General features: G+C 37.2%; 3 protein-coding genes and 4 pseudogenes across 5 annotated transcripts in view; all 7 read left to right on the plus strand.

Moving 5' to 3' along the window:
* The first annotated feature begins 14,366 nt into the window (after window positions 1-14,366).
* LOC121780668 (zinc transporter 4, chloroplastic-like) lies at window positions 14,367-16,700 on the plus strand. 2 transcript variants are annotated; one of them, XM_042178285.1, is made up of 4 exons: window positions 14,367-14,395; window positions 14,498-14,555; window positions 15,364-16,067; window positions 16,175-16,700. In XM_042178285.1, the coding sequence occupies exons 1-4, from the start codon at window positions 14,381-14,383 to the stop codon at window positions 16,628-16,630; spliced, it is 1,233 nt and encodes a 410-aa protein (XP_042034219.1). In that variant the 5' UTR covers window positions 14,367-14,380; the 3' UTR covers window positions 16,631-16,700. The 2 variants fall into 2 exon arrangements, with proteins under 2 accessions (XP_042034219.1, XP_042034220.1); XM_042178286.1 differs by lacking the exon at window positions 14,367-14,395 and having other exon boundaries at window positions 15,311-16,067.
* A 6,761-nt stretch (window positions 16,701-23,461) lies between these two features.
* On the plus strand, window positions 23,462-29,096 carry LOC121782842 (annotated as a pseudogene).
* A 3,260-nt stretch (window positions 29,097-32,356) lies between these two features.
* On the plus strand, window positions 32,357-35,450 carry LOC121781622 (K(+) efflux antiporter 6-like). Its single transcript, XM_042179346.1, has 7 exons — window positions 32,357-32,745; window positions 33,210-33,253; window positions 34,677-34,735; window positions 34,826-34,904; window positions 35,101-35,162; window positions 35,247-35,289; window positions 35,400-35,450. The coding sequence occupies exons 1-7, from the start codon at window positions 32,523-32,525 to the stop codon at window positions 35,448-35,450; spliced, it is 561 nt and encodes a 186-aa protein (XP_042035280.1). The 5' UTR covers window positions 32,357-32,522.
* Window positions 35,451-37,066: 1,616 nt separating this feature from the next.
* On the plus strand, window positions 37,067-38,764 carry LOC121781135 (annotated as a pseudogene).
* Window positions 38,765-43,973: 5,209 nt separating this feature from the next.
* Window positions 43,974-47,814, plus strand: LOC121782965 (annotated as a pseudogene).
* Window positions 47,815-65,648: 17,834 nt separating this feature from the next.
* On the plus strand, window positions 65,649-68,700 carry LOC121780582 (annotated as a pseudogene).
* A 451-nt stretch (window positions 68,701-69,151) lies between these two features.
* LOC121781148 (probable magnesium transporter NIPA9) overlaps window positions 69,152-72,089 on the plus strand; it is a 3,112-nt gene continuing 174 nt past the window's right edge. The window contains exons 1-9 of one of the 2 annotated variants that reach the window (XM_042178847.1): window positions 69,152-69,722; window positions 70,375-70,473; window positions 70,563-70,692; window positions 70,770-70,858; window positions 71,163-71,219; window positions 71,311-71,369; window positions 71,466-71,586; window positions 71,706-71,854; window positions 71,943-72,089. The exon at window positions 71,943-72,089 is cut by the window's right edge and continues 174 nt beyond it. In XM_042178847.1, coding sequence (XP_042034781.1) covers window positions 69,612-69,722; window positions 70,375-70,473; window positions 70,563-70,692; window positions 70,770-70,858; window positions 71,163-71,219; window positions 71,311-71,369; window positions 71,466-71,586; window positions 71,706-71,854; window positions 71,943-72,089 — 962 coding nt within the window. In that variant the 5' untranslated portion in view covers window positions 69,152-69,611. Of the gene's footprint in view, window positions 69,723-69,749; window positions 70,185-70,374; window positions 70,474-70,562; window positions 70,693-70,769; window positions 70,859-71,162; window positions 71,220-71,310; window positions 71,370-71,465; window positions 71,587-71,705; window positions 71,855-71,942 lie in introns of those variants that run through there. The other variant, XM_042178848.1, reaches the window with a different exon arrangement.

The raw sequence follows: 72,089 nt of genomic DNA on the forward strand, positions 1-72,089 counted from the left end.
TAGATAAATCCTAAATTAATTTGGATAGTCATTATCCAAATAAATCGTATCAAATCCGAAATTCCTATTTTGGATAAGATAAGGAATTAATTATTTAATTAAATCTCCCTAGATTTATTAAATAATTTCAATAATTATCCAGTGAGAATAATTATCATATTATTAAATGGATTTATCTGTTTATTTGGTGATTATCTGTTTTAAGTGGATTGTCTGCCTCATCTACTTATGCGATAGTTATGCAAAAACCATGTTTAAAATGACTAAGCGATAATTACAACTGTGTGTTGTATATGGTCTCCATAAATTGGTCTATATATGAAGCAGTTTCTAATATTATCGCGATCCACCTTAGTGGGAGCAATAATCCTACGAAATAGCAAGTTCATAAGATTAGACTTCTTAATGGTAAATTGTTTAAACTGGAAGCATGTTTCTAATATTATCGCGACCCACCCTAGTGGGAGCCATAATCCTACGAAATTGCAAGTTCATGTGTTTAAACATATTTGTAAGATAGCTATGAAATTTTGTTAGTGGCGTACGACCTTCCCTAGAAGGAGTATCAAAACAGAAATGAAATTCCTAGATGCTAATATTTATGGTTAAATCTTAGGCAATATTTGGCGGCCATGCCACCTTAGTGGTCTCTGGACTATCCGTCGGTATTGTGACCAGGAAATTGTTGGAATCCGAATTTGTATGACCTCCCTAGAGGCGTACTTATTTTGGTTTTCACGGTTGCGAGATACATAAATTATTTTGTGGTTGTTTGCGATTATGTATTAAGCATAGTGTGTGATAAATAGTTTTATTTCTTCTCAGCCAAATTCTTAATAATGTCTGCGAACCTTAAAGAAATCAAACTCGAAGGCCAAAATTATGTAGACTGGAAATATTAAATGGATAAGATTCTCATTGCTGAAAACTTAAAGTTTGTACTCACTAATTCATGTCCTCCATTTCTTAACAAAATTCTACAAAGAAAGTTGAGAATGCATTTTATGCATGTACTCGATAAGTTCTTTGAGGAAGAAGGTCAAACTACTTTCTTATAAGTAGTGAGACAAGTCTTGGTTTATACCGATGATAAAGGAATATCCAATGAGGACGTTGTCCAGATACTATTGGAACATCCAAAAGAGAGAAAGTTTTGATGAATCTTCTGATTCAGTTACTCAAATAGTTTCTACACTCAGTTCATCGCCAAATGTAATAGGAAGTGATTATATGAAGGTTGTTACTGAAAAGTTGGAAACCTTTGGCATTATATTCACTTTATTACTATTGGAGGAAGATAACATGATACTTGACGAATTCATTAAGGTTGTATCTTTCCTATGTCTTAGTTCAATCGAACAGAAGACTAGCAATGGAAAGAGGGAATAGCTGAATTGTCATCAGTGCCTGCTGAAAGCAAGAAATGCAAGAAAAATTTGGTGAAAAGGCAAAGAGAAGATGCATTGTAAGTCGGATTGACCTCTTATATAGAAGGACAATGGCTTAGATAACAATGCAACTTCTAAAGGAGAAATCTACATCCAGTTGGGCAGTTGTTGCACTGGGAGCTATTTATTTATGCTCACTTTATTGTTTTGTTTTGATGTTAGAGATTTTGTTTTATTGGTACAGTGCTGTTTAGAATGAATTTATATTCAGTTTCTAAACTCATTTATGATTTTACGATGTTCAATTTCATTTTATAATGCTTGCATTATTGAGATATGTGGATCGAATATCTATCATAGTATCATAGAAAAACAAATTATACATCATAGTATCTAAACAATATAATTGCAAAAAGATTGAGTTTAACACGACAGTTCAACTTCTTAAACAATGAATGATAAAGTATTTACGGCACTTAAACATAAGGCCAAGAAAATACTTAGTAATTGTTCAAACTAATTTTGTCTAACTCAAGTGACTATCAAGATTTTAACAACTTGTTTGTTAAATAGCTTAAAGGTCAAGTAAGTCTGGTTGATGCACTATAAGTTAGAATCCTTTGGTGGTTCAAGTGATTCGGAATACTTATAGAGATGCAACATAGAAAGACTAGTAAGTCTCAATAGTTTACACCATAGGAGACGAGCCAATGAGTTAAGATCAGTAGTGGGAGTTAAATCCTAGTTGACTACTCCAAGCATTCTTCTAAAGAATGGGATAGTCATATAAGAAGATATCGAAGTCTCTCGAAGATAAGTTCGATAAGTGAACAGTTTTACTCAATAACACCTTATCATTGATGGGATATACGTTGGAAACAACGAGTTATACCTTAAAGAAACTATCATAACATCAGTACCTTCTACAACACACGAGTTGTGGACTAGATGCAAGTTTAGTCTAGCACATCTCAAGGCGTGGAGTTATTCCAACACATGTTTTGGAAAAGGTATCCAAGTAATTGGAGTTGTGTACTGAGGTATGTTTTAAGGTTGTCCCAAATGATAGAAAAGGTACATGTTCTATAATCTTCACGGCAAGATATGTGTTTGTTTACACGAATACTAGATTCTTTGATGAAGATTATGAGGAGAACTACAAGCCTAACAAACATGATGATTCTCAAGATAATGAGAATATCTATTTTCCATCTCAACCAAGAAGTCATATCATTAGAAACTTATGCACTAAGAAAATCAACGTTTGTACCTAAGGTTGTAAGAGTCGTGTCGTAGTGGGAGCGTTCTTTGCGAACATAATAAGTTCATGGGTCTAAAAGAGTCTTAAGACTCAGTCTTAGATCAACTTGAACATAATCCCTGTAAATACAAGGACGCAATGACTTATTCAGATAATCATTCTTGATAAGATGATAGATTCTGAATAACAATCTTAAATAGACAAGAATGTTTGCAAGACTTGCGATACTACCCATAGACTATTTCAGTCAGTGGGAGCTAGTGGACCTGCAAGTGTAAGAATGGATCTCAGAAGGCTAGAAAAATGGCAAAGGGTTATACCCAGAGAGAATTATATTCTCGCCTGCCATTTTTGCCTAAGTCGATCTGTATATTGTCTATTGTAGCCTACATAAATTAGGATGTATGTACTATGATTGTCAAGACAGTTTTCTTTAAGTAGAAGTCTTGAGGAGATCATCTGCATGAAACATCTTAATGGTTATGTAATACAGGGCAAGAAAGTTGAAAGTGCACTATATTTGGTATTTTTGGTACTCTACGATGATGACATCTATAAAAGTTGATAAACAACTAAGAGGGTTATCTAGCGTAGGAAACTGGTCGTCTACCCAGTTTAAGGATGATGGATTTAAGATAATCTAGTTACATTCTAAGCATCTATGTCATTAGATTTCTAGAAAAAGAATGTTATGTTTCTTAAAGAATCCTACATCTACACAATACTTAGACACTTTAGCACTGAAAATTCCAAGAAAATGTTTTACTTTTTCTAGATGAAATTATTTTGTCTCTAGTCAAATATTTTTCGACATTGAATGAGATCAAGAAGAATAAGACAAGTTCCATAATTGGAAGTCTCATATATGCTATGAAGTGTATTAAGTTAGATATTAGCTTTGCCGTTGGCATAGAAGCATGATATCATTTTAACCATGGCCAATGACATTGGATTGGGTAAAGAATATACTATAGTACTTGAAGAAGACTAAACGGTATGCTCTAGTTTACCAGGCATCCATGTTATGTCCTTTAGGTTACATCGACTCGATTTTATAATTGATTGATGATCGAGTTATCCTTTGACTATGTGTTAACGTTAGGAGTTGAAAACTGAGTCATGAAGGAGTGTGATTACATCACAGACTCTATCATGAAAATTACAAGTGTGGTTTCATCAGAAACTACTAAGGTAGTTGTTAATCTCAGTAACTTCCTAATAGCTTTGACCGTGATTCTGAGTATGTGTATGAGTATTATATTTTGTTATAATTGCTCTAGTCATATGTCTAACTCGAGGGAAACACGATCTGATAAAGCTAAGCAATCACATAGAGATGAAGTATGAAATTAATTAAGGATTAAGTGCGCAGCAAGACGTTATGGTTTCCAAGATATCTCAGAGAACAACCTGGTAGAACTTTTCACAAAATGCCTATATGGCAACATGTTTTACACATAAGGTGAAAAGTACGGTAGTTCGATGTATCATGGCCCGAGACCTGCTTAGAGTATAAGTGGGAGAGTTTTGGCAGTGGGTATACTCGAAAGCATGATTTTGAGTATAAGTGGGAGATTGATAGGATTGGTATACTGAAAAGCATATTTCGAGCATGTTGCACGGATAGAATTGCTTGTATACAATAAACTCTACAATCCACTTTTAACCCAAGGCGAGAAGAATTAATTTTATCGCATTGGTGTTTGCTTATGCATTTATAAGATGTTTCTCAAACATTTAAATGTATAAGAAGCAAATAAGTCTAATTCTTCTGCATAGTAGACTGGTCGTGAACGACGTTAACAGAAGGTGACGCAGTCGGTCCTTTGTAGAAGAAAAATATAATTTCACAACCCAGATAGGCTTTGGCTACCTATCGTGAAAGGTTGCAGTGCCAGTCCGCATGTTTCCTTACCTTAGGAAATAAACGACACTGGTGTGGTATAGCACTGAATGATCTAACAGTTGAGATAAGTCTTTCTTGCTATTTACTGAAAGACGAGGTCTCGGTGATTGTTATTTCTTAATCATTGTTGACATAACATTGAGCATACGATATTGATTATGCACTACTTTGATTTATCAAATGGTGCGGATTTTTTCGCAATCCAAGAATCCTGGTATCTTGGGTAGTGGTGATCAATGTCTAGAGGTGCTGGTATTGTTATTGCAATGAATCGTGTGCTGGGTGAGTCCAGTTTGATAATATCCTCTAGAGGTGTTCGAAAAAGGTTTTATTATTCAGAAACCCGACCGGTTGGAATTTATTCCAGAATAATAAATAAAGATTTTGAACTAGACAACTCTTGGAAAAAGATAGTAATTAATTAAAGTCAAATAGCAGACTTAAATTAATTAATAGATATTTATATCTTAAACATGGGAAATAATAAATTAAAGATGTAAAGCCCGGATTACTCGTAATTTGGGATTGGACGGGCAGTCAATATTATTATACTATAGTGGATGATAATAATATTCTATTGGACTTGTATTAAATTGTGGCTCAATTTAATTAGTAAAAGTCCAACAGGTTTGGCCCAAGTCCAACCTCCATGGATCCCTAATCTGGCCCATCATAACTCTATATAAAAGGAGATTATAAAGGAGATTCAATGAGAATTAAGAGTTAATTTTCGTGCTCCCCTCTGGGAGTGGACGAAAAAATCGGTTTTTGACAAAACTGATATTTTTTCTCCTTTCAAATCAAGTCCTTTTCGATTCTGACAAGCTTTGCCCACCCAAAGGTCATTATCTGAGTTCGGGATACAGATTAGAAGATTCGTGATTGAGTACAAAGATCATCACGTGGAGAAGGCGCAAGCAATCGTTGATTCTTTGGAGAATCAGATCGGTAATCCTAAACCGTAGAATATCATGAATTAGGATTTTAATTCCTTAAGCATGATTTTTGTGCGTTCTTGTATGCAATTCAATATTTAACATGTGTATCAATTAATCCCATAATCGGTCAAATAGATCCATATGTATGATTTATTTGTGAATGCATGACTTCCGCTGTGCAAGGGGCACCAAACCCCAGCACAGAAGCCATAGCCACATCCGTTTACCTCCTAAATCGCCTTCCCACTAAAACACTAAACTGAAAAACACCTATAGATCACCTTTCCACCTTAACCAAAATTCCCTCAGCCTTATCCCTACCACCTAAAACCTTTGGATGCTCCGTTTATGTACATGTTCCCAAGCATGAAAGGAATAAGTTCTCCCCGTGTGCAATTAAGTGCGTCTTTATGGGATATGAGATTAACCAGAAGGGCTATAGATGTTACGACCCCAAGACCAAACGGGTAATAACCACCATGAACTGCAACTTCCTTGAAACCGAATTCTTCTACCACCTTGGGACTCAGGGAGAGTGTGAGACAGGGGGAGACCCAAGAAGATGACTCCCTTCGGTGGTATATGCCAAGTAACTTTGATTCGGATCCAACAGAGCAAGCTGGCACTGTTCATGAGCCGATCCTGTCTGCAGAAACGATCCCGACAACTCTTCCGCCGCGTTCTTCTGATCCAATTGAAACGGAATCCGAGGTAATATCTAGTCTGAATCATGATATTTCACATATTGTTCCTGACACACCTAGTACAGAAGAAGAAGTGGGAGAAGATACTACAATTGACCAAGATACAGGGCAGTACGTACTTCCTCCAAGGAGTACGAGAGGGATTCCACCCAAGAGATACTCCCCTGAACGAATAGGGAGGAGAAGCAGATACTCGGTGGCTAACTTTACAGAAGCCAACATATCTAAAATCGCAAAAGCATTTCATACAGCGCTCTATGAAGATGAGATTCCTAGAACCTTTGAAGAAGCATTCAGAGTCAAACACTGGAGGGAGGCAATGCACGTCGAGATGAAAGCACTGAAACGAAACGGTACTTGGGAGGTCAGTCCATTGCCTGATGGGAAACATACAATTGGCTGTAGATGGGTTTTCATGATTAAGCGGAGACCAGATGGAAGCATTGAGCGATACAAAGCTCGATTAGTCGCAAAGGGGTATACTCAGACTAAAGAAGTAGATTACTCAGAGACCTTCTCCCCGGTCGCAAAAATGAACACTATAAGAGTGTTACTATCCATTGCAGCAAACAAGGACTGGCCACTTCATCAGTATGACGTCACCAATGCATTCCTTCATGGAGAATTGAAGGATCCTATCTACATGGAGGCCCCACTGGGCTTCACAGAAGAATTTGGACAAGGCAAGGTATGCAAGTTAAAGAAAACCCTATATGGGTTGAAGCAGTCCCCGAGAGCCTGGTTCGGGAGATTCACAGAAGTTATGAAACGATGCGGCTATCAGTAGAGTAACTCCGACCACACACTGTTCATCAAGCGGAAATGAGAGAAGATCACCTGCCTGATAATTTATGTGGACGATATGATCATTACATGGGATGATGCAGAAGAACTGAAGGATCTCAAGGGGCATTTGGCTACAGAATTTGAGATGAAGAATCTAGAAGACCTCAAGTATTTCCTTGGGATCGAAGCGCTCAAGTATGGGAAAGGAATCTTCATCAGTCAACGGAAATACGTTCTCGACCTTTTGACCGAAATGGGAATGCTAGAGTGTAAACCAGCAGACACTCCAATAGTGCAGAACCATGGCCTTCAAATAATCAAAGGAGCAGCGTCAACCAATCGAGGCAGATACCAAAGGCTGGTAGGGAAGCTCATCTATCTATCCCACACTCGGCCAGATATTGCATATGCAGTCGGAGTGCTTAGTCAGTTTATGCATAACCCACATGAGGAGCATTGGGAGGCAACACTTAGAATTGTGCGCTACCTGAAGGGAACAATCGGACATGGAGTACTATTTCGAAAAAACGGACATCTAGATATTCACGGTTACACTGATGCAGACTGGGCAGGGAACCCTGTTGATAGGCGATCGACAGGAGGGTACTTCACATTTGTGGGCGGCAATTTGGTCACTTGGATGAGCAAAAAACAGAAGGTAGTGGCCTTGTCAAGCGCAGAAGCTGAATTTAGAGGCATCAAGAGTGGACTCACTGAAATCCTGTGGCTCAGAAGAGTAATGAAAGAGCTAAACCTCAACTCAAAAAAGACCTGCAAACTACTCTGTGACAACAAGGCAGCAATTAGCATTTCTGAAAACCCAGTGCAACATGATAGAACGAAGCATGTCGAGATTGATCGACATTTCATAAAGGAGAACCTTGAAGAGAAGATTGTAGAAATTTCATAAGTGAAGTCCGAAGATCAACTAGCAGACATCTTGACCAAAGCCGTATCTACAAAGAACTTTCACGAAATTTTGGGCAAGTTAAGTTTTGGAGATCCTGTCACTTAACTTGAGGGGGAGTGTTGGAGATTAGAGAATATCTGGCAAGAATGAAGAAGATTACATTAAATCAGGAGAAGATTAGACGAGATATTTAGACGATAAATTAGGGAGATTTGATTGAGGAAATCTTACCATGTATAATACTCACTAGGTCTATATATGATGTATCACTTCATTGTCAATAATATAACACACAATTATACAATTCTACGATTCTTCAAAATAATAGTACTACTCCGTGAACATAGGAGATTAATGGAACAGTTATCTAAGTACGTAGTAGTAACACTTAATTATAATTGTCGAACCCATATAAAACTATCATGATAATTATTTTGATCTGATTAAAACTAAAGCAAGAAGAGATTTAATTTAAATACTGTGCGTCTTAGCTCGGCAAGAATCACAAATCACACAACTGAACTTGATCTTAACCAAACGATAAAGAACAAGTTTGTAAATGAACAATCGACACAACAAGTTACGTGGTTCGGTTCAATCGAACCTACGTCCACGGGAGAAACTGAGATCTTGATATTGTTGAACGCAATAGGAAGAGTTTACAATGATCACTCACACGGTAGTAATCATACAAAGAAAATCTAGCTAAGAAACATGGGGCAATGCAGAAACACAACAGCAATTCAGCTCTCTCTTTCTTGGCTCTCTTGATTCTCTCTTCTCAGTTTCTTGGAGATGTTTACTCTCACTCATGAACCTCTCTTACTTCTTCGGGAATGGCAGCTCAGCTGTGTTTATATACCGAGCTTTGGCAGCTCCAACAAAACTCAACCAAAAAACCGCTCCCTGAAGCCTTCATTCTTCCAACCGTTTTAACTGCCATATTCAATTTGAAATCTCTTAATTTGTCATGCAAGTTCACAACTCATTAACAAATCTCCATCTTGAACGCAGCATGATCAATTCAGATCCCAGCCTCTCCATCTCTCCCTTCATTACCTTTGCATTACATTCACCAGATCCAAGCAATGAACATACTTGGAAACTGGCAACACCTTTGTTAACATATCCGCTGGATTATCTTCTGTACCAATCTTCTGTATCTTGACCTTCCCTTTTCCAACCTCATCTCTTATAAAATGAAGTCTGACGTCTATGTGTTTACTCATCTCGTGGAATACTTGATGCTTGGTTAAGCTAATAGCACTGCTGCTGTCACAGTGAACAACAACAGCCTCCTGCTTAATTCCAAAATCGGATAGGACTCCCTTTATCCAGAAACTCTCCTTCACGGCCTCTGCTAGTGCAATATACTCAGCCTCAGTCGTTGATAATGCCACTACTGACTGCAGACCAGATTTCCATGAAATAGCTGAGCCATACAGTGTAAACACATACCCTGTCTGAGACTTCCTATTGTCCATATTCGTAGCAAAATCTGAGTCACAATATCCCATTACTACATCCTTGCTTCTGTCATATCCAGCTTTGTATAAGATGCCCCAGCTTTCTGACCCCTTCAAATATCTCATGATCCACTTTAAAGCCTGCCAATGAACTCTTCCCGGATCTGCCATATATCTGCTAACTGTGCTAATTGCATGTGCAATATCCGGCCGAGTGCACACCATAGTGTACATCACACTTCCCACAATGTTAGCATATGGGATATCCTTCATCAACCTTCTGTCTTCCTCAGTCTTGGGACTCTGTTCAGCTGTGAGTTTGAAGTGTTGTCCCATTGGAGTAGTGACTGACTTAGAGTCTTTCATTTGAAATTTCTCAAGTATCTTCTTGATATACTCCTGCTGTGTCAGCCACAAGGTTCCTCTCTTTCTATCTCTTACAATGTCCATGCCTAAGATTCTTCTTGCACTGCCCAGGTCTTTCATTTCAAACCTTGAACTCAAGTCCCTCTTTATCTGATCAACTTCTGCAGCATCTGGACTAGCAATGAGCATATCATCTACATACAACAATAGATGAGCCACAGCTTTCCCATTTCTTCTTTTTACATACACACAGCTGTCAAACTTTGAACTCTCAAAACCTATCTTCATCATGTGTTCATTAAACTGAAGATTCCATTGTCTGCTGCTTTGCTTAAGTCCATACAAGCTTCTTTTCAAGAGACAGACTTTATCTTCATCTCCCTCTTTAATAAAACCCTCGGGCTGCTCCATATAAATGCTTTCTTCCAGCTCTCCATTGAGAAAAACTGTTTTCACGTCCATTTGTTGAAGCTCCCAGTTGTTCTGTGCCACCACTGCCATCAAAATTCTTATCGAACTGTGCTTCACAACCGGAGAGAACACCTCATTATAGTCTATTCCCTCCTTTTGAGTGTAGCCTTTAGCAACTAATCTTGCTTTAAATCTGATTCTATTGTTTTCAGAGGCTTCAATCTTCTTCTTAAAGATCCACTTACATCCCACCAATTTCTGCAATTTAGATCTTGTCACCAGCACCCAAGTCTTGTTTTTGATCAATGACTCTATCTCCTCTTGCATAGCTCTGACCCATCTTTCTTTCTCTTTGGATTTCATAGCTTCTCTGTAAGTGGCAGGTTCTGAACTATCAAGATTTTCTGCAATGCATAATGCATAGTACACCATACTAGCATTGCTGTATCTAGCAGGTGGAGTGATTTGCCTCCTGACTCTATCTCTTGCCAACTGATAATTTTTCAGATCATTCTGCTCAGTCTCATCATCTGCTGTAACATCATCTTCCACCTCTATGGCTTCTTGGCTTGAACTCCCAGCTCCATTCTCATTATCTGAACCACAGCCTTCATTTTCTGAACCATCCAGCAGCTCCATCTTCACTGATGTATTGGACTTTTCTCTCTGCCCAACAGCTATCTCTTCAAGGCATGGCATCTCATGTTCTCTAAAAGTGATGTCCCTGCTGATAATTACCTTCTGATTTCCAGGCTCAAAAGACCAAAGTCTATAACCTTTGACACCTTTCTGGTACCCCAGCATGACACATTTGAGAGCCCTTGATTCAAGCTTTCCTCTTCTGATGTGTGAGTAAGCTCTGCAGCCGAATGGTCTCAGTTTAGTGTAGTCTCCATAAGATCCATACCAACGAAAGTCAGGAGTATCCATCCCTATAGCTGATGAAGGACATTTATTCAAAAGGACAGCAGCTGTAGCAGCTGCTTCCCCCCAGAACTTCATCTTCATACCAGAACTTGATAGCATACACCTTACTCTCTCCAATATGGTTCTATTGACTCTCTCAGCTACTCCATTCTGTTGGGGGTTATTTGGCACGGTTCTATGCCTTTTATTCCCTTAAGCTTACAGTAACCATCAAACTCATGTGATAGAAATTCTAAGCCATTGTCTGTTCTTAGACATTTCAGAGGCCTATTCTTCTCAACTTCAACTTCTTGACACCATTCTTTAAACTTGTTAAAAGCATCTGATTTTTCCTTCATAATGTAGATCCATAGTTTTCTAGAGTAATCATCAATTAAAGTCAGAAAATACCTGCCCCCTCCTATGGTTGGTGTTTGAGAAGGCCCCCAAATGTCACTGTGAGCATAGTCCAGTGGCATTTCTGAAGTGTGCTTTCCTGTATCATACGGCTTCTTCTTGCTCTTCCCAAGAATACAATCTTCACATGATTTCAGAGACTTCAAATCACCAGTGTTGATCATCCCTCTATTTGCCAGCACTTTTAAACCAGATTCAGACACATGACCCAGCCTGTGGTGCCACATAGTGAGCTCATCTTTGACAACAATGTTTGCCTCTGCTCTGATGACTTCTCCCTGCAGAAAATAGAGGCTCTGCCTTTTCTTGGCCACTATCAATACCCTCTGCTCCTTTAGAACTTTCATTACTCCATCTGAAGAATTGAATGAGCAGCCTTTATTCTCTAATGCTCCCAAAGAAATCAAGCATCGCTTAATGTCTGGAATGTATCTAACTTCTGATAGAACAAGCACAGAGTTATCTTCCATCTTGAACTTCACACTGCCTATCCCCATGACCTTGCAGGCTTGATCATTTCCCAGTAGTACAGTACCTGAAGATTCCTGAATTTCTTGAAACCAATCTCGATATGGACACATGTGAAAACTGCATCCACTATCCATGATCCAAGATTTGTTTATACTGACGTCCATGACATTCAGGGCGTTTTCCACAGTTGCTATTATATCAGCTGTGTTTGTTGCAGCTTCAATCTCTTGCTGCTTCTTCTTCCAAATGTAACAATTCTTCTTAAGATGCCCAGGCTTTTTACAATGGTAGCAGGATCTTGTTTCCTTTTCATCATTGGATTTCTCTTTTCCAATCTTGGCTTTCTTCTGGAACCTTTTCTTGAACTGGCCCTTTTGTGCAGGCCTGATGTTGAGACTTTCACCTGCCTGATCCAGTGGCTTAGAGCTAGATCCTGATTTCTGGATCTCCTTCAGCTTCAATGCCGAGTACACTTCTTCATAGGTCACTTTTGAATTCCTGCCAAGAAGTATGGCATCCTTGAAATGTTCATAAGTTTTAGGAAGTGAATTCAACAGCATCAATGCTTTATCTTCATCTTTAATCTGCTCGTCTATTGCCTCCAGATCATCAACACACTTTCCAAACTCCTCAAGCTATTCCACGATCCCTCTTCCATCTGAAATCTTGAAAGCAAGCAGTTTCTGCTTCAAGTGAAGTCGATTTGACAGTGATTTTGTCATGTATATCGACTCCAATTTCGACCACACCGCAGCTGTTGTATCCTCTTTGGAAACTTCCCTCAAAACCCTATCACTTAGGTTGGGGATGAGGGTGCTATACGCCTTGAACTGCATGTCTTCTTTCTTGGCCAGATCCTTTTGATCTAGCTCCTCATCGGCTGAAACGGTTGCTTTCTCTTTCAAGATTCCCCATACACCCTGTTGCATCAGGATGGCTTTCATTTTTAGCTTCCACAGCCCAAAATCGTTCCCGCCATTGAACTTCTCTACTTCGAACTTAGTAGATGACATCTTCGATTTCTTGATGAAGATCTCCTCTGCGCGCTCCTTCCACAAGATCGATTCCCACAGACGGCGCCAATTTGTGCGTCTTAGCTCGGCAAGAATCACAAATCACACAACTGAACTTGATCTTAACCAAACGATAAAGAACAAGTTTGTAAATGAACAATCGACACAACAAGTTACGTGGTTCGGTTCAATCGAACCTACGTCCACGGGAGAAACTGAGATCTTGATATTGTTGAACGCGATAGGAAGAGTTTACAATGATCACTCACACGGTGGTAATCATACAAAGAAAATCTAGCTAAGAAACATGGGGCAATGCAGAAACACAACAGCAATTCAGCTCTCTCTTTCTTGGCTCTCTTGATTCTCTCTTCTCGGTTTCTTGGAGATGTTTACTCTCACTCATGAACCTCTCTTACTTCTTCGGGAATGGCAGCTCAGCTGTGTTTATATACCGAGCTTTGGCAGCTCCAACAAAACTCAACCAAAAAACCGCTCCCTGAAGCCTTCATTCTTCCAACCGTTTTAACTGCCATATTCAATTTGAAATCTCTTAATTTGTCATGCAAGTTCACAACTCATTAACAAATACGAAGGCAAGCTGGAAAATCTGGGGAACCAAGAATTATTCCTAACATGTTTTAGATAGGTCTAACTCATGTAATCGTACTAAATTCTAAATTAATTATATACACATTTAAGGATCATGTTTGTTTAATCGATGAATTATTCCTACAATTGAGGAATTATACTATTACTAGTTACTACTAGTCTACTAGAATAACCTCAATATCTCTCCTAGTCACAGCTCAACATCATGAACATGGTCTCATGACATCATACAATCAACATTACAAAATTTACAATTAAGATGATCTCATGACATCTTGCAATCAACATGATTTAACTTAATTTCTTAACACATATGTGTACATAATTGTGGTCTTCAACTAAATATATGACCCACCTCAGATCAAAAGACCTTTTCTGCTTACAAATCACCGCAGTAATTTATAGAGCAATATCCTTGGTAATTATCAAAAAAATGTGAGAATATAAATAGATGAGATAAAGCCCAAACCCAATATGTCCGAAATTGGGACTGAAAATGTACGAAAAAATGCAGAGAATATATTTATATATTAAAAAAAGAAAAAACAGATCGAAAATGTCGACACAATTGCACTGAATATATCTGATTGCTAAACGCAACATCCCCCATTCCCCTGTTTCATCCCTCTCCCCTGTCTTCTCTCTCTAAAGATGTCCACATTTTCTCTCGCTCTCTATATCTCTACATCCTCGCATCTCGGCGTCATATCTATAAATACCTTTATTCCTCCGCTTTTCAGGGAATTCGTTTGCGACTCGCTACATTTATCCCTGCTTTGTTGAATTACAAAGTTCCAATTTTTGGGGGAATTTCAGCTGCTGCTCATGTTGTTTCTCGAGGTACATTCATTCGCCGTTACAATCGAGGCATTGGATTTCTGTTTTGCTAGTTTCCAAAGCATTTGGTTTGGATGTTTGCTTGATTTTTAAATCGTGGTGCAGGATTTGTTGCCGGTTGTGTGGGGAGGTGGATTTGGAGAGATAATTCGGGTTTATTCTGGTAAATTTCAGCTGACCTTTTCCTTTTTCGGATTGACATTATGGAAAGATTGAATTTTTATTCTATTTATAATATATTATATTGTGAAATAGTAATGTTTTATGGCTTGTTTAAATGGTAAATTTTGATGTGAAAAAAGTGTCTAAAGTTATATGCTCTGTAACTGTGAGACTGTAGGTTTAGTTGAATGATTTGTTAATCAGTATTATAGCTTGAATTTTGTTTTTGTTTTTTTGTTTTTATCTCTGCTTTGTGCATTTTATTGTGATGTTACTTTGATCAATCCTTAAAAGGATTTTGACTTAATTATTGATTTTGCTATTCTGTTACCTGCATTCTCTGTTTTTATAGGATGCCTTCACCACCAACTAGTGAATCATTCTATATATTCTTGAGCATCTTCTTATAATTTCTTTGTTACACTAGAGCGAATTACAACTTGATTCCGCATCTGGTCGTGTGGTTTTATGTGGGTCGGATCTCGTAGACGAGAACTCCCTTTACTACTCCGGTTATTATCCCTTTTTGGTTTTCACCAGATACACCACTGGCTTTTTTATTCTCTGAGATTTAGGTTTTTCGCCTTTTTGCCTTGCCTTATTCGTTCTGTATCTGGCCACGGTGTTTTGTTCTTGAGTTCCATCGATCTTAGTGACTGACTACTGTCTTCTGTTTGTGTAAGCATGATCATTGAACTTATCTCGATGTTCCATTGTCACAAATGTGATTCTTGCATTTACTCTGAATCATTGTAGAACTAGAAAGACTAACACTGATCCCAAACGCTTTGGACCTTTTGGTGGTGAAGGATCATTCGTGCAGAGCATATCCCATTCCATGTCGACCCTTGCGTGTGACGCTCAAAGGGAAGCAGACGACGGATGCCGAGACGATGTGTACGCTCTCACCCTTAAGCTCATTGCAATTGCTGCAATCCTCTTTATGGGAGTCTGTGGTGTGGCCATTCCGTTAGTCGGGAAGAAGCGCCGGTTTCTGCGAACCGATTCCAACTTGTTCGTTGCTGCCAAAGCGTTTGCCGCTGGCGTCATCCTCGCCACGGGATTCGTCCACATGTTGCCTGACGCCACCGAGGCGTTGACCGACGCTTGCCTGCCCGAAATTCCGTGGTCGAAGTTCCCCTTCTCGGGATTCATCGCGATGATGGCCGCATTGGGGACGTTGCTAGCTGATTTTGTCGGGACGCAGTATTACGAGAGAAAGCAGAGCAAACAGGAGGAAGAAAGCCAAACCGCCAAGGCTGATTCATCGGAGGCCGGATCTGAGTCGGGGATAGTTCCGACCGAGACGAGGGGGAGTGGCCGGATGGTTTTCGGAGAAGAGGAAGGGGGCGCCATGCACATCGTCGGTATGCATGCCCACGCGGCGCATCACAGGCACAGTCACTCGCGAGAGCAAGGGTCGTGTAACGGGCATCGGGGTGCGGATCAACACGGTCACTTGCATTCTTTCGGCTTCGAAGATAATACTGCTCGCCACATTGTTGTTTCGCAGGCATGTTCATCTCTTCCACACTATTTAACATGATATATTTGTAATGGATTATCATTTAACATAAGTGGCAAATCAAATTTTGTAAAACAAGGTGTTTGTGTATGCAGGTTCTTGAACTCGGTATAGTTTCACACTCGGTGATCATCGGCCTATCGCTGGGGGTTTCACACAGTCCGTGTACGATTAGGCCTTTGATCGGGGCGCTATCGTTCCACCAGTTCTTCGAAGGCTTCGCTCTGGGAGGCTGCATCTCTAAGGCGAAGCTGAGGAGCCTCCAGTCAACCCTCATGGCGTGCTTTTTCGCAATAACCACCCCAATCGGGATAGGTATAGGGATCGGGATAGCTTCGTTCTACAATGCTAGCAGCCCGAGAGCTCTAGTAATCGAGGGCATCCTGGACTCGATCTCTGCTGGGATCCTCGTGTATATGGCTCTGGTCGATCTGATAGCAGCCGATTTCTTGAGCAAGCGAATGAGCTGCAACGCGAGGCTGCAGTTCGTATCGTATTTCCTCTTGTTCTTGGGTGCTGCCTTGATGTCTTTGTTAGCACTGTGGGCTTAGTTAGTTGATGTTTTGAAGTGAAAATTGTTGTAATTTACATCTTTAGTAATCTTTTAATTGTTAGGTCACACAAGCCAATTATTTTATCTTTGCTTTTCTTGGTAGCAAGCGATTTTCATATGCAACTCATATTATTTGGTTTAGGGGTTGAATTCTGTTATTCGGTTTAAATTTTGGCTTTAAAGTTAATCAAACCAAATTAATCCAAATTTTAAAATGGAACCATATAAAATTCGGAAATCGGAACTGAATTCATCTAACCGAAATAATAATTTCAGTTATTTCAGTTTTCACCAATTGTTTTAGTACTAAATAAAAGTAATAGTTATTTATCATAAGCCATCAAGTAATTATTTTTTTATTATACCAGCTTTTTTAGATAAAATAGTAATAAGATATAATCTAGAATGAAATATTAGGATTGAATTGTGGGATTGAATCATGAACCGAAAATATTACATATTTAATCTCGGAATATAATTTTGCAAACCGAATACCCCTATAACGTACTTATTAAATTACTACCTCCGTCCCTGAAAATTTGTCCTATTTTTTTCATTTTCGTCTGTCCTTCAAAATTTATCTCATTTCACTTTTTACCATTTTTGGTAGTGGACCAAATATTCCACTAACTCATTCATACTAACATTTTATTATAAAACTAATATATAAAAGTGGGACAAATTTTTAGGGACGGAGGTAGTATCAAACTTCATTCGGTTCAAATATAAAGACCAGTAATTAATAATATAGGCAAAACAATTTCCATTTTTTTTCGCAAAAAAACAAATAAAAATACTAAATTTTCCGTAAAATCAATACTCCTACTTGATACGTACTTATCTGTTAATAACAGATACTACTATCTTGCAACAAAATATCAATTTCAAGAAGCTTGGTCAATGCATTGAATCTTCGAATGTTATACATACTACCACGTAAATCTAAAAAGACGAGTGATATATTAAAACAACAACAACAACAACAACAATAATAATAATAATAATAATAATAATAATAATAATAATAATAATAATAATAATAATAATAATAATAATAATAATAATAATAATAATAATAATAATAATAAAAAAAAATTAATTATTATTAGTGGAATTAATTATTTCAGACGTCGTCTGATGTTGTAAATAATCAAATCTTAAAAATATATATTGATTACTTCAATTTATTATAATAGAATAAAAACTATAATAATGAATTTATTATAAAATATGTATTACAAGTCATTAAACATCTTATTACAATTTATTATAATATGGTACAAACAATAAAATTAATGAATTTCACAATTATAGGATTAAATACCTGGGATGGGATCATCTACTGTGTGAGAAAACACAGCAAATGGTGCTGTGTTCAAAACGCCAATTATATAGAATGAAACGCAGCATGTATATGTTAACCTTTTTCTATGTATTATTTTTTATTATAAAAAATCTTTTCATTTAAACACTTAAAGATTTGTAAATTTCAGTTGGATTCATAAATAAAATACATACAAACTGTAATTATCATGTCATATATGGAGCACTATTACACTCCATGTGGAGTATGTTTTATTTTTTTTAAAAAATGTTTTTATTTTTTGTTTAATATTATTATTATATTTTCTAAAATACTTTTATTTCAGTTATACTTTTTTATTTTTTGTTTAATACTACTATTTTATTTTCTAAAACACTTTATTTTATTTAGATTGTAGTTATGATATTATAAAACATTCCTAGAATAAAATAAAATAAAAATATTAAGAAAAAAAGAAAAATGGTAAATAAAATAAAAAAAATACTCCATTAAAGACAAATAGAACATACATATAATATATGATATGATCACTAGAGTTTGTAAGTATTTTATTCATGGATATAAATGAAATTTACAATGTTATTAAGTGGAGTACTTAAATGAAAAAGGAGTTTTATAAAAATTAATAAATCATATACAGGAAATAGGACGAAAAATAAATGCTGCATTTCATTCTATATATTTGGCGTTTTGAGCACAACACCAGTTGCTGTGTTTTCTCACACAGTAGAGGATCCCATTCCTTAAATACCTAGTATCTATAATATAATTCGCAGGCATTGAATTTGTAAATGAGTAGGTAATAAAATAGATAAAAATAAAAAAATAAAATAGAAAATAAATAAAACAAAGTAAAAGAAAAAAATAAGGTAGAAATAAAAAGTTAGTTAATTATTACTATATGTACAATGATTCAATTATAAAAGGGATAACTGCCTTAAAAGTCATGAACTTTGCCCGAATTCCGGTTTTTCCCACGAGCCATTTTTTAGCGTATAAAGTCACGAACTTTACCTTTTGTCTGGTATTTCCCAACCCGACCCGACCCTGTGATTTCCGGCAATTTAAAATCCTATGTGGCATGCCTGAATTCCGACGTGTCAGGCATCGGAAAAATTCAAAACGACGTCGTTTCTGATGGATAAAACGACGTCGTTTTATACATCATCATTCAAAATTAGGTTATATCGCCCAAATCAAACGCTATTCACTCCTCCTCTCTCGCTCGATTCATCCACCCCCAACCATTTTCCATTCTTGGATTCAAGTCGCGATTCATCCACCCCCATTGGAAGCGAAAATCCCGTAACAAGGTAAGACCATTGCTTCATTTTAGGGTTCAATTCGCGATTCATCCTACCAATTTTTCGTTAAAGATGCGAATGATTTCGTTGGGTTTAGGGGTCGATTTAGGTTTCCAATTTAGGTTTGCGATTTAGGGTTTAATTTCGAGTATGAGATTTTGTGGTGCCCGAATTGTGCAGTTGGCAACCTGCAATTTAGCGATTTCCTGTGTGCAATTGGCAATGGGTATTTAGGGTTCATGACTGTTAATATGAGTTTTGATTGTTCAAATGCAGGATGTCGAGTTCTTCCCAGCATTCGAGCAGAACGTGGCCGAGGTTTGAGGCAGTGGTCTGTGATCACGGTCTTGAAGCTGATGTGGTGACATCCAATACGGATGCCAATACCGGACGACGCTTCTATCGTTGCCAAGTCTGGAAGGAGGACGACTGTAAATTCTTTCGTTGGATTGATCCATCATTGTCACCGAATCAAGAGTATTTTTTCAAAAAATTGAAGCTTGATATGGACAACGTGCAAAGAGCATTGAGAGATAGGGTTGCTAAGCAGGATGCACTCGACGAGAGCGTCCGTTTGAAAACCGTTGAAGTTGAAGCACTCCAAGGTGTTGCCGCACAGTTGCAGCGTCAAAACCGGAACTTGAATGTTGTCATTTGCATGTTATGTATCGTCTTGTGGATCTTGTTGTAGCTTAGCTAACATAACTTCGGATCTTGTTGTAGCTTAGCTAACATAACTTCTATGTAATGATCTATGCATGTTGAACTCCAATGTAATACACTCCTAGTATGTTTTCCTCTATGAATGCATTGAGTTTTGAGTTCAAAAGCAGCATAGTGTGAGTTATAGTACTCTGCCTCATAGTATGTTTTTGGTGCAACACCACACATAGTTCAGACATATAGGTTTGGTTGAACACAACACACGGTTTAACACATACAATAGCATCCAATTCCAAAGTCTCATGCTCCCATACAAATTGATACAGTCATTGTTTGGTGTTCACAAAACACATTGCAAAATCACAGTTAAAACAAATTTGTCTTCCAAATACAGTCACTTGACACTTTCAAATACACAAAACATTGTCTTCAAACATTGTTGTTATTGCTTTGCTGCGTTGGGATTGAGCCACGTCCTCCAGTGCGCCCTCCACCACGGCCTCCCCTTCTTCCACCTCTCCCCGTAATTGCGGTGGTGCCACTTCCTTCAAGGGATGGTGTCTTGCGAGGCCTCCCCATCTTCGCCTATAAGTATAGCAGTTGCAATGTTAGTAGATAGTAGTAACATATGTTAGCAAAAATGTTGAAGTATAAACTGGAGTTGATTAACCTTTGGCTTCGGTTGCACTACAACTGGCTCATTCTTGCAAGTTCTGGAGTTGTGGCCTTCTTGTAAACACTTCTGGCATGTCATCACACAGATCTTCTTCATTCTGTTGGGTCTGGCAGGATCCTTCTCGAACAGATCTCTCCTTCTAACCTTCTTCGGTCTGCCGGGCATCTTCTTCACAGGAGGAGGCACAACCGGGTACCCCTCAGCCTGAGGCCAGAGCTTCTCTCCATTCAATGCTGGTAACCCATATCCATATGCCTTCATGTACTTCTCTCCAAGATAAGTCTTAAGGAAAGCCCCATCTAGACCAATCACAGGTATGCACCCCTCCTTGAAACCCTTTCTTAGACCACTGAACCCAATGTACAATGCCTTGAAAACAGAACCTACATCTACATGTAGTTCAAACCTCCCTTCTCTGTCAGACTTGCTCAACTCCAGAATATAGCTCCTTATTTTAGCATAATGAGCTTCCACGGTTCCCCTCAGCATCTCAATTGCCTTTCTCTTAGAGTGGTATAGCCTCCATTTGGTTGCATCAAATGCAAACCGTTGCATCAAGTCCCTACCCAACTCTTTGCAACTGAACTCTGGCCTAATTCTAAACACATGCAAGTATTTTCTGGCTATCCAATTGGAGGTCACAATCTTATTCCTCATAGCCCTAGGACATGTGTGTTCAGGTTCAAGGTTCTTTATCACTACAGATCCATTCATCTTCACTAAACTCCCGGAACAGAACCATTTGCAAGGACTCTTACAACCTGCCTCAAATTGCTTCCTACTTGCTCTCTTAAAATGAATCTCCCAACCATTTTCCACAGCATTGTCTGTCAAAGCATCCCTTGCTTGAAAACCATCAATAAAACTCATACCCAAACACAATTTCAAACTCTTATGATCACACCGTGGATCATACATCACCTTTGCATGCCTTTCTAACCTTTTCATCCCTTCATCCTGAGAATCAGTTGAGCTAGAGTATATGTCCCCTTCTTCAGAATTCTCATCCTCAGAAACATATTCACTTTCCTTCCCTCCACTCACTGTGCCATAAAATATGTCATCTGTAACAACAAACTCTTTCTCCTTGTTCTCTTTTACTTTCTTCCTTCCCTGAGTGTATTCCTCATCCTCGGATACCAACTCCTCAGCCTCCATGTCATCATCAGTTTCCTCATCTTCAGAAGATGGCATATAACTCCCATCATCCTCACTATCATCTCCCAGACCCACTCCCAGACTGTAATCAGTCTAATCCCCCACACTCTCCTCAGTTCTATCTCTCATCCCCACAGATTCACTTATAGTTCCCACATTATAACCCAAATCCTCAGCATCATTATCCTCACCTCCCACACCTTCACCCACACTCTTTCCCACCTCCTTAGCTGCTGCCTTCCTATTCCCCATTGAATCACCCATATTTCCAACCACTGACTTCTTGGAAGACTGGAACAAACTTTTCTTAACACTACTTTCAGCATTCTTCTCCACAACATCTTCGGTAGAAATAGACTTTAACTTGCCAGCCCTTGTAGTTGTTTCTTTTCTACTCCTTCTGGTAGGCATGCTCTTATTCACAGTCTCAACCTTACTCATTTTCACTGACTCAAACACTTCCACTATATTCATGGCAGCTTCCTCACCCACATTGTCTCCCCCACCCACTGATTTATCTTCATCAATGTTCTCAAGCCCACCCTTCCCACCTACAACATACACATCACAAATTTGTTGCCTAACTGTTGTCAGAAACTTCAACATTAACATCACATCTGCATCACCCTTTATGTTAAGAAACTCCATTCCCCATTTGCTCTTGAAGCATGGTCTATCCCAGCTATGAAACCCTAGTTTATTCAGTTCATCCACTAGGTCAAAGTACCCAAACCTATCTTGATCAAACCCACTGCCTTCCCACATTTCCCCACCTACGTATTTCTCGCAAAGCCTCCCATCAGGTATAAATTTACCCCCATGGTAAATCCGCAGCAGAAAGGGTTCACTGAAAGAATCAACACAACCAAACTTGAGGATACTCCAAACAATTTTGAAAAAATCAACACAACCAAACAATTTTATAGTTTTTATCCGGCCACATACTCCAAACAATGGTAAACACAAACTTACGGGTTCGGATTCGGCTTGTCTGGGAAGAAACCCGACCACATACTCCATGGCGTCGCCTCAACGTTCCTGGTCGATTGGTTCATCGTCGTCGCAGCAAACTCAATGTAGGTTACTTAGGTTTGAAAGCGGCGAAGAAAAGGTGAGTTGGGGTGGGGGGATATTAGGTTTAGATTTAAAATTATTAATTTTAAATTGTTTTTTGTGTTTTTATTTTTTAATTTTATTACCATATCAGCTTCCATGTCAGCTGCCACGATCCGCCAGGTCAATTAAACGCAACACGTCATCTCACTCGTTTGCCGGAAAACACACCATGGGAAATCAGCGACAAAAAGTAAAGTTCGTGACTTTATACGCAAAAAAATGGCTCGTGGGAAAAACCGGAATTCGGGCAAAGTTCATGACTTTTAAGGCAGTTATCCCATTATAAAAATCTTCTTGAAATAACAAAACGGTTCAATTATTAAAAAAAATGAAAAAAGTAATAAGTAATAATTTGCATAGTAGTAGCGATGATGTTTGTCATAGTATAAGTTTGGAAAAACCACACACGCGCGTATTAGCATACACTTTTAATTAATTAATCAACGTTTAGAGATTATTTATACCATATTTAAGCGAATTAAATTTGCAAAGCCATAGAATTTGTTAATTGCGTTTCCAGAAATTATCCATAAACACATTTATACACACATATATATACATACAAACAGAGAAGAGGGAAGAGGAAAAGAGAGAAGAGAGAGTTGGTTTGGAAATGGAGGAGGCCTTTGGAGGGAAGCAGTGAGTAAATATACTTATTCCCCATAGCTACAGTGTAGCTTGACGATGAACATTCATTGCTCTCTCACTCCTCCCCACTTCACCCACCGCTCCCCACTTCCACCCCTCCATAAACCCTAACCCCAATCCAATTCACCGCCTATAGATTATTCCGCCACTCATTTTTCATTTCTGTAAATTAGTTCATATTTTTACGGCGCGGCCATGCCGAAGATGAAGCACTTCCTGCGGAAGCTGCACATCGGCGATCACCAGAATCTGCCGCGCCAGCCGCCTCCCGTCCCCGACCAGCCACCTCAAACGGCGTCGTCGCAGCTGTCGGAGTCCTCATCTCCGTCTCCTTCGCCGTCTCCGCTGCCCGATTTTCCGCAGACGGCGTCCTCGTTGGAGAACGAGGCCGCGGGCACCAATTTCAATTACCTCGAAGAGGAGTTCCAAATGCAATTGGCGCTGGCAATCAGCGTTTCGGATCCAGGTCAAACCGGCGTTGACTCGGAAACGGCTCAAATCAACGCGGTTAAGCAGATTAGTCTAGGCCGCTCTCCTTCTCAAAGCCTAGCTGAATTTCTAGCCCTCCGATATTGGGTAAAAAAAATCGATCTTTTATCTTGTGCTTTTTTTGGGAGGGGGGGATGGGGATGTTTTAGGTGTTTCAGTTGTTACATGCATCGTTGATTAAGAGTGTAGTTAACATTTCTATTTACGTGCGAAGTTGATCCTTAACTGCTGTTTAATTTTGTCTAGAGATTTTAAAATTAAAACAAAATTCAGGCTAGTGAATTTGCTGTTTAGGTGAGTAGATTATATTTTTCTCATTGTTTGACGGTTATTGCTTCTACACTTCTACTTAATATCCGGAAACTAAGCAATGTATTCTACTTTAGCCATTGCATTTTGCTGGAATTTTGTTAGGATTAGTTGTTCTACTAAGTCATGTATTTTGCTCGAAAGGAATCTGCTTTACATCTCTTGATGTTGTTATTTGGTAATTTGCTTAGTGGTATTAAGTCCTGGCAAATTAGTAATGATGCAAATATCATGCTACTAGAGAGATTGTCTTCTACCTTTGCCACCGTCATCTATGGTACACCGTTTAATAAACGCTATATACATATGTTGGATAGTAGCTTGTCATAACACGTAATGATTTTAAACTTGCTTGCTAGTTTTTCTTTCTCATGTAGTCATGTATGGGGCAGACACATTTTCTTATGGAATGGAGAAGACATTTATACAATTGTCCCTAGTTACCTGCTAAACTTGCACCTGATCTAATTCAATTGTAATAATATGAATGAAAAATCAAGTTACTATATAACACACATCCTCTTAAGAATATTATGATTCTTGTGAACATTTTAGCTGATAAACCTACTAAAATAGCCATATACATTCGACGTTCACTTAGACTTGTGCAGGCGTGCAGTTAATGGTAAAATGGCAAAGACCTTTATGCTTTTGGGTTATGTCTATCTTCTGTCTTTTTCTTTTTCTTTTTCTTTTTCTTTTTCTTTTCCTTTTCCTTATCTGGTTTCATTTCATATTTTCTTGTCGAGTTGTTGGGGTCATATATTTATATAGTTGATAATGTTGATTAGAATCATCTCCACTTCATATACTAATCAAAGAACATCCCTTCCTAACAAAGGAAGGAAAACCTGTAAAAATGCATTATAGTCTTGAATTGTTTATCAGACTATTGATTACATACCCATCTTTCTTTAATGCAGAGCTGTAATGTTGTAAATTATGATGAGAAAGTAATAGATGGATTCTATGATGTTTGTGGAATTGATTCCAGTTCGATGGTCCAAACCAACATGCCATCCCTAGTAGATCTTGAAGCAATATCGGTGTTGAATACTGTTGGCCTGGAGGTGGTTTCAGTCAACCGTGGTGCTGATATGGAGCTTCGGAGACTTGAGGAAATAGTGCATTTTATGTCCATGGAGTATCTTGCTCTAAATACAAGCCAGAGTACAAGCTCTCTAGTTCAAAAAATTGCTGATCTTATTGTTGAAAGAATGGGAGGTCCTGTTAGTGATGTTGAAGAAATGTTTTGGAGATGGAGGGCACGGAGTCAGGAGTTAAGAGTCAACTTCAACACAGTTGTCCTTCCCCTTGGTTCTCTTGACATTGGCCATTCACGCCAAAGGGCCTTACTCTTTAAGGTCGTAAAGATTTTCTCTCCATTTAATGGAAAGGGTGCATCATGATATCATCAACATAAGGAGCTAAAATCTATAAGCTTCCTTGGGTGAAGTAGTAGTTTTGGCTATCTACTTCATATTAGTATAGTGACTACTTCATACTAATATATGTGAACCACTGATTCTTGATTCTTATTTGTCAACAAATTGGAATCTTACAATACTTGAACTACAATTCTGATAACAGGTTATGTTTTTAGGTACTTGCTGATAGGGTTAACATTCCATGTAAGCTAGTCAAAGGGAGTTATCATACTGGCACTGATGAAGGAGCTGTAAACTTGATAAAATTGGACAATGGAAGGTAACAGCTGGACTAATGCTAGTTTGCAAAAAATAATTCTATGTAGTTGCTCTGTTTCATCATAGAGGTCTTGCCATTATTGTAAGAATCCAGAAGCGTAAAATATTTTTGAGCCTAGTGAAAGTAATAACGTGCTTGTTGCTAGGTTTGCATATTCTCTTTGCGCTCTATTTCATCATTAATGTCCTGCCATAATGCATAAACCCATTAACGAAGAAAATTTGTCTTCAAGTTCGAATTGTTAGTTCATAGATTGACTTTTTGAATGAGTTAATCTTCATTTTTATCCTGGTCAAAAAGTGTTGCGTATACTGTTGTGTAAGTGTAATAGCACATAATGCATTCCTGGAATGGGTGCAGTGAATATATTATTGATCTGATGGGTGCTCCTGGGGCTCTCATTCCTGCTGAAGCACCCAGTAGGCGTCTTCAAAATTTTGGGTTTGATATCACAACAGTTGGCAAGGGTTCATTTTCAGCACCTGACCAAGGAACCAGAGCTGAAGCGTCCTATGTAGATGAAACTGCCAAAACTGGAAGTTCAAGTTTTTACTCATCTCAGGTTGCTACTGTATCAAATAGAAACGGTGGAAGATTCGCTGGAAAAATCCAGTCAGACATGTTGGATATTTATCTACCTTCAAGTGAAATATGTGAAATGCCATTGGGTGCTGGCAAGAAAACAAATGTGGTAGAGTTGCGAGTTGAAGATGTTCCCAGGTACTTATTATTGCTGCTAGCAAACTGATTTATTTTTAGAACTTGGTACTGTGTTGTTATTACTCACATCAGGATAAAACTACCGATGGTCTTAGAGAGTGAAACTTGGTGCAAAGAAAGAATACTGTGGAGAGTGAGTTTGATTGGGTGTAAAATGATATTCTTGTTGTGCTGACAAGTTTTACATAACGGCAGGAAAGATGCAACTGAACAATTGCATGTGCCTCTGCATTCAGCTGGATACAGACCATCTTCTGATACCCAACACGAACGGAGAGTAACTTTCAAAGACAGAAAGGATGAAGACATCCCAAATGATGGTGCTGCGATTGCTACTGAACTTATCGATTCTTCTGGAAATGGAGAGGCTATACACATAGCCTACACTGATCAGTCTACTGCTAACAAAATTCAAGATATGCAAATTGATTCGGCAATAAATGGAGTAGCCGAAATGTTATGGGAGGATCTTCAGATTGGTGAACGCATTGGTATAGGTAAGAGTTGTGTTATTACTGATTTTATCCTTCTTTAAGGGTTGTGGATTTTCTGTGAATATATGTGGCTGAGTCCATGTACTTCTGTAATATTATATGGAAAATCTAGATCCACACTTTCTATGCCACCCATACCGGGTCATTTTTTGGAATTCCTCAATCCCTATTTACTGATTCCCCAGTTTTGCTAAATTTTGTATATTTGTATACTGAACGCCTGCTTATCCTGCAGGATCTTATGGTGAGGTCTACCGAGCAGAATGGAATGGCACGGTGAGTTTTTACTTTCCTTTGTTTTTATGAGAATGGGTTTAACTTTCCTTGAATATGCATTTTATGGCAAATGGGTATTCTGAAGTTAAAAAGTATGCACATAATTCTGGTACAAGTCTGGTACATTTGGATTTGTTCTCAACATTCAGAATGTATATTTTAGCCAGGTGTCAGGCCACATAATACTCACTGAGTTCCTTCTGGATTTAGACCAGTTTGCTGGTATGAGCATGTAGGGATACGTATCTTCGTTGTGTTTGTCTTTTAATATGGATGGCTACTGTCTATGAATTTTTTTATTTATACTGATTGTAACACATCGATTGTTATTAACTTACAGGAAGTTGCATTGAAGAGGTTTATGAAACAAGATATATCAGGCGATGCACTAGCACAGTTTAGATGTGAGGTAAGCGAGATTTTTCAAGCATGCATCTCATGCATGACATTTTACATTCTTGAAAGAAACTTTTCAATTATTTATTGAGCTTGTATTTGCTTGTTGTTTGATTTAGATTGAGATTATGTTGAGGTTGCGACATCCAAACATTGTTCTTTTCATGGGAGCTGTGTTACGGCCCCCAAATATGTCTATATTGATGGAATTTCTCCCAAGGTTAATATCTCGCTAGCTAATGGAAATACCTTTGTGATATCTTCCGTCTTATTCTAACCTTCTAAAAATGAAGCTCATCTAATAACTTGTTCTCTTCCTGGCTATTTGCAGAGGTAGCTTGTATAAGCTGCTGCACCGTCCAAATATCCAAATCGATGAAAAAAGACGAATAAGGATGGCCATGGATGTGGTATTGTGTTTAGGTGTTCCATTCCAGTTTGTTTCTCCTGTAAAGTTTCTTCGACTCTCTGTTAATATTTTGTTATCTGCAGGCCAAGGGAATGAATTATTTACACACTAGCCATCCAATTATCGTGCATCGAGATCTCAAGACTCCAAACCTTCTTGTTGATAAAAATTGGGTCGTTAAGGTGCGGTCGTTGTGTATTACTACAACCCTATCAATTATAAACAATAGAGTTGCTTTTCATATCCATGCTAATATCTAATAATCCAATACTTTTTAGGTTTGTGACTTTGGGATGTCGCGCCTGCAGCACAACACTTTTCTATCTTCTAAATCGACTGCTGGAACGGTAATGCCCACTGACCCATTTGTTGCAAGGGTGAAAACAAAGAACATAGAGAAGCTAGAAAGATATTATAAAATATTCACTCGCGATTTAATCTTATGTGTAGGCTGAGTGGATGGCACCAGAAGTTCTAAGGAATGAACCATCTAACGAGAAGTGAGTTCATGATCTATCGGCCTAGTCTTGAAAAGTAGGATTTTCACCTTGCTAATAGGTTCAGTTTTTCCTTATTTGCAGATCTGATGTATATAGTTTTGGGGTCATTTTATGGAGCTGGCAACTCTCCGGGTGCCATGGACAGAAATGAACTCGATGCAAGTTGTTGGAGCCGTTGGATTCAAGACAGACACCTTGACATCCCGCCCATGGTTGATCCAGTGGTTGCAGATATAATACGCGATTGCTGGATTAGGTAAAGTTTCTCACACTATTCTTGACTCTCATGTTTGTGTGGGGACAACCGCTGAATCTGAGATAAAATTCTAACCAAACACTAAGAAGTGAGTTTTAAAATTCGGCAACATTGTTTCTGTAGAACCCACAGGGACGCCCTTCGTTTGCACAGATTATTGCTCGACTCAAACGTGTGCGTCGCCTTAGAGTGCAGAAAACAACTGAGAGTAGTGAAACCCATCTCTGATGTAACAATAGCTCAGTACTCGTTCGAAGAACCAGCCAGAGCAGGAGTGGGTTTTTAGAAATCTTCAAATGTACAGCTGCTAAGGAACATAATTGGATCGGGTAGGCAGTGGTTCATTGGCGAAGCTTGATGCAACCGGGAACGAAACTCGCCTGGACTTAAAACAAGTCTCTCATAAGTGCAGCTGGGGGAAAACATTAAATTCTTGAGAAAATGGAGAAAAAGCTCAGAAGGTATTAGGGTTCACCAATGTAGGTGAGTATATTTGTAATAAATCTTATTTAGACTGAGAGAGAGGGGTGGATTAGGGGTATCTGTTGAGACCATAAAAAAGTAACTGTAAAAAAGGGTCTCTGTAGGTTTTGTACCCAAAAAAAAAACTAGTAAAAGGTAGAAAAAATGATAAACGTAGATCGCTATTTTTGTTGTATTTGTGAAGGCAAAATTATATTAAAAAAAAGGGAAAAAGGTTATGATTCATGAATTGATTCTCACTACAACACTATGAGAAGAGTGGATCATGTAAAATTCTTACCTGATCAATTATTTGTTGCAAGACTTGCATTTCAGATTCAACAAATAATTCGTTAACTTTAGCCTGTGTATTATAATATCATGATTCTAAAAAATATGATCTCATTTCATGACATGCATCGCATGCAATTCTTACAATCTATTTTCTCTTCCACACTTGAACATTATATGTGGAAGCATGATAATTGAGAAAATAAAGACCGAATTTTGATATATTAAAGACCCCTCATAAATTCTAAAGTTTTTACACTGCAGTATATCTATGGACGATAGAGTAGTAATTTAAGGTTTTGGCCTTTATAATTAAAGTTTTTTGACTTTATAATTAAAGTATTAGGGGCATTCACAGTGTAGGCACATCTGATTTTGCGTTTCTTTTTTATTATTTAATTTTTATTTAAATTTAATGATCTGCTTTTTGTGATTTGTCAAATTTTTAATTTGTTTATATATTTTTTTGTTGTTTCTCTCCAGTTCTCTATTATTCACCCATCTCTCATTTCTCTCTATTGTCCATAGAATCTGGGGAATTTATTTGATTTACTAGTCTTTTGTTGTGAATATCATTACTTGTTTTTATAATCATATTTTTTTCACCAACTTTTCGTTACATTTTGTGCCAGATGCAATTTGGACTCTTGATATGAAATAGAGGGTATACAATAATATGATGCTACTTCCTCCGTTCCTGAAAATTTGTCACACTTCTTTTCTATACTTGTTTTGTAAAAATAATACTCTCTTCGTCCCCAAAGAATATACACTTTGGGTTCGACACGGGTTTTAATGCAAAATTGGTAAAGTAAGAGAGAGGTAGAGAGAAAAAGTAAATAAGGTATTGTTAGTGGAGGATGATTCTCACCTCATTAGAGAGAAAAGGGTTTCCAAAATTAGAAAATGCATATTCTTGTGGGACGGACTAAAAAGGAAAGAATGCATATTCTTGTGGGACGGAGGGAATAATAAATAGTTAAAGTGGAGGGAGGGTGAAGTATAAGAGAGAATAATGTAGATAAAAGTCTTAACTAAAATATTCTCTCTCTTACCTTTCATTCTCTCCACTCTAACTATTTATTATTATTTTTACAAAACGAGTGCATACTCTGGTTAATTCCTCTGTGTCATTTAATATGAGTGGATACGAGTAGCATGAGATAAAAAGAATACACTTATTTTAAATTGTTTGACCTAAATAAATTTCTCTACTATATAAATATGAAGAGTGTATTGTATAATACACATACTAAACTCGAAAAAATATTAAAGACCATCATTCGGCATCGTGCGTGGATTGAAATAGTTATCTTACTTAAAAAAATTGGCGTTGTTCATTACCAAACGGTCAAACCCACCATTTAATTAAAAGTGAACTACGCAAATGGTCCCTGAACTATGCGTTTTGAACGTAAATGGTACATAAACTTTAAAAATATCATTGATAGTCCATAAACTAAGGTGTGATCACATACTCCAAATCCAATACTATTATTCAATGCTCGTTCCTACTAGTTACTCCCTCTGTCCCAGACTAAGCGAGACGTTTCTATTTTGACACAAGAATTTAGGTATTGGTGTTTAGTGAATTAAATTATTAATAGTAAAGTATGAGAGACTAAAGTAAGAAAGAGAGAAAAAAGTAAGAAAGAGGAAGAGATAATAAAATAAGAGAGATGATAAAGTGGGAGAGATAAGGGGATAAGGTAGGAGAGAGGAGTGGGTTGATTGTTGTCAAAAAAGGAAACGTCTAACTTAAGTTGGAATGTACCAAAAAGGAAAACGTCTCACTTAGGCTCGGATGGAGGGAGTATTTGATAGGAATTTTGACTTTTATCTTGTCTCACGAGTGAGCTGATAATCTTCATAGTACTCCCTCCGTCCCAAGCTACTCGCACTTATTTCCTTTTTGGGTGTCCCAAGTTACTTGCACTCTTTCCATTTTTAGTAAAAATTTTCACCTACAGCCGTCATTTTTGACTTTCCTATACACTCATTCCTTAATATCCGTGCCGAAAAGGAAAGGGGCGAGTAGCCCGGGACGGAGGGAGTATATTTTACTACTATGATTTATTGTTATAGTAGTAGTACTTGTTATGAACTAATGATTTGATTTGTTTTCCATAGAGGTTAGGAATTTGATTTGTTTTCCTAAATATTATGTATCCCCACATATTAAATATTTACTCTCTTCATATTAAAAAAATAGAAATATTTAAAATGACACGGATTTTAATGCATAATTGATAAAATAAGTGGGAAAAATTGGTGAAGAAGAGAGAGGAGAAAAAAGAGTAAATAGAGATGAAGAGAAAAAACAGTGAAAATAGAGTTGGTATCTTAAAATAGAAAGATTCTAAAGTTTTCATTTTTAAGGAACGATCCAAAATAGAAATAGTTGTTATTTTAAAAAAAAGAAAGTAATAAATAAAAAAAACATAGCGCATCCAAAAAACATCCCTTGTTTATCGTGTTGATTACTACTACTAATTATCTATTCATTCACTAATCACTTAACTACGAAATTACATTACACAAATAAAAAAAATAACAATTTCCCCCAATTGTCTCTCAACTGCGCCTGAGCTGCACAGTTGCGGATAACGACAAGCAAACTAACCGACACTTCTCTGACGTGCGCCGGGGCCTGCTTCGCCTGCGCCGCCGGCGGTGCTGCTTCTGCCTCAAGATGAGTAGATCGCTAGCCGCCGCTGTCTTACTGGCAGTGGTACTCGCCGCCGCCGCGGTGTCTGAGGATTCCAAGCTGGCCGCGGAGGGAGACGTCGCCGCTGCCACCTTCTCCAATGCCACCATTACTGGGAATAAGACCAGTCCGAAGGAGGACACGTTTGCTGATATGATCGACCGTGCGCTCCAGAAGGAATTCACGGAGAATGAGGATCATAATGAAGGTTTTATTGGATCACATTTACTTAGCTTTGTTTCAATTCGCTCCGATTTTGTTTTTGGTGATACCTGTTTCGTTAGGGTTAACATTCGGCACATAGCATAGGCACTCTTTATACTTTGCTAAGTAAATTTTGGAATCTAGAGGTTTTTTATGAGCTTTATTGATTCCTTATGTGATGTTTAAACTGTTTTTTTGTTTTCATTATTTGGGGAAAGGTTGAAGTTCGTCTATTGCTGCAGCTATTACTGGTTTGTACTAGTATCTATTTATTGATCCAGCAGGAGTCTGTTGAGCTAAAGTTATTGTTTATGTTTTACCATCTTAATCAATTTTTTTAAACTAGCGATCATTTTGCTTGTTATTTTGATGTACTTTGGAAACAGCTCACTGCTTTTTGTAAGTTTCTTGTGATTAATGTGGTGGCGGATTCTTAGTTAATACTGTCTGAAATTGAACTTGTGGCAGAAAACGATGCTGGTAGCTTCAACAACACTGTGGCTGAGCAACAGGTTTGTACCTTGCAATTCCACCTCTTAGAATAGTACTTTTATCTAATTTTTGGGTAACGTCAGTAACTCAGTAAGGAGAGGTATGAATAAATTGCATATGAATAATGTCCCTTGACTTGGAGGTTCAAGTGGATTTTGCAACATGTTTGGAAATTATTGAATGGTTGACTGGAAACTCAATAACAAGTGCAACAGCAGTAGAATTTCACAATAAGCGGGAAAAAGTTGCTAATTTGTCTCAATATGGTATGAAAGCTTAAGATATTTCTCTTCGACAATAGCTTCAAGCATTCCTGGATGTATTCTTTGTGAGCTGGACAACTTTGCCTTTTTGTTGTCCAGAAACAGAAATGACTTAATGGTGTCTGAATTTGGCATCAAGCTCTGATCATGATATATACATTATATTTCTGGGGATTAAATCGTTTAACTAGTCAGATGGGAGGTATACGCATCAGGATCTATGATGCGTGATAAGTTTAGGGATTATGTAGCTGGGAGGCCCTTTGCTTAACCTTGTGCTAATGTCATTGTATTCCACAGTTAAATATTTTCTTGAACACAGTTCCTTTGTATGCTTGTTAGTTTAACATACATATGATAGACCAGAGGATATGGAACGCTAATCAGTGTTGTCAAAATGTCGTTCGGGTCGCCCGGGTCGCCTGGGTCGAGACCATCACCGCCCCAACATGGGTGGGTTGATCGAGATACAGGGTCGCCGCTGGGTCGCCTGGGTCGAGTGGGTCGCCTGGGTCGAGTGGGTCGCCTGGGTCGAGTGAGTCGCTGGGTCGCCCTAAACACATGTTATCTCTGATTTTCTCAAATCTCTCCCATGTTTTCTGTCTCTCTCAATCACAATTCTCTATATATATGCATGCACCACATCAAACTTTTCAAACCTACTTTCTACACTTTAGAATTCGGCTTTTTCACTCCTAAACAAATAAACAATTCAAAGATCTTTTGCTGCCACCCTTCATATATTCAAAGATCTCTCCCGTGTTATGACTTATGAATTGTTTTGATATTTTGATCATTTCTATTTTCCATTTTATCTCTATTCACATGAATTGCGTCTACATTTATATTATTTGATGTATTATAAACATTAGAGCAATATATTTATTTATTTAATATTAAAAGGCAAAAAATTAACCTAGCTTTGCGGGTCTCTCGACCCCGTCGACTCGTCGACCTGCGACCCGAATTTTCACCTCATCGACCCGGTGCGCCCCGCGACCCTAACAACACTGATGCTAATAAATACTCACTAGCTTTGGTTGAACATATCTGTAACCAAACTCTGGTTGCATTAGTTTTTTAAATAGACAATCACAATGAGTGAACAGTAACATGGTTTCAATTGCAAAACATGCTGCCTTACTTGCTTTATTTCTGGCTTACTTTATCACATTATCAGGCTGTTTTGGAAACAGTAGCTAGAGTGAAGCCAAAGAAAAATGAAACAAAAGAAGAAAAGTAGGTATCTGTACCATTCTTGCACTAACTTTTTCCACATGCATAATATGTTTGTTTTACTTATATTGAATTATCCTCTTGTAATTATAGATCCTTTAAATTTAATAAAGTTTTCAACCTGGATAATGACAATGGAGCTGAAGAGACCCCAACATTAATCGATAGAAAGGTAAAACAATGTTATTACACTTTTTAGTTACATAGTGACATTAATTTCTGAATGTTTCTCTAGTAGCATTGTTATCTCTAAGAGTCTGAAAAAAGGTACAGTTAACTATTAAAGAGACAAATCAGAAAGTTAAGTAAATCAGTAACAATCTTACCATTGTCAGTGGGTAAATATACAGTTTTTTGTTTATATTCAGGATAATGTATTTATCATATCAAATTTCAAATCCAAATACCCTGTGCTGCAGTTAGACTTGAGGTACAGTAACAAGAATGATAAGTTTTTACAATCTCGTGTCTCGTCCTTTTGGGATCTAGACCATCTAATGTGATGATCTTGCAGGCTCATATCAGACCTAGTTGTCGTCTTGTCTCTGCAACTTGTGGTGAATTGCTTTTGCTTGTGCCGGACAACCGGTCTGATCTCGGAACTTGGCTTGTCTTGCTATGCTCACTCTGTTCAACTATATTTCCTAATTCTGTGAACACTTTGCAGGTGCTTACTGGATACTTATTAGCAGGATCACTTGTTGACCTGGAGGTCTGAATATTATCAGTGAAATGGTGCAAGTATGTGACTATACTAATCAACTCTTGACCTTTAAATGTGCCACTTTGCATCTTAGATTCTTAGCAGGCTAAATTTTCCTTTTGAAGTAGTAGTGGTATTTATGGTTCACGCATAAATGAGTTTCGTCATGAACTGCTCTTATTCTGTCATTCATAATGAGTTTATCCAGGTTGAAACAGTGGCTCAGTTTTGGTGTAATTTTCCTTCTGTTTGCCCTTGGCTGGAGTTCTCCACAACAAAGGTTAGCTGCTGTTATAGTTGCTTTAAAACGACACAGTACTGGTTTTTCCGTTTGTATTTAGACTGAAGCAATTAGCTGTTTACAGCTACGAGTTGTTCGTGCAGTTGCTATTCTTGGAGGGTTACTTCAAATTCTCTTTTTCATGTGCCTATGTGGAATTATAGCCTCGGTATGTTCATCAGATGGGTTTTAGGTGTTGATATATTATTGCTTGCCAAAAGTTTATAAAGTTTATAAAGTTTATTGATTAAGTTGATTATTGACCATCAAATGCGCAAGCTCTGTAATAAGGCTCCTCTAACAATTGTGTCAAGTCAAGTATATGCTATTTTCTCATTGTCCAGTGGTGGCAAGAGAAATTGCAGATCTTATCTCCATAAACACTGCTTTATACTCTGAAACTGCTAGACAAGCCTATCTTGTTGAAAAGTGAAAGTAGTTTTTTTTATATTGTTGTCTATTTTAAGTTTGGGAAGTGACAGCAAGTCAGCAATAGATTTGAAGTTAACGTAAGCTGCAAGAACAGAAACCTGCTGATGAGCGTCTTATTTTATTTTTTTCCACTAAGGTTATTCTGGTCTAACTTGAAAATAAACATCAGTAGGCATTGAATGGAAAATGGTCATTTTCACTTTTTCCTTCACTATTTTGGCTCATACTTTATCAATTGCACATTAAAATTCGCCTTTGTTCATAAATCAGTAAATGTGACCATTTTTGCGTGAAAAGAGGAGGTGGTGCTAGAAGGTGTTGATGTGCATTCTGGCCCTAATAGACTAACATCAACCATAATTACTGTGACCACATGTTCTTGTGCATCACCAAAGAATGTCATAAAAGATATATTAGGGGGGGGAAAGGGGGAGTTGGGGGTGGGGGTGTGGGGGGTAGATTTTACTAACCAAAATTATTCCTCACTTAAAATTTTTAACACCAATTCTTTTTATCAGTACATGTCACGTGTGTAATATGAATAACGTCGTGTTGTTAGGTTCTGGATCCCGGATGTGGCCACCATGATAAACAAGGCCGCCCCGGATTTCTGCTCCGTGTACGTGATTTCAAGGGGCAAGGCTCAATCAATCCGGCCAGCAGCACGACACACGGACAGCTCGACTAGGGCCCCATCTCCAGTGTCATCTACTAGGTATCCATCCTTCTTGCAGAAATCAGCTTGATCTTAAAACATAAGAACATTGTAATAAAAAAAACACTAGCAAATCCAACAACAGGGGATCCTCTGTGTGGGGGGGGGAAGGAGGAGTAGCGACGAGCATTCCGAAAATGGTAGTAGGCGATTAAGGAACGATGGTGGTGAGTCGAGAAGGAGGCCGAGAAACACGGAAAGTTCGGTAATACACATGAAGATTCAGTTAGAGATCATGGCATGGATATCACAAGAGTGCAATTGTCAAACACAAGCAGTGTGGGATCAGAACAATTTGATCATCTTGCATCAAATTCTTCATCTCCAGTTAAGTACAAAATTTATTAAATTTAATTAAATTTCATAATATAGGTCTTACTGTAGTTTGTTTAGTGCAGACTGCAATTGATAGGCTCAAGCAAGAGGTAAATCAAACAATGTCTATGTATAATGAAGCTTGCAAAGAAGCAATCTCAGCTCAAAAGATGGTAAATTAATACCTAAAATTTTCTAGTATAATGTGACATAGTTGCAAGTTAATTTTCTTTAATTCGTCTACTAAATTTATAGGTGAATGAGCTTCAGCAGCAGAAGCACGGGGAGATAGACCGATTTGGCCAAGCCCGGCAAGCTGAAGAGGCGGCCCTAGCGCTCGTGGAGATGGAAAAGGTGAAATGCAGAGCTGCGATTGAAGCCGCAGAGAAGGCGCAAAAGATAGCCGAGAAGGAGACACAGAGGAGAAGGTACGCGGAGCAGAGGGCAAAGAAGGAGGCGGAGGAAAAGAAACGTGCATTGAACGCGCTGTCAAACAATGATGACCGCTATAGAAGATACGTGATTGAAGAGATCGAAGAGGCCACTAACAAATTCTCAGGATCTAGGAAGATCGGAGAAGGAGGGTACGGCCCCGTTTACAAGGGAAGCTAGACTACACACCTGTTGCCATCAAAGTCCTACGCCCCGATGCTACTCAGGGCAAAAAACAGTTCCAACAAGAGGTAGCATTTTTTAAAACTGTCATCAAACTATCATTGAACTGAACTGTGCTTCATCGTCTATTCTGGTTACACTGATGCAGGTCGAAGTACTGACCTGCATGAGGCATCCGAACATGGTCCTGCTCATGGGCGCATGCCCTGAGTACGGATGCCTTGTGTATGAGTACATGGACAACGGAAGCCTTGAGGACCGTCTACTCAGAAAGGGCAGACACCCCCTCTATCCCATGGGGGGTCCGGTTCAAGATCGCCTCTGAGATAGCCACTGTCTGCTTTTCCTTCACCAGGCCAAGCCCGAGCCATTGGTCCACCGTGACCTAAGCCAGGAAACATCTTGCTGAAGACCATCATTACACGTGCAAAATCAGCGACGTAGGGCTGGCCCGACTGGTCCCTACCCACAGTCGCAGATAGCGTGGACTCAGTATCACATGACATCGGCTGCAGGTACATTTTGCTACATCGACCCGGAATACCAGCAGGACCGGAAAGGCGGGGACAAAATCAGATATTTACTCACTCGGGGTGATACTACTACAAAATCATCACTGCCAAGCCACCTATGGGCCTCACTCACCACGTCGAACGAGCCATTGAACAGGGCACGTTTGGCAGTCTGCTCGATCCAACCGTGCCTGATTGGCCGGTCGAGGAGGCTCAGTGTCTTGCAAAAGCTAGCCTGAGATGCACTGAGCTGAGGAAAAAAGATAGACCTGATCTGGGAAAGGAGATATTGCCTGAGCTCAATAGGTTGAAACAACTTGGACAACAACATAACTAATTCAGAATTAAAGAGATATCAACATTATTTTTTGCCAGTTTGATATAGGAATCTTGAACTTCAAAATGAAACTAAACGCACACAAACTTTTATTCTTAAAATTTGCCTAATGTACTACCATTTTCTTTGTTGTTTCCTTTTCTTTTCATATTGCACTCATAAGTAATTTTTGAATTTTGGGATATCTATAAAACTTGACAAAATTTGCATTGGAATATCAATATTCCCAAAGTTTAGAAAAAGACGAGCATATGCAAAGAAAGATAGTATAAGGTGAAGAAAAACTATGGTTGAATAGGTGCCCACAAATCTAGATTACGCCAAAACAAAAAGATTACAATAGAAAAGATTGGATAGCATATTCTGGATATTGCCAAACTAATTAATAATGACATTATAAAGTTATCTAAATACATTTATAGTAAAAAAAAAGGTTTGGCTGGTCACACTCTGTGCCTAGTACACATCGAATAGCACATGAATATTCTCTTGTCATTAATTAATAGGGTAAATGGTTGATTTTGTCTCATCATTTAGGACATTAGTCGAAAATGTCAACATCTTTAGGTAATTCTCATTTTGTATCAATCGTTTTATTGTTGACATTAAAAATATCATGATTTTTTTGGTTATTGAAGTATCGATGTGACGTGCAAAATTACACTTCGATTGAATAATCGATATATACCTTTGGGTAATCAACATGTAATTTGGATTATTGATGCATAAGATCGCATATCACGTCGATATTGGATCTCCATATTTTTTAGGACATTTTAACATAAATAAAATGATAGATACTTAGAGTGTCCACAATGGTGGCCCTCAATGGCCACCAAAGTTGGCCCGGCCACCAAATGTGGCTCTCCTGGGCTCTCCACAATGGTAATAATAAGGGCCACGAAATGTGGCCCGCTTCAAAATAAAAATTAATTTGTTTGCCTTTTTTAATGATATTTTTTAATTTAGCTACAATAAATTTTATTAGACTATAATTTATGATATTTATACAACGAAATTTTTCTAGTTTAAAAACAACAACCCGAAAACCCATATCACTCTGCGGCGCTCCCTCTACGGTTCCAGACCTCTTCAACCAAATCAGCCTGCAGTGTTTGTATGCGATATTTGGCTCCGCATATCGGTGTACCGCTGGATCAAGTATTCATTAGTACGTGGTACACCCATCTGCAGGGGCTCCATGACAATACCCGAGCTTGAACTAGCACCATCTTCCGGTGCTCATCGCTCTGCAGCAAATCCTTCGTCAGTTATTATCATATTGTGCAATTTGATACATGGTCACGGTCAGGCCCAGGCATGGTCACGGTCTATATACCGCCGATGATAGAACGGCCGAGGGACTGCCACTGCCGCCGCCGCCTCGGCCTCGTCAGCTTCACGTTGCAACCGCTGCAACCAGGTTTTGGAACTCCAGATCTACCGCTTCTTGGTACCGTTCATCGTCGGAATCCATATTTCAGAAGTTGAATTGAAATAGATTGGAAAGAGTGATGTTTGAATTGGGGTAGAAAAATGAAGGGAAAATGGTGTGTATTTATTTAAAAAAAAAAGCAAAAAAAATTATATTTTCGGTGGCCGGACCGCGGCTCTCGGCCCGCTGCAGTGGTGGGCTGCGGCCGCGGCTCCCTCTCGGCTCTCGGCCCCCAGCCGCCCGTCGTGGCTCTCTGCAGTGGGGGCCGCGCACCAGAGCCACGGGCTGCGGCTCCCCCCACTGTGGACACTCTTAATGATAATTATACAAACGCGTGGCTAAACACTTGAACAATAGGACAAAGTCAACAATTTACCCGACAAAAATAAAAATAATGACTTATTTACGAGTTGAATGGTGTGTTTGAGTTTTATATTTATAATACACACTTCCTGACTTCCACAAACAAACATCACAAGAATCAAAACTACACATTCTCAACGCAATTCCACTTTTGCTCCAACAACATAACTAGAGTGGTAAAAAGAAATAAAAACCTTCAAGAATTTTCTGCTCCCATGGCAGGATTCGTCATGCATTAGCCACTGCGACACTTGCCCCGTCGTATGCTCCCTACTACAATCGCCAAAACACCACCACTACCACTCGATCGCCTCCTGAAGAGGGCGATGAGACTATGGCTGGGAAAAAAATACCGAAATACCAACTTATCATACCGAAAAAATATCTAAAATAACAAATTTTCGGTACGGTATGATACGTTAACCGAAAGCTGAAGGTAACGGTAATGAATTTTCATATACCAGCGGTGTATCGGGATCATACTGAAATTCGGTATATACAATAAAATATAAATATACATTATATATAAAACAATATCGTATATTTTTAAATTATAAAATATATTTAATATATTTTTAAAATTATAAAATATAAATACTGTTCTAAAAACTCAAATATTCTATTTTCATTGATGTTGAAAGTCAGATATCGCAAAATTCGATATACCAAAAATGAGGTATAGTATCGGTATGGACAATTCGCTATATCGGAAATAAGGTATACCAAAGTACGGCATACTTAAATTTTGGTAAGGTAAATGTATGATTTTTTTCGCATACCAAATTTTCTGAAAGGTATACGGTATGTGGTTTCGATAAGGTAATACCCTACCTACACCCCTAGATTAGACTGACTTTGCTGCCTTGGCCAAGCCAACATGATGCAGTAGAATTTCTCCAACCCTTACAGTATATTGGAGTTTTATTTCTACACACCAAAGCTACGTCTATATAGGTGTGTCGGCAGTGCGGATCCAGGAATTTATATTCAGGGGTGCGAGTCATATGATAAATCATTATATAACATACCAAAAATAAAAAAGACTAATACTAAAAGCAATATATTTTGAAATAGACAAATTTTAGAGTCATACATTTCAAATACAAAAATAAACTACATTATACCTAATTTATTTTTCGACGAGTCGTCATTTCTTCAAAACGATTCACTATATCATCATCAGATACTTGTAGAAACACATCTTTCTCAATGAAAGTGACCAACATGCGTTCAAAAGGTTGATCACCCATTCTATTTCTCAACTTATTCTGCACAAACATCATTCCAGAAAACACTCTCTCTACACTTGCAGTGGCAACCGAAGAATCAAAATCAACTTGATAAGCAAAACTACATGCAAATAAACCCACATCTCTTTTTGTTTCAACAAGCTTCACCAAAAGAGAACTAATAGCTCGCAAATTCTGAAAGTCTTCATCACTTCTCATATCTCCAATGAATATATCAAGTTGGGCACTCAAGGTCCATCAAATCAATGTTTTGAAAAAACCGGAAGGATAAAAAGTGGCAAGTTTGAGTACCTTTTCCTTGTCAAAAGAAGAGAAGCCATATTAGGATTGAAGCAGCCATACATCTGAGCAAACTCCATATTAAACTTCATCGAATCGATTATCAAGTTCTTGAAGTAATAAGTCAATCACTTTGATAAACACATCAACACGAAAATGATGAAGATATGAAAACTTGTTGAACAAACATTTTGATCTTCCATGAGGGCTATAGTGAGCTTTCATATCTGGAACAACAATGCCATGTTTATTGCAAATTGAGAGTATACCTTGTTCAAGTGAATCTCCCATCCATCCTCCCCTCATTTTCTGTAGTTGATCTTTGGTTAAAGTGACAAGCCTCATAGCATTAATGATGTCTTGATCTCTTCTTTGCAAAGCAGACACAAATTTTTAAAATTATAACTAGACATAAAAAACAACTTATCATAGAAGTCAGAAAATCAAATTTTTAAAATTGAACACATAATTTAGAATCCAAAACAACAATTAAGCTATTTTACTTGTGCATTTAATACTCTATAATCCCTAAAATAATAGTACATAATATTTCTCATCCACAAATAACTGGAAGCACGACTGTTTTCAATTCACCCCAATTCCAAGACAATAAGAGAGAGTCATAAAGTGTAAAACATTATTCTATTTTGCACAAGCTGCCAAAATCCCTAATATTTAATGAACTAAACTTTTACACACTAAATTCCTAATCACTCACCTTTTCAACAAAGAACAAAGTGTATGATGAAATTGAGGCGGCAAGTCACGGAAGAAGGCAAGAAACCGGAGTTGGAGAGCGGTAGTCGGCGGCGGAAGAAGGCAAGAAGCAGAAGCAGTCTGCGGTTTTCAATTGGGGATGGCAATAGGTTTGTTGTTTTTAATTGTGTTCTGTAAAAAAATGCTTTGAATTAAAATTGAGTTTTATCACTTTTTGATTTATTAAATGTATTTTATTTCTTTTCCAGTATTTATTGGAGGAATAGCCAAATATGGATTAGGGGGACATTAGTTTTTGGCAGCGTAGTTTTTGGAGTAGCCAAATAGAGGGACATTATACATACATTATTAATATAAACTCAGAATTTGTATTTAAATATATAATACTACTAATTTTTTTTTTGGTACACTCGTACCCCCTTTGTCCCTACTCCCTCCGCCACTGGGTGTCGGTTCTAGGATAAAATAATACTCCATCCGTCTCTGAAGAGTATGCACTATTTCTTTTTTCATCCGTCTCTGAAGAGTATGCACTATTTCTTTTTCATCCGTCCCCAAAGAGTATGGACATTCCAATTTTTGAAACTCTCTTCTATCTAATGAGGTGAGACTCATTCTCCACTAACAATACTTCAAAAACTTTCTCTATTTATCTCTCTCTTACTTTACCAATAATGCATTAAAACTCGTGTCGAACCCAAAGTTCATACTCTTTGGGGATGGAGGGAGTACCAAGATATAATATAGAATTGAGTTGTAAGATTATTTTAGTAATACGGGGTTAGCTATGACTAATTATCCCATATTATCCATCTAGGATTGAGTTGTGAGATTGAATCTAGTAAACCAAATACATTACAATTTAATCTCATGATACAATCATGCAAACCGAACACCCCAAAAGATATAATGAAAGAGCTAGACAAATTATTAAATTTGTGCAAAAATTAATTTGTACTTCAAGAACCGAATTTTGTTTATAACATGACCAGGGATTTTTTTCCCATGCACATGAACAATAACAATGGTAAATATTTGATTTTGTGCCTTCATTTTAGTCTTTTTCACGAAAATGTCTCAATGAAGGGTCATTGTATCGAAATTACACAACATTTGTTTTTGTTGCACAACATTTGTTTTTGTTACTCCGACTAGACAAATTACAAACATTGCAAGTGTAAACTAGATATTCTATATAATTGCAAAAACACCCTTTTAATCTTGAAAATATGACAAAGGCCCCTGGACGGGAAATCTCACTAAATGAAGACTCGGATAAAATCTGACTTTCCAGATCGCTAACACACTCCGACCGAATTCAGGGCTTTAAGAATGACGGCAATGGCGTCGGCCGAATCTCCGGCGCACGACGACGTATCGGCGGAGATGTCGGATCTCCTCCCTCTCGCCTCCGCCGCGCAGCAGCCTTACGTCTCCGAGCTCCTCTCCTTCACTCTCGATCGCCTCCATAAGGTATTCGCACGGCTCTCCTAATGCTTAATTGGCGTTCTCAGATTTGGAACTGTTCGGTAGTGATTGTCATAGTTTTGTCTAAGGAACCGGAATTGCTGAGAGTGGATGCGGAGAGGATACGGCGGCAGATGCAAGAGGTGGCGGTGGGGGAACTACCGTGCATTCATCGCGGCAGCAGATGCGTTGCTCGAGATCCGAGAGGAGGTTCTTCGATTGACAAGCATCTCGAGTCTCTGGTATTTTTTTTTCTTTCTATAATCTGATCCGATCTGATGCGTTACTGAGCTGGCATTGCAGCTATTGACATTGTGAACTAAAATTTTAAGCTGATCGGGCACAGTGAGTAAGAAAAAATAAGATAGGAACTGTCGTAAGTTGTGATTTCGAGGTTGAAATAGCTCTGTTAGCTGTTACTAATTAAAGGAAAAAATTGGAGTACCTAGAAACTTTGGGAGACAAATTTTTAGGTGATACGAGGCTAAGACGTGTAGAATTCATGGATTTCTCGTATATTTTCTGGATCACGCTGTTAAATTGTTAATATGTTGGAGCAGTGACAGTGAGCTGTGGGAGGTTATGTCTGGATGAAAGATTGGGTTGTATAAACTTGAAAAGTTAGAGCCTAAATATCACATTCATAAGATACATACGAGCTACATGTTGATGATGATCATGCTATTTTCATATGAGCTGAACTTAGGAGATCTTTCTTGAGTAAGCTGAATATCATGGTTCCCTATTGGGCAGAGTACAATGTAGCAAGAGTTAGGATTTTGGATGTGATCTGTACTTGTATATCAAGAAGTCTTTGTACCTCTTGCAAACTGCCTCTATCTTAACCTTTAGGAAAATAATAGGGGTATACAGGCTATTGTCTTGATATAGTGGAACACAATTGAAAACTGGAGTGGCCATAGATCATCTTTTCATTGCGCCAGTTTCCTTGTTATGAGTCATCATGCTTTCACTGAGAGCTGTAGTTGTTTGGACTTTCTGCAGATTGCTGAAATTCCAAAACTAACATCCGGCTGCACTGAGTTTGTTGATTCAGCTGAAAATATATTGGAAAAGAGGAAGACGAACCAAACATTACTAGCAAACCAGAGCACTTTGCTTGATTTACTTGAAATTCCTCAACTCATGGACACGTATGCACCTACACTTATTTGTAATCATTTTGAATTATCCAATACTTTTTGCTGTCTATTCAATATGGCTTAATAATTGCTCAAAGAATGATTAGCTACCATTGTGATACAGATGTGTGCGGAATGGAAATTTTGACGAAGCTCTTGACTTAGAAACTTTTGTCGCAAAGCTTACTACAATGCACCCAAAGTAAGTCTTTTGTAGTACCATTCTAATAGCAGAAAATCCTTTTCACCTGTGAGCTTGTTTGATGCATTTATTGAGGCACCATTTTTATTTTCTCTTCAAAAAGAATTCCTGTGATTCAGGCTCTAGCCGCAGAAGTTCGGCAGACCACTCAGTCCCTTCTTTCACAGCTTCTTCAGAAACTTAGGTCTAATATTCAGGTGCTATATCTTGTTACGGATTAGTTGGTTAACTCCAGATATTAAGGCAAAATGTTCAGCTCTGAGGTGATTAACTTTGCTCATCATGTTGCTCGTAGTTGCCAGAATGCTTGCGCATAATTGGATATCTACGTCGAATAGGTGTTTTCAGTGAGTATGAAATGCGCCTACAGGTACTCTTTTACTGAAATTACTGCCATGTGGAATGCATTTGGCGGTATTTTGATTGGTTATATCACTGGTAAATACAATATTTAAGGCGTGAGGTCTGAATCCTGATCCATGATATCTGCTGGTCAGTTCTTAAGATGCCGTGAAGCCTGGCTGACTGGAATACTTGATGATTTAGACCAGAGAAATCCTTATGAATATTTGAAGGGGATGGTAAATTGTCACAGAATGCACCTTTTTGATGTTGTTAATCAATACCGAGCCATCTTTGCTGATCACACATCAGAGAGTGAAGAAAATTATGATGGCGGGCTTCTCTTTGATTGGGCCATGCATCAGATTACCACCCATCTGAAAACTCTTAAAGTTATGCTTCCAAAGATCAGTGAAGGTGGATCCCTGTCGAATATTCTGGATCAGTGCATGGTGAGAACAATTGGTAGTCATTGGTGTTGTATTGATGCTCCTAAAACCAATATTTTTTCATTTATTTCTCCATGGTTGTCTGCAGTATTGTGCCATGGGCCTAGGATGGGTTGGTTTGGATTTTCGAGGGCTGCTTCCCCCGCTATTTGAAGAGTAATATTTCTTTGCTGTTTACAAATCTTAATGAATTTTTGACATTTCGCTAGCTCTTAACTTGATTTGTTCATCTTTGCAGAGCAGGTTCTTAATTTATTTTCAAAGAATATGAGTAGTGCTGTTGAGAATTTTCAGGTATGATCTACAAACAGACGTGCAATACTTTCAATGTTACTATGCCATCATGCGTTATGTTTTTCTCATTAGGCATATGGTTTGGATCCCTATGATCTTATATGTGTGTGTCATTCTTGGCTAAAGGGTTGTGACATATGTTTTGCTTTATCCAGTTAGTGTTGGATTCTCATCGTTGGGTCCCGTTGCCAGCAGTTGGTTTTCCTGCCAATAGTTTTGGCGACGAAAACCATGATGATGTTACTCCTCCTTCAAGTCTTATGGAACATCCACCTCTTGCTGTTTTCATCAATGGTGAGCTCAAAAGTTATAACCTTGTTTGGTGTGTTGTGGCTTCAGAGACACTTCAGCGTTTATCATATTTCCTCGTGTGGTGGGTGCAGGTGTATCTGCAGCAATGAACGAACTACGCCCTTGTGCTCCAATAAGTTTGAAACACATGCTCGCTCAACAACTTGTCAAGGATTTGCAGGCTGTTTCTGAAACACTACTGAGATACCACACAACCAAAATGCTCCGAGACAATGAGTCTCAACTTTTCCTCAAACTTTGCCAAGCATTCATCGAGGTGAGCTCTGCTTCTAAACCGTCAATTTAGCTGCACTATCATCACCAACCTTTAATGATGCTGGCCTGTGCAGGTTGCTTTCCCACATTGCGCGGCATGCTTTGGCCGCTGCTACCCCAGTGGGGCTGCTCTGATCACAGATGCCAAGAACCTGTTCGAAGGAATCAATCGCCTATTAGCAACATCACCATCCAGAGAACTACCAAAACCAGTCCAGAACCAGAACACAGAGGTCAAGAACGCATCAGAAAACGGCAACGCCCCTGTGGTCGAAAACGGGGTCAACCATGGTATCGAGCGGACGGGAAGCTCCAGCCATGACGAGAAGGAACCGAGTAGTGTAAGCTCAGAGAAGGAAGTCAAGGCAGCGGCAGCTACTACAAGTGAAGAAACTGAACAACCACCAGTATCATCATGAAAAATATAGTTCCCCAGAAATTGGCCTTTATTGTAATTATAAACATTTCAACAACTTTTCTTTTATTATAGCGAGTGATTGGACTTAAAAAAAAAGAATCCTTCATGTTGAGAATGCTTTTGTTAGGTTGAGGTTAATTCTTTTTGTAGTATGTTGTTAGACAATTAAAGCGAGAGGTGTTGTAATAATTATGACTTATAGTGGAACCTTACGAAAAATCCAATTTTATCATTTTTAACCCCTGAAACATTTCGCAAATTACAGATACCATGGCTAACTGTAGAAACTCTCCATCGATGAACAAAGTTAGTGTTAATATAACGATTCCTCTTGTTTCTTGCATGTTGGTGTGGAAATCCTCCTCCTCAGGGTGAATTTCACAATAGATCTGTCGCTGGATCTAGCAATCCATATATATAAAAAGTTAAGGGAATGTTCAATGAAGAATATTGTCGACTTTTAGATTATAATAATGAAATCCTATAGATCTAAATGCACACTTAGCAAACACAAAGGATAAAGAACATCTTATCCATGCTTACTAAGTGATTATGATTCTTGTCTTTGTAGACTTGTCAATTCCTCCAATTCGAACATAGATAATTTAATCTATACCCAGTAAGTACTATATATAACTCTCGTATAGACAAGATTTGTCAAATTATATCTAGAAGAAAAGTGAGTGAGTAAGAGAGATAGTGCCAAAAATGGAATAAAAAGTACGCAAAACTTGTGATTTAATGTCTTTTAAAATCTGGTTTTTAAAGGCTCAAGAAATCCAAATTCGAAGCCCTACCAATGTTTTAAAAACCGGACCGGTAAGCAAACCGGTGAAGCAACTGGTTCAATGGTTCAACCGGTTCAATGGTCGAACCGAAATATTATTTTAAACATATATAATTAAATATATAATATATAAAATACGGGTCGTCTTCAACTGAGATTATCACCTTAATCCCAAATTGAGACTGAATATGGACCCATTTGATCCAAAAATCAAAGGCTGAGATTGAATAAAAAAATATCAATAAATAGTAGACAAAATATCAACAGAAAGGTAATATCGTCATTATGTTATCATATGATAATTTTCGTGGGTGTTTTTTTATATCAACAATATGACATGAGAATATCAACACAAGTACAAGAAAAAATATCAACACAGTTTTATTGATATTCTACCTACACTATATTGAGATTTTGCATACACTGAGATTTTTTTTTTTGCATTTGTTGATAAAATCTGCTTATCAACATGTACGAAAATTGAAATAGAATTTATCAAATTTCATCATCCGAACATCGTCGGAACATATGCAATTGAGATCTCGTTAGAATCCTTATAGAATTATCTTTAATTTGATATATTTTTGCGAAAAATAATTTAAATCCAGAGAGTTACGTAAATTTAAAGTTTTAAGATGATTTTGATGAGAGTGAATTGACATTAATACGAAGTGTATTTAATAATTTTTTAATTTAAAATATAATCCATGTGGCATTATTTCAACCACTAGATCTACTAATCTAATGACTAAGATTTAGTCTTAATTTGTGATTGCTAATTAGTTAGCAATTGATCACTCCCCTATAAAATATATATTAAATAATGAATGATAAATATAATTAATAATTTATCACTAAGATACATTAAACATTATGTATACTTATATATAAATATATTATACAAAGAACAGTAAAATATAATGAATATTAAATTTATACTAATATTTTTCATAATAAAGTATATTTTAAATATACTAAAATTTTGTTAATATTTTATGATAAAAACAAATAAAGTTCATTTTTTTCAAAATATTTTTTATTTGAACCAATAATATAACATATAGTAACAAAATGCAATTAATAATATATAAAAATATTAAATCTTATGTATAAGTGAATATATATAAATAATAATAAAATTTAGTGAATGATAAATATAGTTATATATAATGTAGTTAATAATTATTTATTAAATTTAGATTATAAGTTAGTGTAAATAAAAATTTATCATGTTTAATATATAAATTTAGTTATGTTCAGGTGATATCACTCAAAATATTGTGCAGGAGTGGTAAATGTGTTATTAATTTGCCAAGAGGTCTTAGGTTCAAGCCTTCTTGACAACAAAGTTTTAAGCATTTTTTGTGAAAACCGGTTTCCGGTTCGCGGTTCAACCGGTCCAACCGGTCGGTTGCACTGTTTCAAAGCAGCTCAATATAGTGGCGGTTTATTTGAGCAACCGGACCGGACTACTTACCGGTTCGCGGTCCAACCGGTCGAACCGGCCGGTCCGGTCCGGTTTTTAAAATAAAGCATATGAGAAGTAATAGCATATAAATATACACATTTATAAAAACTACTATGAAAATGCATTAATATTTTTTTTGCGAAAAACTAATCAACAAATGTGGATATGACTAATCAAAATAATGAAATAGTTCATATTTACACATTCATTTTCGTGTTCTGAAATTTTCATGAAGAATGATAAAAAAAATAAATTTTTGCACGATTGGTTTAAAACTGAAAAGCAAAGACAGAATTGGAAAACTGAACTAAAAATACTAACTACAAAAATCAGAGCCTAAAAAAAGGTATCTAATTAAAGAATTAAATGGAAAACTAATAGTAATAGCCTTTATATTTGTTGAAGATTTTCAGAGACCAACACATAAACAGTAACTGAAATAATGATATTTTTATATGGCCTGCATCATCTTCTTCCATAAGATACCCAAAATCATTTCTTGTCGTTTTCTTTGTAATTCTAAGATTTTCAATTCAACCCTTATTATCCTTCAGTTTTCAACGATTTAACCTTCAACAGTATTAATTTAGTGAGGGATAAACTTAATTTTCCATGATTTCAAAAATTTTATAAGTAGAAAAATACAAAAAAAATCTTTTGGGTAGGGGCTTAGTCCTCCCTCTCTTGTTACTGGGTCCGCCCATGCCTAGCCAGATCATAGCAAAAGCCTATAGTATTTCAATCTTGATTTCTAGCATTTATCTTCTATTGGAAGATATGATAGTAACTTATAACATAGGCGCTAAAGATATATACAATTAACGCCCTCTATTTTATATAGTAGTATCAAACTAGTAGCAGCTGCAAAACTAGGGTAATTAACCTAGTGTTGATATCATGAATTGAATTTCAAATTTGTATAATAAAGTAGTCATGGAGTAAACAAAACCAACTTTGATACAATACAATGAACTTTTGACTACAATCCATGAAAAAAATGAGAAAATGAATTAAAGAATTCCAAAGTGTAACTAAAGCAGTGGTCCAAACTCTGAAAATGTATATAGCTAGTGCTGATGAACTCCCATTATCAGATCATATGCCAATCTTATTTGATCCCCAAATTGCTATTAATTAATACTCATACACACTCTTGATTGTTAGTAATCCACCTCAGCAGCTATAAAAACAAGGGTTTCTTACAATCCTTAATCTCTTACAATTCTTTTTAGAGTTTATATATAGTTACATTTAGTCTAACATGTTTCGTCGATGTTTACTTAATGTAATCTACCATTTTCCCGTAGGAATCAAAGTGCATCATGGTAAAATTTTATTGCTCATTATAAAGGACTAAGCTAGATAATATTGTGGGTAAAAAGATTAAGGAGTATTTCACCATCACGAACTACACTCTATCATGATATATACAATGAAGAAAAGACTAGATACAGTTTACAACGAACTTAAAAACTTGATCTACGAGGAGTACTATTCATGAATTGTTCAATAAAATAAACTAGCTAGACTCCCTTTTTCTGTTGAAATAAGGTTGTCCCTTCGGATTCTTCAATATCCATTAAAAAAATTCTTGCATTTGTCGACAAAATCAAGAATTCAAGAGAATCGGTCGAATGTTTTTCTTAGTCCAGGGCTTGATACGCTTGTGTAAATTATACAGCTGCAAGTTTTTCTCGTCACAAAAAAAAAACACAAACATAATGTTTAGTATATTAGACTGAATTCTATAAATGATGTGTTATACTGGACATGCATCTTTGAGATCCAAAAACAAAGAGGAAAACAACATGAAACAGAAACAGACAACATTCACATCCGCGATTAATGGAGGAGAGATTTTCGATGATTAAAGAGATAGAAAATCAGTATCAATTTAAGGTTTAATTAGTACAGAGGAGGAGGGAGCTCCCATATTTTTAAAACAAAAATCAAGTGAAAAAGACTGATTGTTTTAGAAATCTTGAGATTAACTGTTTGGTTTGGTTTTTTTAACTCAAGTAGAGAAAAATAGGAAAATTTAGATAATTAAACAAGTATGGAAAACCAGATTGAACTAGAATATGATTGCAACTTCCCTCCAGCTCCCATCATAGAAGTAGCCAAAATTTTGTGCTAGCCGCAAGAATGGGAACTAGCAATTGTTTTGTTGTGAAAATATAAACAAATTTAAGACTGACTGAGAAAATATGGCATAAAAATACATTGATACAAACATCATGAGCTAAAAACACTAGAGTTGGAACTCAATTAGGGCTTTTCTACAAGATCTCTTTTTTACCTCTCATAGTGCGGTTGAAAACGGAGTTCACATCACACACGAAAAATTAAAGATTGAAATCTGCAAAACCCTAAATCAAGAAAAAGGGTCTTTGCAATTGCACAGATCAGCTTGTCACTAATCATGTTGTTACAAAATTTCCCCCAAAAATGACAAATTAGTGAGGGAAAACAAAACATAGCATAACCCTTTTGCCTAATAAATAATATTAACAGTTTAGAGCATCATTAACAAATACCAACAAGAATTCACATAGGGGGAAAATATAGACATATGCATATATAGTGTGTGTGTGTGAGAGAGAGAGAGATAGAGAGAGAGAGGGTGGGGTGACAGGAAGAGGGTGAGCACACATAGCTTCAAGCATGAACAATTCATGCAAGAAAACACCATTTGTGCTCACTCTCTTCTGTCACCTCCCTTACCCTTATTAAACAAGCTAGATTCACTTCCCCAAATTATCAAACCCTATATTTTCAACTCCAATTTCTGAAAAAACACCTGCAAAGCTTAGCTAGCAGTGTTTATTTACTATACTATAAGGAAGAAGAGTGGTTGAGATTTTTGGGGGTGAGGAAAAATGGTGTAGTATGGTTGGGATTATATAGGACAACAAAGTTTAACGGTTCACATCAGCAATGGCCTTTGGAATAAATGTGGATTTATCTTTTATGGGCATTTTCCATTATTTTATTGCTGCGCCAACCCCAAATGTCACATTTTCACACACACATACACTATAATAATGTGTGTGTTATCATCTCCCCAAACAACAATATACTATAAATACATCCATTGAATTTTTTTTACTAAATATATATTTTTAATGCAATTAAGGATGCTTATTTGTGTTTTTAAATATACTAGTAATGCTTTAAAAAAAATCCTAATTGTCGGTGTCTTAACTAAATTTAGGGAGATGCAAATGGAAGCATCCTAGAAAGCAAAAATATTAAAATAATTTATCTTCAATCTTGGAGCGCTTTCTTTTGCATCCTAAATTATAGTAATAGTTGTTTTTCCAAAAAATTTCCAACGAAACTAATTTACCTCTCTATTTTTAAGTCCTTAAAGATAAGATTATTATAGTGATCCCCCTCTCCATAGATATAGATACCACTTTTAAGTTCTAATGCTACATTAGGTTGAATATGTCCAGCACTCAACGAAAACGTGACACTTGCAAATTTATCCCAAATTTTGTATTTGATGTATTTAAGTGTAAACGAATAAATTTATTTATTTCTTGGCAATTGATTTTTAACGATAAAAGATATTTATTCGAAAACGGAAGGAGAAATCTAGTAAAGAGGGAATGAAATCGTAATCAACACACATACCTATGCTTCTTGTAATTCTGAATGAAGATGGTGGCCTTCTGCATATTTCAAAATCAGACAAAAAATAAAAGTATATACTATTATTAATTCATGAGTAAAACTAATATGGTATTTATTTTATTGTCTATGAAATAGGGTGGTCGTTTCTGCGCGTGAATTTGAAAACTGTTATGTACGTATTTATTAATTTATATAGGTCACGGGGACAAAATATATTGATATTTACAATTTCGATATCGCACATTCATGCTCACATATATGGAAAATAATCTTGCTAATTTATTTGGTAGTATAAATTTTATGTGAGTATCATCCTTGAGCATATATAGTTTTCGATTAATTCATGTTAGCATCAGTTGTTTTGTAATTTGTATGATACATTTATGTTGGATATAAGGATTTCCACAATAATTATTCACATGTTACGTCAGCTGTTCATATCTTACCACAAACATCAACCTAATCAATCTACATATCATACTATACTTTAACGATCCCATATATAATTAATCTCCTAGCAAAAAAAAATAGTAGTAGGAATGGCGTTTGGTGGAGAGGGGGTATGTCATGGATGATCCGATAATAATATGCATATTAAATAATTCACAAAGTATATCTTATACTGAAATGTAAAGAATATATGTCTCCTCCCACTCAAGTTGAAGAATTTTTAAAAATTACATATTCTAATTATAATTAGTAGCTATGTATATATAGCTAGGAACAAAAGAAGGGTATATGTGTAGAGTTTGAGAAAAGCAAAGTAAATATTATGAAACTCAAGAATTGATACATTGATTCTCTCTCCTCTTTCCCCCTCCTTTGAATGTGGATGGAATAATGGAACATTTCAACAAAATGGGATCCCACTTTTTTCAGCTGCCCTAATATTCCATTTTTAGTGAGTATTGAGGTCAATATTGCATTTTCTTTATCTTTTCTTTTTGGTTGAGAAATTAAAAGAGATCGATATTTTCTAGGGTTTTCTATTCAATTAAATTATATCTTGTTAAACTTTATTAATCGATCCTCTTGCATGACGTCGTGTATAATTTCTTAGTGGCATTTAACGTGCTTGGATTTGTTAAGACTGATCGATATTGTCACTTAATTAATTAATTAATTATGAGTTTTATTTTATTTCCAAACTGGTAACTGAAATAATTGAGAAAATCGTATTAAAATTACTTGATTAATCAATTAAATAATTCATAATGAAGTTCTACACTGAATATATAGGGATATACAACGTGAGGCATGTAGAAGACTCGAGATGGATAAATAATACTAATTGCCAATAATTTGTGGCGTAAACAAAGTACGTATAACATTTACTTGTGAAGATGTACTTTATCTTAATGAAAAAGAGATGAAAATAATACTAATAATTAATAATTGATATTAATAAAAATAAAGTGAGTATTAATGGAGGGGCGATGAACAAATCGCAAATCGAAAAGCATTGAGTGGTATAGCACCACGCGTAGATCTTGGCAGCTTAAAGTATGTATGCTTTTCATTAATTTATTATTAAGAATCAGTGTATTAAATTACAATTATTCGTAAAAGAATATGTTCCAAATCATCTACACAAAAGTGTGGTATCCCCCCACCCACAAAATACCCCCCAAGGGGGAACCCATAACATGATGCAATTAAAATATGACCAATAAAATTATTAAAATATGCCCATTTGCTTGATTATGGAAAGTCGTTGTTGTTTGGATGTAAACTATAGCTAGGCAATTCAAGAATATGTGATTTGATTTATACTCTTATTGTGTTTGTGCTCGATATGGAGTGATTTTTTTGCCTTTTAATTATGTCTAAGGCATGTAAAAATCACGATATTTGTATAGTTAATTAGACATCCAATGCTATAAAATAAATTAACTTTTTATTTGTAAATATTAGAATAGAAGGGTTCTTATTGTATTATATATCATTTATATAATTAACCATATCTCGTGTCGATAATGTAACAATTGTGTGCATGTGTTAGGCTAGTGTTTAATGGTTGATGCCCAGATTAAAGGTCATGAATTCGAGTCCACTACCTTTAAAATTTATGTTTATTTGTCTATTTAAAAAAATGTATAACAATTATCTGGAAATGCACAAAATGACTCTCTCCAAAACCAATCAATTATTGAATTAAGGTTGCTAGTTACTCATACATTAGATATGAGAGATGGTGGGTAGGGTAGGGTTTGATTAGCCAATAATCCATGTAAATAAAGACGTTGATTAGCACACAAGGAGCATTAACTTAATGAATTGTTGTACTTCAAAATAGTTTGGTGATGCAATGATAGCATAATGTGGATGGTTTGTGCATTAATTATAGTTTATGCTATTGCTATTCGCTTAATTAAGAGGCTTTCCGTTTTTGGAATGGATTTGTTTGAGATCAATGAATTAAGTTATCACTTTATTGACATGAACTTACATAAACCGATATTATGTGAAAATCGATTCCTCGCATGTGTTTGTACTGCCTTGTGGATCATCTATAACATTCGTATGCGTTGAAATTTCCAGAGTTTGTATCCAAATAGAAATGGGAGAAGAAGCGATTAATTTAAAGTTCGGATAGATTCCCTACTGTGGCAAAATGCACAGCAGGGGACCCTGCTGTGCACATCATCCAAATCGTATATAGTCATGTATCATTGAAATTATGTAGGTACAACATTAAGAAACACACTTTCAAGGTACACAATTGTCGAATTTTACACAATTAGAACCAAAATTTAAAATGAATCAGAAATAATATTGTCATGTGGTTTGTATGAGCTACACTCACCCAAGTTCATGTGTTGGAAATCGGAATATCAAATAAGTAGAATAAAGAAAATAAAAGAGATGATTGGTGGGATCCAAATAATGGTATTATTGATAGGAATCATTATATAGATAATGGAAAATAATATTTTGATTGGTCACATGCAAATTGCAGCTTCATTCTTCAGCTTTCACTTTCACTTTCGGCGATGGTAGAATGTATGCCCTCATCCCTCCACGTGGCAGCATCACACGCTCTTTTTCTTGGTGGCCGCAGCCCATCCATTAGATCACTCTTTATTTTAATCTAGGATTCAAAAATTATTTATCTGTAAATACAATAATTAATTTGTAATTATTTATTTAAGTTTAATTTTTAAATATAAATAAATACACTAATTTTGAAATTTTTGATTCGGCAAACTATATTTCTCTTACAATCAAAACTACATTATTTTAATTTTATTAATTAAACAAATAGGAGTAAAAGAATAAATTCTACATACCTCTCTCCCCCCTTCTCTTGTTCCCTATCGAATTTGATCTTATTACAACTCCAAGCTGCTTCTTCTTCTTCTTCTTTCGTATTTTTGCTGATTTTTGTTGGCTTCCTAGCTAGGGAAAGAGCCGAAGGCAATTAAGGATCGGCTTACACTTAGAAGGGGGATTTACAATTGGAAAATCTAATTAAATCAACTAATGAAATGTTGAGGCATGTACAATATTTTAATCATTTTTTATTGCTTGGGCACAGAATATAATGCTTAAGTTCTAAATTTTAATTAAGTAAATGCTTTAATTATTACAAAGTCATGATATTCATGGCTTACCAAACAAAAGATGGGACTTTAAAGGTCCAATATAAAAGAATTTGAATTATCCGAATATGACATGGGCCTATGAGAATTAGGCCACTCGTCATAATAAGCAATGAAAATAGGAGTGTACATATAAAACAAAATATTGGTAGAAGTTTTACCAAACCTGATTTCTCATAGTTGAATAATTATATAATTATTAAAAATAATAATATGCCCCATAAAAATATGTGCACTTTTCATCTCAATCGTCTCATAAACTATGGATATTTCCATTTATTAAACGTTTTCTCCAACTAATTACCTATATATATATCAATTTAATTACAACTTATATTACCATGACCCAATATTAAAACTCATTAAACACTAATAATCATGTAGTACCACTATCTACTAACACTACTTTAACTACATTTCTCCTCATCTATTTCACTTTACTAATTGTGCATTAATTCTCGTGCTACTTTAAATGCTCATATTTTTATAGACGGAGGAAGTATACAATGATATATAGGGTTGTGATCAATTGAGATTTTTAGCTTAATTGAGAATTGAGATGCATTATCAGTCACTCATTTTTATTAAATGAGTGGTCCAGAATTTGCCACATAGAAAATATATATAGATTAATTAATTATGAAATGGCAGGCGGAGGAGCTCCACCATCGCCCATCGTGCTGCTCGTCGTCTCCGATCCGGCGAGGACCACCTCCTGCGGTAAATTGAATCTCAAATTCGATGAATTAAGAGTTTAATTAATCGTTTAATTCAATCAATTACCATGATGATAATGTGGAGTTGATGATCTTCATGATTAGAAGCAACTAAATCCATCTAACTATATCTCAATTTCATCAGCAACAACTGTTCTCAATTTCAGATCTGTCTCACTGATTTTGATTTTTGAAGGTATCATATGTTTTCAATTGAATACTTCTACAGTAAAGAGATGTTTTGTTTCTGCATAAATTTCCTAGATTTGAGGCTTCTTTATTCGTTTGGATATACCAGTTGTTGTCACTTTGATCTTTCTGCAAATTCCTTCTTCTTTGTTTATTAATTTTTGTTTGGCTGAATTGAATTTTTTATGCAGTTGTTCAGATTTTGAGAAATCTCATTGCGTTTGCCTATGAGTGAAGGTTCAATCCGTAGGAGAAATCATTAGTTTATTGTTTCTCTCTCTAGAAATTCCGTTTCCTGCGCCGTATTAATTGTCAGCATCTGCTGATTCATCTCAATTTCGTTCGATTTGTTGACTTAGAAATCGTTGATTGCACGCCAATGGAAGTCGTCGTCAGTGAAGAGAAGCTGTTGACATTTTGCTATAAGTTGTTGACATTTGATATATAGGCTATTGACATGGGACATGTGTTGTATGATCATGATGCCAGAACTTGTGTCAAATAAAAAAATTAAGATAAAATAGTTGTTATTTTTTAATTAAAAGAATTGTTTTTGAGTTGTTGACACTATATACAAGTTGTTGACAAACTGTTAACATTTTGCTATAAGCTGTTGACATTTGATATGCAGGCTATTGACATGTGTTGTATGATCATGATGCCAGAACTTATGTCAAATAAAAAAATTAAGATAAAATAGTTGTTAGTTTTTAATTGCAAGAATTAATTTTGAGTTGTTGACACTTTATACAAGTTGTTGACATTTTGATACAAGTTGTTTAACTGATTGATATTTGATATATATTACATACTGCAGGATATGTTGACATTTTGATATACAAGCTATGGACAAGCTGTTGGCATTTTTGTATAAGTTGTTGACATTTGATATGAAAGCTATTGACATTTGAACGTTTGTTGTTGACATCGTAGTTGACATAATGTCTCTGTAGTTGACGTCGTACGAAATTTATGAATGAGTGGCTGAAAATGCATCTTAGTTCTCAATTAGGCCCAAAAATCTCAACATAACAAGACCCATGATATATATATATATATATATATATATATATATATATATATATATATATATATATATTAGTGATCAAAGTATAACTAATATTAAGTGTATAACTAGAGAACAAATCTCAACCACATATTATCTTAATCCAATGATTAATAAAAGTACACATTATTAGTTAATAAAATAGCATAGGGGTATTTTTGGAAATAAACTTCGTTCCCATATTCTCACATACACATTCCATTCACACATTATCTCTCTCTCTCTCATCATTCTCTCTCTTTCTCTCTCTCTCCCTCTCTCTCTCTCTCTCTCTCTCCCTGTGTGCCGATCTCTGGCCGCCACCGTGATGCGTCGGAGGCGCTTCGGCGGAGGAATGTGGAGTTAGAGAGGGAGCTCCGGAGCAGCCTGGAGGGAGAGGAGAGGGTGGAGGAGGAGAGTTTGCAGATTTTGATGCATCATCAGCAGCAGCGCCGTCGCCAGTTCCGCGGTCGCCGTGGCAGTCGCCGGTGCCGTACCTGTTCGGCGGGCTTGCGGCGATGCTGGGGCTCATCGCTTTCGCTCTTTTGATCCTCGCCTGCTCCTACTGGAAGCTCTCCGAAGACGCCGAAAGGGACCTCGAGGCCGACGAAGGAGACGAAGCTTCTAAGGCGGAGCCGCCGGTGATGGAGGAGAAGTTTCTGGTGATTGCAGCTGTTGGAAAATTTCGATGGATTTCTAAAATGTTTTTCGTGAAATTGTTTTTGATTATCTGTAAATTTTGTTATTGTTTTTTTGTTTTCTGTAAATCTTTTGGTTAGATTCATTGTAAGATAAAGAAAAATAGATGTATATTAATATGAGCACAGTATGTGTTTGATGAAATGTCACAATGAGTTCATTATTTGTTGCTCAACATATTACTACTGCTCTTTCTTAGTTTTTGCACAACTTATTACTTGCGTCATTTCTTGATTGTTGCTCAACTTATTACTATTACCATTTCTTGATTGTTTCTCAACATATACAATAATTCGTGATATTAATGGAGTGATATATTTCAAGGTTAGAGTGATGTTTCTGTGATATTTTCTTATAGTGATCTATTTTGTTCACATTAGTGAAGTAAAAACATGCTTAGAGTGATGTGTTCCACGATTAGAGTGATGTGTCTGTGATATTTTCTTATAGTGATCTATTTTGTTCACATCAGTGAAGTAAAAACATGCTAAGAGTGATGTCTTCCATGGTTAGAGTGATGTATCTGTTATATTTTCTTATAGTGATCTGTTTTGTTCACATCACTGAAGTAAAAACATGCTAAGAGTGATGTGTTCCATGGTTAAGTGATGTTTCTGTTATATTTTCTTATAGTGATCTATTTTCTTCATATCAGTGAAGTAAAAATATGCAAAGAGTGATGTGTTCCACGGTTAGAGTGATGTGTCTGTGATATTTGGTTATAGTGATCTATTTTGTTCACATCAGTGAAGTAAAAAATGCTAAGAGTGATGTATTCCATGGTTAGAGTGATGGGTCTGTGATATTTGGTTATAGTGATCTATTTTGTTCACATCAGTGAAGTAAAAACATGCTTAGAGTGATGTATTCCATGGTTAGAGTGATGGGTCTGTGATATTTGGTTAGAGTGATCTATTTTGTTCACATCAGTGAAGTAAAAACATGCTTAGAGTGATGTGTTCCACGGTTTAGAGTGATGTTTCTGTGATATTTTCTTATAGTGATCTATTTTGTTCACATCAGTGAAGTAAAAACATGCTAAGAGTGATGTATTCCATGGTTAGAGTGATGTGTCTGTGATATTTTCTTATAGTGATCTATTTTGTTCACATCAATGAAGTAAAACATGCTTAGAGTGATGTATTCCATGGTTAGAGTGATGTGTCTGTGATATTTTCTTATAGTGATTTGTTTTGTTCACATCAGTGAAGTAAAACATGCTAAGAGTGATGTATTCCATGGATAGAGTGATGTGTCTGTGATATTTTCTTATAGTGATCTATTTTGTTCACATCAGTGAAGTAAAAACATGCTTAGAGTGATGTATTCCATGGTTAGAGTGATGTGTCTGTGATATTTTCATATAGTGATTTGTTTTGTTCACATCAATGAAGTAAAAATATGCTAAGAGTGATGCATTCCACGGTTAGAGTGATGTGTCTGTGCTATTTGGTTATAGTGATCTTTTTTGTTCACATCAGTGAAGTAAAAACATGCTTAGAGTGATGTATTCCATTGTTAGAGTGATGTGTCTGTGATATTTTCTTATAGTGATTTGTTTTGTTCACATCAATGAAGTAAAAATATGCTAAGAGTGATGTATTCCACGGTTAGAGTGATGTGTCTGTGCTATTTGGTTATAGTGATCTTTTTTGTTCACATCAGTGAAGTAAAAACATGCTTAGAGTGATGTATTTACAAGAAACATTCTGAAAAAACGAAACATCATATTTACAAGAAATTCTATAGAACATGTGTACGTAGCCAATCTCAAAACTCAAATCAGTAGAAGTTATGCACTCGGAGTTTGAGAAATTGAAATGCGGATCTGGTAGCTCAGAATCGCTTCAATCCGGTCTCGTGGCGCTTGCGCAGCTGTACAATTCATTCGAGGAATTCAGACGGAATAAATCATCAGGAGTCGATGGTGTTGATCGGAAATCGATGGAGGAATCTCTGTCGCGATCGGTGGATCTGCTCGACACGTGCGGCACCGTCAGAGAGGTGCTTCAGATGATGAGAGAGAACGTCCGCGCACTTCAACCGGCGATGTGGCGGAAGGGAACTGATTCTAATTCCGCGGTGCAAAATGACGACGGAGAGGTTGCTGGTTTCGAGGCGACGACGACGAGAAGGTTGAATTGCGCGAATTTTGTAGAAGAGAGAAGAGAGGTTGAATCACGCGACGAGGTTTTTTCAAATGAGAGCATTTTACTTTCTACCCTAATTTTGTCTGTGAAGTGACCATTATACCCCCGCCTTGTTATAGTGAAGTAAATTTGTGATAAGAGTGAACTGATTCTTCTTTAAATACAAAAATCACATGTATTAATACTAGCCCTTAATTTTCTTGATCTTGTGGCTGTGATTTGTTCTCTAGTTATATACTTAAGGAGTACTTGCCCTATATCACTACTATATATATATATAGATATTACTACTATTATATACCGTACTAATTCAACTTAAAGCTATATTTATGAATTATTTTTTTAATAACTTTTTATACCTTATTTTGACATTTTCTTTTTTTTTCATACTATTTTTGCAGCAAATTTTCTTCGATTATCTCTCAAATTCCAATATCTCCTACTAGTCCTTCAATTTTTAATAATTGGTCTTCGTCTACATTAATTTAGTAAGGATTAAGAATGATATCGGGAAATTTTGATAAAAATAAAAATAATAAATAAAAATAATAAATAAAAATATTACTCCCTCCGTCCCATAAAAATATGACAATGGATATGTCACGGGAATTAAGATAAAATTGGTAAAGTAAGAGAAAATAGGAGAATGATGCGGTAAAGTAAGAGAGACGAGTAGAATGATATGGTAAAGTAGTATTAGTAGATAGTGAGATCTACATTATTAAATTGATATAACTTTCTAAAAATGAAATGCACATATTCTTGTGGGACAGACAAAAATGGAAAGTGCACATTTTTATGAGAGAGAAGGAAATACTATATGATAAGAGTTTAAGCCTTAGAGCATCCACAACCGTGCTCTTGCCAGCGAGCACGGTTGTGGGCCCGGCGCCACTATTCCTGCCTGCTCTCTGGCAATAGCACAACACCCACAACTGTGCTCTTCCGCAACGATGAACACAATTCAATTTAAAATTCAATTAAACAAAAACATTTCCATAATATGAAAATTCATTAAAAAAACCGAAATAACATTACAAATTACAAATAAATTTAAAAAGACATAATTAAAATCCTAAAAATTAAAAATTACATAATTAAAATCCTAAAATTAAAAAAACCACTACACATTGCCTAATTTCGCCCACATGTGTTTGATTAGGTCTTCTTGTAGCTGAATGTAGGTTCGGGTATCGCACATTGTGTGCCTGGTCTCGATCCTCTGGCCAACCGTCGTATGCGCTCCTCGGCGTGGGGGAGACCTCGCGGTTGAGCTTTCGGCTTCATCCTCGTCGTAGAAGCTAGCCGCCCTCGGTCCTTCATCGACTATAATCATGTTGTGTAAGATAATACACGTGAACATGATGTCGACGATATTATTCACGTACCACAGCCGAGCCAGGGCCTTCACAATGTTGAATCGGGCTTGAAGGACCCCGAAGGCTCTTTCGACGTCTTTCCGAGCAGACTCTTGACGCTGCGCAAAAAGAACCCGTCTCGGGTCATGCGGGTTGCTGAGCGTCTTTACGAAAGTCGACTACCTTGGGTAGATACCATCGGTGAGATAGTAACCCATGTGGTATGTAGTTCCGTTGACGGTGAAGTCGATCGCCGGTGCTACACCGTTCATCACATCATTGAAGAGTGGTGAAGAATAGAGCACGTTCAAGTCGTTGTTGGATCCGACAACGCTGAAATATGCATGCCAAATCCATAGGCGGTAGTCGACGACCGCCTCAAGGATAAGTGTTGGGCCGCCGCCTTTGTGACCGCTTAAGTGTTGCCCCCTCCAAGCAGTCAGGCAATTCTTCCACCTCCAATGCATGCAGTCAATGCTGCCAAGCATTCCGGGAAAGCCATGGACTGATTCGTGAAGACGAAGCAACCGTTGGCAATCATCGGTGGTAGGTACCCGAAGGAATTCATCACCGAAAGCTGAACGAACGCCCTCGCAAAAATTCTTTAGACAAAGGATTCCAGTGGACTCACCGGCATGCAAATACTCGTCGAAGAGGTCAGCCGTTTGCCCAGTAGCGAGTTGTCGAATGGCACACGTACACTTCTGTAACGACGTGATACTTTTCCGGCCGGCTGCATCTGGACCTGTTTGGAAGAATTCAACACGTGCGGACAATGTGTTGACAATACGCATGAACAGACGCTTTGACATGCGAAAACGGCGCCTGAAGTAATCTGCCGGAAACCGCGGTTGGTCAGCAAAATAGTCGGCAACGAGCCTTTCGTGAGCTCCCTCCCGGTCACGATGGATGTAGCGGCGAGTTGATCTAGTTCGTTGAGGAGGAGGAGCAAGGGTATTCGCCGCTACATATGCTTCGTAAGCGGCCCGATGTTGTTCGTAGTATTCTTGTTCTTCGCGCTCCGCTTCCGCCATAAGATGGGTGAAATCCATTTGAGGTTTTGAGTGAGGGATGAATGTGTTGATAGTTTGTATGAGAATTATGAATGAGAGATGAATGAGGGATGATTTGAAGTGATAAATGGATGATGAATGTGTGTATTTATAGATGATTTTGGGGGAAAAAAATAAAAACAAAAAAAAAAAATTCAGAAAAATGGGCAAAAAACGGCCATATTTTTGTGATTTGGAAAATATATTTTTTTTATTTTTTATCATTTTTAAAAATTAAATAACAAATTTTAAATAAAATAAAAAAAAAATTCAAAGACAACGGCTATGCCGTTGCCCAATCGCGTGCCGCCACGTCGCCTGCTCGCTGGCACGGCGCTGCTCGATGCATCGAGCAGTGCCGTGCCAGCGGCGCGGACGGACGCGGGGCCGGCGTCCACCGTTGTGCACATGCTCTTAGAGCATCCACAATGGCGCCTAACGCACCGTCTAGCCGAGCCCCCGCACTAGGTGGTGCGCTCGGCGAACCATTGCAAGTTTGCAACCGCCTAGCGCTAGGCGATATACGGGCGCTGGGCGATGCATTGGGCGATCCGCTTGATGCCATTGTAGGGTCCGGATCGCCGAGCGCATCGCCCAACGGATTTTTTTTTAATTTTCGAAACACTATATACGCGCTTTGCACGTCATTTTCATTCGCACCACTTGTTTTAACGTGTTTTCTCTCTATCTTAATTTCTGTACAAGAGCAATAACGCGAAAGGGAGACCAACAACGAAGGTACTCCAGTGACGAGCGGGTCTCAAACTCCCTCGGCACCCGTATGTTGTGTGATTGTTAATTATTTGTTTTATATAATTTTGAGTGATGTAGCTAGGCTATGGCTGGACTATTTGCTTATCTTGATGATGTGAGAGGATGATTTTTAGGGCTGATGATGTGGCAGGAGAAATTTGTGGCTATGCTATGGCTAGACTATTGCTGAGCTATTCTTATTGTGGATGCTCTTATATACCCCAAATGACGGGTGTGCCATTGATAGAGAAGAAGCATTTACCAACTAAGTCTGACATTTCATCATCTCAATATTTGATCCACAACGATTTGAACATTTTTTGATAAAATAAAGCATAAATTATTTTTGTGAAGAAAAAAAATGTAAAACATAAAATTCAATATTTCCTTAATTAAAGTTGGAATAACAAAAAAGAGGTGAAGTTAAAAGTCTCAATTGATGGATCTCGAGTGGGCCTTTCCAAACCCATATTACACGAATGGGCGCATCAGTCGGCCCAGCTTATTACGACAACGAAAATTCACAATAAATTCCAAGAAAACGACGTCGTTATGCAATCAATCCGCCAGGGGTAAATACGTAACTGCATTGAACACGACAACGTGGATCGCAGTAGGCTCAATCCAAAATCCCTAGAAAAGGAAAACCGCACTTTCTCGTTTCGTATTCTCTCTCTTCAACTTCTCACTCTTCCTGAACTCCACGGCGTAGATCCGAGGAGTTTTGGAATAAAGTCGACGCTTCAACCAAAAGCGCTAAAGCTCTCGCTTTCTTGTCTCTCAGATCCTCGTTTGTGATTTCAGGTAGCTTACTCGAGCAGATGTTAGCATCTACACAAATTTTTACGTGATTTCTTACTTCTGTGTTTTTACTTAGTCATGTCTTTGGTGGTGCGTGGATGATCTTTTTGAATTGAGCGCTTCAATTGGTGTAGCTTTAGATGTGAGAGCGCTTTGTTTATTTTGTGTTGTTTTTGAAGTTGTAGTTGAGTATTATGAAGGGTATTTGTTTTCCCTTTTCATGTGTATATAATATAATTTTGTTGGGGGATTGAAAATGTTATGCTATGTTTTTTCCTTTTTTATTTCCCTTTTTCTTGTTTTATCTGTTTAGCAGTAGCTTCAACCGTGTAATTATTGTATTTGCGAGGAATTAGGCATCAAAATTCTGTTGTTCATGGTAATGATTGATGTAACTGCTTATTATCCTTGTGTGTTGAATTTGGTAACTTTGCGAAGAGAACTTCTGCTCTTCATTAGACTATTAGAGTAACTGTTTTGCTAAAGGAGCATGATTGATGGATAACAATTTTATTCCGGTGCCACTTGATATAAATTATAATTGAACAGACAGCTTCATTTAATGCTTCCGTTATGTGTTATTCTACTGTCTAACTGCTCCTCATATGATATAATGTGGTGTTTTTGTTAAGTTTTCTTTTTTCCGTAACTGCAAGACTTTTCAATAGTGGTAAACATAACTTATCATTTGATGATATTTCTTCCAGTTTTTGCAATCATGGCTGGAATGGCTCCTGAAGGCTCTCAATTTGATGCTCGTCACTTTGATGCTAAGATGACTGAGCTGTGAGATCTTAGCTTCTTTTGTTGTTTTATTTTGTATCGGATAGTGAAAGTTATACAGTTTTTTTTTGACCGTCTAAGTCTATGATGCAGACTTGGAACTGATGGTGGTGAAGAATTCTTCACTAGTTATGATGAAGTTTACGATAGCTTTGATGCTATGGGCTTGCAGGAGAATCTACTTAGGGGCATCTATGCCTACGGTACTTAAACGATTTTGAATCAGAGATATATTGTACTTTATTCAAATTAATTTACACTGAAGTTTCATTTAGGGGGCTTTAGTTGTATGTATGTGCATAAATGGGTTTTTGACTGGGCTGGCTGGAAGTTATAAAGTTGTAGTAAGATGGGTGTGTGCTATTAATTACTTTCTCTCTATGCTTGAGAATTTTCTTTGGAAAATGTAAGGAGTTGCTCTTTTTGTTAGGTTTTGAGAAGCCCTCTGCGATCCAGCAAAGAGGGATTGTTCCTTTCTGCAAGGGGCTTGATGTGATTCAGCAAGCTCAATCTGGGACTGGAAAAACTGCAACCTTCTGCTCTGGGATTCTGCAGCAGTTGGACTACAGTGTGGTTGAATGCCAGGCTTTAGTTCTGGCACCCACTCGTGAGCTTGCTCAGCAAATCGAGAAGGTCATGAGAGCACTAGGTGATTATCTTGGCGTTAAGGTTCATGCTTGTGTTGGAGGGTACCAGTGTTCGTGAAGATCAGCGTATTCTCTCTAGTGGAGTTCATGTTGTTGTCGGCACTCCTGGTCGTGTTTTTGACATGCTGAGAAGGCAGTCTCTGCGCCCTGATTATATTAAGATGTTTGTTTTGGATGAAGCTGATGAAATGCTTTCCCGGGGTTTCAAGGATCAGGTTTACTTCGTATTTTTATCTGTATTTGTGGGCATTAACGGTGAACCTAACTTGGTCGGGTGGATTAGGATACCAAGTAGAGATAGTTGCAGTAGAACAGAATTGCGTAAAATATAGCTTTTCTTTGTATTTGACTGTCCATAAATAATGCTGTCAATTTGCACAGGCTGCTTTTTGAATTTTACCTTATTCACTCCATGCGCCTTATCTACCGTATTTTATTTTTTTCCTGCATTTGACTTCACGATTAGTGTATCTGAGCTCTATTTAGTTCATTGTTTTATTACTAACAAGTGGACTGTGTTCATCCAGATATATGATATCTTCCAGTTGCTGCCACCTAAGATTCAAGTTGGTGTGTTCTCTGCAACCATGCCCCCAGAGGCCCTTGAAATCACAAGGAAGTTTATGAACAAGCCTGTCCGCATTCTTGTCAAACGTGATGAGCTAACACTCGAGGGTATCAAGCAGTTTTATGTCAATGTTGACAAGGAAGAGTGGAAACTGGAAACCCTGTGTGATCTTTATGAGACCTTGGCTATCACTCAGAGCGTCATCTTCGTTAACACTAGGCGTAAGGTTGACTGGCTCACTGACAAAATGCGCAGCCGTGACCATACTGTCTCTGCCACCCATGGTGACATGGACCAGAACACTAGAGATATCATCATGAGAGAATTCAGATCTGGTTCCTCCCGAGTCCTCATCACCACCGATTTGCTAGCCCGTGGTATTGATGTCCAGCAAGTCTCTCTTGTCATCAACTATGATTTGCCGACTCAACCTGAGAACTACCTGCATCGTATTGGACGAAGTGGGCGATTTGGAAGGAAGGGTGTGGCCATAAACTTTGTTACCAAAGATGACGAACGCATGCTTTTTGACATCCAGAAGTTCTACAATGTGGTAGTTGAGGAGCTGCCAGCGAATGTTGCAGACCTCCTGTAAGCAGTTTTTGAGGCCCAGAGGTTAATTCTCCTTGTTTTAAGTAAGTTACAATCTTATTTCGTAGGCTAGTTTATATATGTTACAGCTAAGTTCAAACTACTGTTTTACAATGGTTTTTGCTCTGTATTTTAATGTCTAAATAACTCCAGTTTGTATGATGATGTGGTTTGGTGAGTCTTTGGAGTTGTGAGGTTATGTTGTTGATTTTGGGGCCATCCTTTTTCTGTATAAACAGATGACCTCATCTTGTTCATTCTTAAATGTTACTTTCATCTGCATTAAGCTTTGTTTTTTTGCTTGGCATTGTGTTTCTGTATAAACAGAAGAGCTTATCTGATTTTAGGGCTTTGTGGAGGATGAAGAACACTATATAGGGTATACAATTCAATGCAATAATACAACATCTCACCTAAATAGTTTACGGATGGTGGTAATTTTTGTTTTGAAATAAACTGTTTTTTAGTGCCCTTTTTATTTTTGCTATATATGGATATGTTCGTAGTTATTGAGCATGTTTTAAGAACTTTGTTTATTGGATGAAGAAAACTTCTCATTCAATAAGGTAGACTGAGAGTTCTCCTAAATTGTGAGTGTGCGAATCCTATGTATTTTCGAAGAAGAATTTTGTTGTGAGATAGCGAACAATAATCTCTTTGTAAAATGCTTCTTGGATAAATAAATTGAAAGTTTTGAGTAAAACCAGTATATACTCCATATGTGTAATCAGATCAAGCCTAGCCGAGCTCTATTAAAACCTAAACAACTTTTATAACATTTTTATCAAATTAATAAGTTTATACTCCTGTCCTTTAAAAACAGCAACTTTTAAAATGGCATAAATTTTATTGTTATATTGGTAAAATATTGAAAAATGGAGTTTACGTCAGTACAGATAAATAAATTTTCTAATACGCCATACAACAAATATTTATTTTTAGGGAACAAATTAGAAAAAAAGAAGAATTTTCAAGAGAAAAGCGAAATATTGCATGTCAATGGAATATCAAAATTGTCAAAGGCGAAGTTATGAGTATTTATTGCTGGAATAAAACAACGGAGAGTCTGATAATCGACAGAGATCTTTGCTGCGTATCGAAATCCACGCATACTTCCCCTCCATTTATGTGCAATTGCATCGATCTCTGCACGCAGAAATATAGAACAAAATAGTTAATAATAATAATCAGGGAGACATGTGGGAATCAATTTGCTTAACGATTGCGGCTTCAGCCGGAATCAGCATTGGCAAAGTGCTCCAGAAAAAGGGCACCCTAATTCTCCCACCTCTCTCCTTCAAGCTCAAGGTATTCTACTGTTGCTGTTTTCTGGTTTTCCGTGTAATTGATTTTGGATGCATAAATTGGGGTGAACAGAGTCGTTTATCTGTTAATTGGATTTTTGGGTATCTAAAAAATGTGATCTTTTTATCGATTGCCTTTGCATTGTATTGAATGAGCTAATTAATTAGATGCGTGCGTAATTCCATATGTTGAAATGTACTTATTTTGTGTGAAAACTTTGATTTTTAAATTTATTCTCGTTTTCTGGGATATTTTCCTTTATAATTTGGCTCTGCATCTTTGTATGTACATTGTTGGTATACTTTTGTAATTGCCAAAACCCCTTGTTTAGAAAATGAATGGAATTCTTACAGTAGAAATCTAACTCTTTCAGTTGTGTTAAGCTGAATGCAAACTGATTATATCGATCCATCGATTATAGGGAGACTCTCGATGAATGACCGGGGACCATTGGTGATCTCTACTGTAATAAATGTCCAAGTTTATAGTACTTATTAATGTCACATTTATTAGCTTTAGCCTGTCTTTGATGAAATTCTTCCCAAGTATGTTCCAACTGCGAAAATAGGCAACAAGTATGTTGATGAATATATTCACGACGCATCTGATTCAAATTGAAGCAGATTAGTTATGATAAGGGGATCTGTATTTACAGGTGATAAGAGCATATGCTTCTAACAGTCCTTGGATAATCGGCTTCTTGATGGATATTTTTGGGGCCATCTTGATGTTGCTCGCACTATCTCAGGCTCCTGTAAGATCTCCAAACCTATACATGTTCATTCATTTACAGAGACTGTAGATCATGATGGTGGCTCGTATATTGAAATTTTGTGAATGTAGGTATCGGTGATTCAACCTGTTTCTGGCTGCGGGCTTGCCATTCTCTCAGTATTTTCTCATTTTTATCTGAAGGAGGTCATGAATGCAGTCGACTGGATCGGAATTGCTTTCGCTGGTATTGGCACTATAGGTAATGTAAGTCGATATATTATTCATATCTCTATTTTTACGACCCTGTCTCTGATTTGTTGCGTTCTTTGCATCCAGGTGTTGGTGCTGGAGGAGAAGAGCAAAAGTCATCATCCATCTCAGTTATCTATTTACCATGGCTCGCATTTGTCGTTGTGCTTGTGTTTGTAGGTATCTTACCTTATTCTTCTAATTGGCATTGCTGGTTGATGTCGGGTAATGTTGAAAATATTATAAACATGCCTATCCGGTATTCAAAAGTCGAATATTACTGAATTTGCTTGATTTTTCATAGGCACCTTTATCGTACTATGATTCTGGTTCGACTATCATTATATGGTTGTTCCTTTTTTGTTTGGTTCCAATGATATGCTCAAAAGTTGCTTCTTTTGACTTCCCTTGTAACACAGCCATCCCACGTGAGTACTCGATGGTTTACCATTAACACCTTGAATTGTTTGTACATTTTAGGTTCTTCTTAATGGATGGCTTCGTGTTTATAGAAGGCAGAGAAGAGAACATGAGTTGGTATAGTTAAGCATTATGATTAAAGATATCGTCTTAATGAAGTGCTATATTAGTCTCATGGGTCTGAATCGTCTGCTTTTCGACCTTGCAGATGCAATACGAAGTGGTTGAGGAAATCATTTACGGCTTGGAGTCCGGCATCCTATTTGGGTAAGTCTCTTGAACTCAACCAATACATGTTTCTTCGGATTCTTCTAATACTTGTCATCTTACGAGAAAAAAAAAACTCACGAAATGCAATTGCAGGATTGCATCTGTAATATCGAAAATGGGATTCTTGTTCTTGGAGCTAGGATCTTCCAAGTTATTGCTTCCCGTTTGTGTCTCGATCAGCATAACGTGCAGTGCCTCTGGATTTATTTACCAGGTAAACCGAACACCACCTGATTTTGATTTTGCACATTCGATGAGAGTCTCTTTGAAATTCTAGATTACCTCGTTGTTTCATAAGTATAACTTATTCTTTGTTTTTGCTATTGTAAACAGACACGTGGTTTGAAGCACGGAAGGGCAATCGTCGTGTCCACATGTGCAGCTGTTGCCTCGATCGTGACTGGTGTGCTTGCCGGCATGTTTGCACTGGGCGAACAGCTGCCTTCGGCCCCCACATCTCGCCTATTGCTTCTCCTCGGATGGTATCCAAATCCACATTCTCTCATCTCTCGTCTCTCTCTCTCTCTCTTTTGTTCGGACTCCTTACATTGTTAACTCCGCCTCGTGCAGGCTCTTCATCATCCTCGGAGTGATCCTGCTGGTATCTTCGTCGAGGTTGATGCAACACCTCCGGAGGCTGTGGAAACGCTTTGCACGAGGCGGGATCGAGAGGAGTTTCATCCAAAGGCAGTGGAGCTCGGCCCGTGCAAGGGACAC

Source organism: Salvia splendens, chromosome 20, assembly GCF_004379255.2.
Source record: "Salvia splendens isolate huo1 chromosome 20, SspV2, whole genome shotgun sequence".
Taxonomy (NCBI): domain Eukaryota; kingdom Viridiplantae; phylum Streptophyta; class Magnoliopsida; order Lamiales; family Lamiaceae; genus Salvia; species Salvia splendens.

What these genes read in the sequence shown, in the direction of transcription:
- LOC121781622 (XM_042179346.1), top strand. Translation starts at nt 32,523, where the DNA reads ATGAGTAGATCGCTAGCCGCCGCTGTCTTACTGGCAGTGGTACTCGCC. An exon ending in GTGCTGCAGTTAGACTTGAG is followed by an intron (nt 35,163 to 35,246) that starts GTACAGTAACAA and finishes ATGATCTTGCAG; the next exon opens with GCTCATATCAGACCTAGTTG. An exon ending in TCTTGTCTCTGCAACTTGTG is followed by an intron (nt 35,290 to 35,399) that starts GTGAATTGCTTT and finishes AACACTTTGCAG; the next exon opens with GTGCTTACTGGATACTTATT.
- LOC121780668 (XM_042178285.1), top strand. An exon ending in GATAATTCGGGTTTATTCTG is followed by an intron (nt 14,556 to 15,363) that starts GTAAATTTCAGC and finishes TTGGTGGTGAAG; the next exon opens with GATCATTCGTGCAGAGCATA. An exon ending in GCCACATTGTTGTTTCGCAG is followed by an intron (nt 16,068 to 16,174) that starts GCATGTTCATCT and finishes TTGTGTATGCAG; the next exon opens with GTTCTTGAACTCGGTATAGT.